The 70,336-nt window shown below is 46.5% G+C and overlaps 3 protein-coding genes across 4 annotated transcripts; all 3 read right to left on the reverse strand.

The window, feature by feature from the left end:
• Positions 1-9,639: 9,639 nt before the first annotated feature.
• Ccl21 (C-C motif chemokine ligand 21) lies at positions 9,640-10,760 on the reverse strand. Its single transcript, XM_021634486.2, has 4 exons — positions 10,606-10,760; positions 10,397-10,517; positions 10,130-10,312; positions 9,640-10,048 (listed from the first exon to the last, which is right to left on the reverse strand). The coding sequence occupies exons 1-4, from the start codon at positions 10,670-10,672 to the stop codon at positions 10,021-10,023; spliced, it is 399 nt and encodes a 132-aa protein (XP_021490161.1). The 5' UTR covers positions 10,673-10,760; the 3' UTR covers positions 9,640-10,020.
• Positions 10,761-26,184: 15,424 nt separating this feature from the next.
• Positions 26,185-32,155, reverse strand: Spata31f1 (SPATA31 subfamily F member 1). Its single transcript, XM_060387275.1, has 4 exons — positions 32,012-32,155; positions 31,446-31,491; positions 30,472-30,532; positions 26,185-29,806 (listed from the first exon to the last, which is right to left on the reverse strand). The coding sequence occupies exons 1-4, from the start codon at positions 32,153-32,155 to the stop codon at positions 26,185-26,187; spliced, it is 3,873 nt and encodes a 1,290-aa protein (XP_060243258.1).
• Positions 32,156-59,515: 27,360 nt separating this feature from the next.
• Positions 59,516-63,754, reverse strand: LOC110547117 (SPATA31 subfamily F member 1). 2 transcript variants are annotated; one of them, XR_009590106.1, is made up of 3 exons: positions 63,668-63,754; positions 63,422-63,549; positions 59,516-60,172 (listed from the first exon to the last, which is right to left on the reverse strand). XR_009590106.1 is itself a non-coding variant. In XM_060378327.1 (2 exons), exon 2 carries the CDS (start codon positions 63,526-63,528, stop codon positions 62,629-62,631), a length of 900 nt encoding a protein of 299 aa, XP_060234310.1. In that variant the 5' UTR covers positions 63,529-63,549; positions 63,668-63,754; the 3' UTR covers positions 59,516-62,628. The 2 variants fall into 2 exon arrangements, 1 of the variants encoding a protein (XP_060234310.1); XM_060378327.1 differs by having other exon boundaries at positions 59,516-63,549.
• Between the last annotated feature and the right edge of the window lie 6,582 nt (positions 63,755-70,336).

Raw genomic sequence — 70,336 nt, forward strand, 5'->3', positions numbered from 1 at the left:
AACGTCCTGCTATTTCGCCCCTTGGTCTCATACGCTTCTGCCTGTGAAGGAAGAATACAGCCCAAATGGGCTGGAGAGGTGGTTCCTGGGTTACGAGTGCATGCTGCTGCCACCGAGGGCCTGACATTTGTTCCCTGTACCCCATAGGGTGGCTCACAACCACCCATAATCTAAGTTCTGGGGGAGCTGATTCCCTGATGCCCTCTTCCAATGGCACCTGCACACACACACACACACACACACACACACACACACGCCCCCCCCCCATACACTTAACCCAAAACAAACCCAAACAAATCAAGTCAAGCCAAACAAAATGGTTCTTTGCCCCAGGGCCCTGGTATGAAACTCAGACTATAGTTCCCCAGTGACAGTGTAAGCTAAGGGCGTTGTCTATGCTACAGCACCACACACAGCTGGATGTGCACGAAGCATGCACATGTAAGAGAACAGACCTTAGATGTTTCAGAAGTCAAGGGGTGAGGCATAGGAAGGTGGCTAAGCATTTAGCTTGTTGGTTTTTGCTTCAAGTCTCTAGACTTGGAAAAAATGGAGAGAAGTGAATGGTCTGATGTTACAGCTAGGTCTCTAAGATGTGCTGGCACCAGAAGGGAGTTGCTGCGATGGCTCGAGGGGTGGCCTACAGGATGACAAAGAAGTTAAGTCCTTTCAATGGGCAAACTTTCAGGCAGTGCATTTACAGTCTGCTGTGTCTAGCAAGAAGGACCAGTGTTTGAAGCTCTGCTAGTTTATGTGCAGTGGCTGCCTGCCCTCACCTCTAAATGGTTCAGTCATGAATCCCTTCCTACTGAACCTCCTTGAGTATGCATTTGCTTTCAGTCACACAGTAGTATAGTGCAAAGCTGATGTGGAGTTTCAATTATTTCATTACCATCTCCCTTGAGTGCCTGTTGGGAATGATCCCAAAAATCAGCAGGAAAGAGTGCAATACCGAATAGCAGTCTACAGAGCATCTGTGCTACATTCACTCAGTGAGCATGTGTGGAGTGCTCCTCTATGCCAGGCTGTCCCCAGCACTGGAAAACAGCAGAAAGCAAAGCAGAAACATTCCTGTCATTAAGAATTTCTATTTCAGTGAAGGACATAGACAACATCTATAGTCAGATGGTAACAACTGCCAAGAAGCAGCTCAGAGAAGGCAAGAGTGCGTGGCCCAGCAGCGAAGAGCACTTGCTGCTCTTCCAGAGGTCAGGTCCCATCACCCCTATCAGGTGGCTTCCAACTGCACAGAACTCCAGATCCAGGGATCTGACACCCTCTTCTGGCTTCTGGAGGCAAGCTCACATGCGTGTGCACACCACATACGCATACATACAAATGAAGAGACCAGGTGTGGGGGCACATGCCTTTAACTCCAGCAACAGCCAGGGCTTTCTAGTTCCAGGGCATCCAGGGCTATATGGTGAGACTCTGTCAAAAAAAGGGGGATGGGGGCAAAGGTGGTAGGGAGTGCAGGGGTATGTGTTATTTTTAAATCAGGTGGTTAGAGAAAGTAGAGAGTTAACATAAAGAAAGAAAAGCCACACAGAAATCTGGGCAAAACATTTTTGATAGAGAAAACTACAGATTCAAAGGCTACAAAGCAAGAATATGAGGAGTAGCCTAGAGGCCAAAAGAGGATAGCAGTAAGAGATAGACAGTAAAGGTTGACAGTGCATGGCTGTCAGCTACTGTAGGTTTCTACTTTACTGAGTGACTCAAGGAGCCATTATCGGATGAGCAGGGCCCTGACATGATCTGACTTAATGTTTAAAGATTCTGTATAGCTGTTAAATGTTGGCTAGACCAAAGTGGTGTGAGAACAGAAGCAGGGAGTGGGGCTGAAGGCTATTGCAGTAATTCAGGGGACAGAAGGTGGTGCCTGGAGTTGGTGAGACATGCCCAGATTCCGGAGAGAATGTAGAACCTGTAGACTCAGCAGAGGACACAAGGGAAAGCAGGAATCCCAATGGCTGGAAGAAATCAGTGGGTGGAATAGTTATCAAGACGTGGATGGCAGCAGAGAAGAGGGTTTGTGGGGGACCAGGAGCTTGGTTCTGATTGGCTAGGTTGAAGCTGTACACTGGATACATAAACGGAAATGTTAAGTAGGTAGCTGGCACGTGTCTGGTGTTCTGAAGATACACGTTTGGAATCACTTGGGTGGTATTTAAGGCCTGAAGACAATAAGGTCACCAAGAGAGAGCGTGTAGGTAGAAGAGGTCCCATGTTCCAAGCCTTGAGACTTGCCAAGGTTAAAAACCCTGTGTGGGAGCTGGTTCAGATAGCAAAGTGCAAGCATGAAGGCAGCTGTCTGCATCCCAGCATCTGCATGGAAGCCAGCTACGGCACATCTGTAGATCCAGCATTAGGAAGGCAGAGGCAGGTGAATCCTCTGAGTTTGCCAGCCGGTCTGTCTAGCCCAGCTGATGAATTTCAGGGTTAGTGAGAGACCTTGTTTCAGGAAGTAAAGTAGACGGGCTGGAGAGGTGCCTTAGTGGTTATGAGCATTTGCTGCTATTGTAGAGACTGGAGCTTAGTTCCATGACTGAAGGAAGATAACCAATAATGGCCTCTGGCTTCACATACATGTACAAGCACACACATCCCCAAATGCACATGTGCAAATGCACACACGAAATTGGAGAGGTAATGAGGAATCGAGGTATGTGGGGGTGCTAGGAAAGTGCCCAGTACTATGGCAAGCACAGACATTGCGGTGGTTAATGCTGCCTGGATGTGGAACCAACTTTGAGACAAGCCTTGCGTAAACCTGCGAGGGATTTTCTTGGTTAGAGTAATTGCCGAGAAGATCCACTCTGAATGCTGGCAGGACAGCTTCTTCACTGGTGGGCTGGATTGGGAAAAGCTCTTCCCTGGGAAAAGCTCTTGTTGTTTGATGTGACTTGGTCTTGCTGCTGAGTTCATCTAGCTCATCAGGGCCCCTAGAGAATTCAGTTTCTTCATCCTTCCAGGATGGGTGAAGTCTAGCGGCTCTCTAGGACTCCCCAGCCCTTCCTGGCCAGACAGACTACAGAAGTGTCTGACCGGTCTACCCAGAAGCTCTCCAGTGTGAAGACAGCACTGTTGGGCTACTCAAGCCGGCCTAATAATCCCCTGCGGGATTGTATATGAGAGCGGCTTTCAGTCACCCACAGCCAGCCATTGATTCAGATTTCACTGTGTGGAGGGGATGGAGGCCTCCAGATCACGGAGGGAGGGAGGGCAGGAGGGAGGTTTGAAATGTTTCTGACTACGCACGGAACCTGAGGCTACCACCTCAGCCAAGTTGCCTTTGTGAGGGGTCTGGTTCAGTGACAGCCCTGAGTTAGGAGACCTCAGGTGTCTTAGCTCAGTTTGGCTTCATAGCCACCAAGGAACCTGCCTGCATCGTCTTCATGCACCCGGACCAAATCCTTGTACCAGAGCTGGGAGAATTGCATGAAGGGACCTTTGTCATTGGGACAAGAAGCTCTCTAGCTCCACCTGAGCCTGGGGAGTCACCAATCAGTGTGTTATTAGCATGTGCATGTGCTATGGTGCTGTGTTGGCTGATGTGTCCAGAGCGTCTCTACCCCCAGGCCTGAAGGGAGCGCCCTGAGCCTGGAAAGTATGGTTTCAGACTGGAGCAAGTCTCGGTCGAGGCACACTAGCTGTAAGGATGCGAAGGCGTTAGCATCCCGAATCGCCTAGTCGCTAATGTCTTCTGTCTCCTCCAGCTCCTCGCCAAGGGGACAGGGCAGGGGCAGGACCGGGGATGGGGCTCGCTTTCCAGCGTGGGCTCCGGTCCCGAAAGTCCTAGCGACAGACCCACGGCCAGGCCCCTGAGGGCCACGGGTGTTCAAGCCGGTGAGAGGGTAGCCGCGAACTCCAGACGCTTACCTTCTCCGTCCCCGCCCAAACACCCCGACGCACCCGAATCTGCGCCACCAAATGTTGAAGACACAAAATCACTAACGCTTGGCTTAAAGGCGGAAGGAAGCTTACACCTCCCCAGCACTCTCCTTCTCCTCTTAGGTTCTTGAGCAGCTTAGCAGCAGACCCCGCCCTACGCGAAGGTTTCTTTGCTCCCGGCGGAACCCCAGAGGCTAAATGCGGCTTCTGTGACGGATAAAAGGCTCAACGAGCGGAAACGAAATGCGCCCTGTTCTTAAATGGACACAGATAAATAACAAGTCTCTTCTCTAACTCGATATGCGTCAAATAATAAAAACAAATTTAAAAAATAGTTCCACAGGGATGAGCAAGCCAGGGCTGCGTCGTCTTTAGCAGACCTTAGGCTGCGGCGACGCTGCTGCCCCCTGGTGGCGGAGCCGGTGGCGTCCCTCCCTTCATCCTTGGCAGGGGCAGATGCTCACAAGAATTAAATTTTGTTACTACGTTATTATCACAATCAATGCATCTAAAGCAAAAATTAACAGTACCAACAGAGTGGTTCTGCCGTATTTCAGTCGGACACCAAGGGAGAAACAGTGATCGTGGAGAAATGACATTTTAGCTAACAATTTCTGTATCCTTGAGCAACAGCTTAGCAAGCAAGAGCTCTTGGTGCTCTAGCAGAAGACCTCAGCTGGGTTCCCAGCATCGCCGTGATGGTTCGTGAGATCCCGCTCCTTCTTCTGGGCTCTGAAGGCGTCTGCACACGCCATGTGTGTGTATATGTCATTTTAAAAGAAAGAAAAAAAAAAAAAACCATACAAAATTAGAAAAAAAAAAAAAAGGCTGGGCAATTTTGACATTCACTGATCAAGAGCTACATGCAGAGAAGAGAAACATAGATGATTTTTAACAAGTAGTATCATCTTGTCCCAAAATATAAGAAGAAAAAACACAGGTGAAGGAAAGAAAAAGAACTTCACAAAAGAAGCCGGATGCTTCTGGAGACACAGGCAAAGGATTAAAAGTAGGGGGAAAATGATTTTGCACTTCCATGATAACAAGTGACACACTCCACGTTTCTGACCTCTACTGGGTCACAGACAGAAACGGAAGATGCCGAGTGTTATGTGTGCTGTGCTAGCCCCAGAGTACCCATTTCAAACATATTATAACCAATAACGTGATTGGTGGCCACGGGGCTGGTGAGCCACGGATGAGGCAGACTGGGGGTCGGGGACTGCTAAGATAGCTGTCAGCAAGAGCACTTGCCACACAGCATGTGTGCCTGGGTTCAAATCTCGGCACCCACCTCAACACCTGAGTGTGGCCGTGTCTGGGCCTGTGACCCCGGCGCTAGGGCAGACAGGCACAGGGTGACAGCTGGGGCAGGGTACCTGACGCCCTCCTCTGGATTCGCTGTACACATGCACATGCCACACTCACAAAATACATTCATGCATACATACATGCATAAACACACAAATGGTACAAGTGTGAAGTGTGGCTAGCGCGGTATCATGGATGAGGTGTTGTTAAGATACCAGCCAGCTTGGAGAGACGGCTCAGAGGTTAAGAGCACTGGCTGCTCTTCCAGAGGTCCTGAGTTCAAGTCCCAGCAACCACATGGTGGCTCACAACCATAAGATCTGGTGTCTTCTTCTGGCGTGCAGGTGTACATGCAGACAGAACATTGTATACACAATAAATAAATAAAATATTTTTAAAAAAGGTACTGGCTTCTTTCCGTGGGATCTGCTTTCAGGTATTTGATAACATTGTGAAGGCCCCAGAGTTGGCTCTAAAGAGGTTAAGGGACTGACAAGGAAGGAGTGAACCAAAGGCTACAAGAAGCATAGGATTCTATAGCACTCTGACTGAGAGCTGGTGTGTGTGTGCGCACATGTGTGTATGTGTGTATGTGTGTGCACACACGTGTGTATGTGTGTGCATGTGTGTGGAGTGGAAGTTTTGCTTTCTTTAAAAACAGGTTTTTGTTTTAAATGTGGGATGTGGTGGTGTTTTTACTTTGTCCCCAGCTGATAATTGCCTTGTGCAACTCAAAGAGGGGCCTGGCCTTTGCCAGCTGGAGAGGGTGTAAACGCGAGCCGGGAGAGAAATGGATGTTTTGAGGAATGCTTCTCCGAGAAGGAAGAAGGCTGCTCTACTGTGCACGGCAACCCTAACTGCAGCTGAGTCTAAAGACACCCACATCCCCGGCTCCTTCCAGCCTTCTTTCTCTCCTGCTTACTGTTGGGCAGGTTGCTCAAGGAAGGGAGAGGTATAAGGAAACCCAGATAAAAAATAGTTTAAAACTATGAGGCTTAAACCCATGACCCTGAGATTAAGAGTCTCGTGTGTGTGTGTGTGTGTGTGTGTGTGTGATGGAATAATTTAAATATATGGCATTAGTAACTTCCTGAATGACCCTGACCATAACTTGTTAGAAGGTAGTGATAACGCAGTTAGGAAGGCAGTGCTTCGGCAGTTAAGAGTGCTTGCTGCTCAGTCTTGAGGACTGGAGTCCGGATTCCAGTCCCGCGTAACAAGTTGAGTATGCATGTCTGCAACCCCAGCCTTCAGGGAGAGGAGGCAGGAAATGCGGGGAACTGGCTTCCAGCCTGGCCAAGGAAACACCAGCCCCAAAATTCAGGGAGAAATGTTACCTCAAAGAAATAGGTGGAGATTGATTTTAAAAAAATGATACTTGATGTCCTGTTTTTCCTAAGTGTGTGCGTGTGCCGAGGCTCATGCACCTGCACATGCACACGCATGTTCACACACACAAATAAATAAATAATGGAAAAAGCATTAGATATTTTCTTAAGCTGAGCATGGTGTGGGGACTCATACCTAAAACCCTAACATACAGAAGACTAACAGTGGGCTCCAGCTTTGGCCTCATGGTGAGCTTAAGTCTGGGCTCCACAGAAAAACCCTGTCTGAAAATAACAGAACAAATGGTCCAGCAGAATCGATCATTAGGTAAAGCTTCTACTGTCAAGACTGATGACCTGGGGGCTTCCTTTGTAACCAGCAGGTAGCACTAACGTTAAAAGGGTTATTTTTCAATGTGTGCATCTCTGTGTGTGTCTGTGTGAGTCTGTGTGTGTGTGTGTGTGTGTGTGTCTGTGTGTGTGTCTGTGTGTCTGTGTGTGTGTGTCTATGTGTGTCTGTGTGAGACTGTGAGTCTGTGTGTGTGTGTGTCTGTGTGTGTGTCTATGTGTGTCTGTGTGAGACTGTGAGTCTGTGTGTGTGTGTGAGTCTGTGTCTGTGTGAGTCCATGTGTGTCTATGTGTGTCTGTGTGTATCTGTGTGTCTGTGTGTTTATATGTGTCTGTGTTTCTGTGTGTTTGTGTGTCTGTGTGAGTTATGCCCGCATTTTCAGGTGGCCCATGGAGTGCAGTGAGGGCTAGAACGAGCCTACAGCTGCCCGCAGCTTCAGCTCAGGAGAGCTAATGCTGTCTTTTGACTTCCTTGGGCACTATTCATATGTGCAAAAAAGCAGACACATACTTGAAAAGAAATTTAAATCTTAAATCAAAGAAAAATAGAAAGCTAGGACTAGGGAAACCAGATCATTGTAACACAGCACTTGCCTAACATGCATGAGGTCCTAAGTTCAATTCCCAATATAGGTTAAAAAGAAATAAAGAGGGAAAAGAGACAAAAAAAGCGCAAAGATTTCACAGTGCTCTAAATGACCCACCGTAGCTATGTGACAGGTGTTTTCCTCACACCCTGCTCTCAACATACATGCAACCTTGAACTTACAGGCAGGCTGTTGGTGTGTGACCCTCCTGCCTCAGCCTCCCAAGCAGCTGGGATTGCAGCCCTGTACCAACAGGCTTGGCTAGGTTTTGCTTCTACCTGATTTTCCTCTCACTTTACAGCTGGCATGAGTTTGGGCAGGGCTGACAACAGAGGTGTCTAGATATGAAAGGCCCTTCACCTTTTGTAAAAATCTGACTCTAAAGTAAGCCTGGGAAGGGGTTAAACTCTGGAGGGTCAAGAGAGGGTGGGGCTTCTCCAGCTGATGGGGGAGATTGTCCTGCAGGTCCAGCTGTGTACACTGGGCAGCTAGGGAAGTGACAGGCAGATGGATACAGGAGTGTTGGGAGGCTCTAGTGTCAGAATGCCCATGTCTCAAAAAAGAGGCATAATAACCACAGGGGTCAGAGTTTTACCTGGCCCCATCCAAAGGTGGCGTGGTTGTGGGAGTGGTGGGTGTGGGCAAGATACCTCACACGGGACTCTATGGATGCCGAGTGTTCTACGAACTCTACACAGCTTTTGACAGAGGGGATTCCCTATGAGCGAGCATCTGACGTCAAGTTTTTTGCTAGCCCTCAGGTATAGGGGCTTGAAGTAGAGATCACATTTAAACAGGCATTTTATATTGCAGTACGCTGCATACTCTGAGTTTGCAGGCTAAGATGACCCCTGATTGCACCAAGTCTGGTAGGCTCCCTTGTCTTCACCAACCCAGAAGGACTGAGAGGCAGATGCAGACACTTGGACAATTTTGTAAGTGGTAAATGTGTGGGGAGGGTGTGCTGCTGTCACTAACTCCGAGTCCCTGCCTTCCTTGCCCTTCCTCCAGGATCTGCTTCTTGCTTTCTCACATTATCATGGCTCATCACTGGGTTTTCCACCCCTGCCGGGGACAGGAGGGTCTCTGCTCTCAGAAGAGGTAGAGAGAAGCCTGGTTGGAGTATGTGAAGGGAAGATGGAGTTATGCTTGAATCCTGAGCTTCCAAAGACCTGTCCCAGGAGACTTGGTCCTTGGCTTCCAGAAGCTAAAGGAGGGGTTGAGGAGCGCTCAGTGGGGGCACTTGCTGGGGAACCGAAAGGATCTGCGTTTAGACCCCCAAGCACCCACACAGAAGCCAGGCATGGCTACATGTTCCCGTCACGCTGGGACTACGGGGTGGGACAGGGTGGTCCTGGAAGCTTGATGGCTACCCAGCCTAGCCAAGCATGAGCCCAGGTTCAAATGAGAGAACGTCTCAAAAAATAAGGCTGAGAGCTACAGAGGAAGACACCTGCTGTCCTCCTCTGGTCCCTTCATGTTCCCCCACAAATGTGAATACAACTCACAACACACACAAACACACACATACACACGTGCACATGTACAAATTAACAACAATAGAAGAAATTAAAGGAGCCTGAGGACCCTAGGTTCTAGCCACAGGAGAAGAGTGGAAAAGAGAGGGGAAAAAGGAGGAGGCTTTCCTAACTGGAGGCAAGCTAAGGGAGGCAAGGGGTCCAGACTGGGTTGGGAAGAAATCACTCTTTGAAACAAAAGAAGAGGGTGGGGCTGCAGTCAGAAGGGGCCCTCTGGGTTCTCAAGAGGGTCAGGCCACTTTTCACACCTGGAGTAATGGTCCAGGATTGGGGGAGGGAGGCCTCAGAGGCCTGAAGAGCCATGGAGTATGTGTATGTGTGCATGTGTGAGTGTGTGTGGCATGTTTATGTGATTGTGTGTGCATGTGTGAATAGGTGTGAGTGTATGTGTGTTCCCACTCATGCTCTGGTTCTATTATCTTTCTATTGACAGTTCCCTCAGAGACCTTGGCTCACAGTGGCCTTTAGCCTCCTTCTACCTGATCAAGGGCCTTGGTACCTTGGAGATAAAGTACTGGAGTGGGTAGGAATGTGGGGCTCACGGTTCTGAGCGTGGCCCCCAGAAAGCATGGCCTCACCGAAATAGCACCGACTCCCTGTGGACAGAAGCGCCCAGGAACAGAGGCATTCTGGTTGAGGCTGGAGCAGCTTTTTATTCAGATAAGTATAAATCATATCTTCAAGGAAAAGGGTAGGGTGCCGTGGACAGCAAGGGCAGGTCTTGGGACCTGAGTGACCTCTTAGGGAGTACAGTCCTGCTGCCCTCTTCCTCATTCCTGCGAGATTCTCTTTCTTTGCTCTCTGGGTCTGTCCCGGGAAAGGCAGCTCAACCACATAGGAAAGGGACGGCCATGCAGACGGATGGTTGAAGCAGGACAAGGGTGTGATAGGACCAGCGTGATGTGGGTGCTCTGGGGCCCCTGAGCATTTCTGATTTGTAACTCCCTCTTTGCCCGTGAGTTGGAGCGCGAAGCTGTGATGAAGTTCAAGGAGGATCTCCAGGCTGGTCACTGGCTATGGCCCTCTTGGAGTCTGCTCAGACCTGGGAGGGTAGAAGAGGGGTGTGAGAGGCAGGTCTTGGAAGCTCCTCTTTGCTTCCCGACAGCCCTTTTCGCATGCTCACCCCTTGCAGCCTTTGGAGCCCTTTCCCTTCTTTCCAGACTTGGAGGTCCCTCTGTTCTTCCTGCAGCCCGGGCTCTGCTTCCCCGGGGCTGGAGGCCGGTCCAGGCGTTTCATCAGCTTCTGCACCCAGTCTTCCGCAGGGTTTGCACACAGGTCAGCCTGAGAGTGCTTCCGGGGTGAGAACCTGCGGGTTGGAGGTTAGCAAGCCTTCTTCTTAGTCTGGCCCACTGTACCGCCCCGGCCCAACCACCAGTCTTCGGGCACTCACAGGATGGCCGGGATGGGGCAGCCTAAGCTGGGTTCTTGCTTCCTGTACCCTCGGACAATACTATAGGGAATCTTCCTCTGGCTGTACTTAAGGCAGCAGTCCTGGCCTCCTCCATCACTGCCTGAAAGGTAGGAGCACAGACCCTGAGGCGGCTTGCAAGGTGTCTCTTTGGCCCCTTTCCCCAGCTAAAGCCTCTCCCTCCTTGGTACCTTCGGTCCAGGGGACGCAGAGAGCCAGGAGCAGGCTGAGGAGGCTCAGAGCCAGTGTCTGAGCCATGGCTGTGGTTGGGTTGAGGATGAGACCAGCGCTGTAGGTGAAGCGGACAGCTGCGAGTTGGGGTCTGTGTGTGGGCTGCTGCTGGCTCGCTGCCTATTTATGTACTCGGAGACTTCCCTTGCCCCCCTCCTTTTCCTGCCAGCTGGATCAGATGGCGCTAGTGTGAGCTTCTCTAGCCCACAGTGAGCTCCCGCCTGTCTCCTCATCTCTTCTTGGTCCTTCCAGCCACTGTCCCCGGAGCATGATCGTCTCCTCACTGCCCTCCAGGCTGCACACATTTCCTCCCCTTCCAGTAACCGTCTGTCCAGTTAATAACTAAGAGTTCTTTACATATCTCTGCTAACAGCCTTCATTTAGATTCCTGATGTGCAAATGTTTCTTCTCATTCTGGGTCTCCTGTTGGTAGTGCACAAAATATGTTTTGTGAAGCACAGTTTCCCCCTCCTCCCTATCAGCTGTGATGTTATCACAATACCACATTTGAAAAATCATTACCAGATCCAGGACCATGAAAGTTTCCTCCGCTTTTGTTTTTTTTAATCACATATATTTATGTTTCTGTGAATTGAAGCGTGAGTGAGGAAGTGGGGAGCTCAGGTCCTCTGCAAGAACAGTACCTGTTCTCGAGTGCTGAGCCATCTTCTGCCCCCTCTTACATTTTGTTTTGTTGTTGCTTTTTTTTAAAAAAAACTTATTTTAATTTTTGAGATTATAATGTAATTACACAATTTCTCCCATTCCTCCCTAGGGATTCTGATAGAGACTGCACTGAATCTCTGGGCCGTTTAGGTTCATATTGTTATCTTAGGAATTTTCAATCAGCAAATAAGGGATTTTTAAATTTTATTTTAAAAAATAATTAAGTCAATTAATTAACAATATTTTGCATTTTCTGAAGTATAAGTCTTATACCTATTTAAGGTTATTTATAACTATTCTGTTTGCTGTTATAAATGTAATTGTCTTCCTGATTACCTTTTATGATTTTGTTGTAGTTGTTCTGAGACTCACTATGTAGACCAGGCTGACCTTCAGTTCGCAGAGATCCATCAACCTCTGCTGGGATTATTAATTGCTAATGGATAGATGTCCAACTGATATTTTTTGTGTTTTGGTTTGTATCTTCAAGCTTTGTTTAATATATTAAATGTGTGTGTGTGTGATTTCCTTAAGATTTTCTACATATAAAGTCATGTCATATATTAATAATGATAAGTTTTCTTCTTGTAATGATCTCTCTCTCTCACTGTAACTTACTCTGTTGGGTTGAAGTGAGCATGGCATTTTGTCTTGCTCCTGTTCTGAAGAGAGTTCACTCTTCCTCATTGAGGATGATGTTCACTGTGGGTTTTTTCTAGATCCTTTGTTACGTTGGGGAAGTTTCTTTCCATTTTCAGTTAAATGAGTGTTATTTTCTCATCATGAAAGGGTATTGGATTTACCTTTTTTTAAAAAGAAGAGTTTTTTAATAAACTAATTTATTTTTTATGTATATGAGTGCTCTATCTGCACACCAGAAGAGGGCATCAGATCCCAGTATAGATGGTTGTGAGCCACCGTGTGGTTGCTGCGAATTGAACTCAGGACCTCTCAAAAGATAATGTTCTTAACCATCTCTCCAGCCCAGATTTGTTTTTGTTTTTTTTTTATCATGTGGTAAGATCATATAGATTTCCCCTTCATGTTAATGTAATTTTTTTATTTTGAACCGTTGTTGAATCCTGAGAGCAAATTCTACTTGGTCACAGTATATGATACTTTCCTATGCTGCTGATTTTTTTTCATATTTTGTGGAGGACTTTGTGTGTTCACTTGTAAGGGATGTGAGTTAGTTTATAGTTTTCCAGTTGTGTCTTTGTTCGGCCTTAATGTCAGGTAATGCCAGCTTCGGAGAATGTGTTAGAGAGTGCCAGTTCTTCAGATTGGGAAAGCTTTGAAAATGATTGATGCTGAAACTGTTCTAAATGTTTGGTAGAATTCACATTTGAGCAATTGGACCTGATATTTTCTTAGTTTGGTATTTTGAAATTGTTATTCCTTATTCAATCTCCTTACTTGGTGTGGATCCATTTGTGTATTTCTTCTCTAGTTGGTTTTGGTAGTTTTTGTGAGTTTGGAATTTGTCCATTTTACTTAGGTTGTCTAATTTGTTGGAAAAGAGTTGAACATAGCACCATCTTTTTTGTTTTTGTTTGTTTATTTGTTTTTAAGTTGAGATAGGGTTCCCTGGAACTCACTCTGTAGACCAGCCTGGACTCAAACTCACAGAGATCAGCCTGCCTCTGCCTCCCAAGTGCTGGGATTAAAGGTGTGTGCCACCACTGCCCAGTTTATTGGACTCTCTCTTTTTTATTTATGTCTAATTGTAGTGATGTCCCCACTTTCATTTCTGACTTTAATGACTTGATCTTTTAAATTTTTAAAAATTACTTTATTTCATGTGCATGGGTGTTTTGCCTATATGAATCTGTGCATGTGGGTAGGCCGTGCTCTTGGCCAGAAGAGGATGTCAGATCCCCTGGAACTGGAGTGACAGATGGTTGTGAGCTCCATGTGGGTTTTGATAATTGAGCCCAGGTCCTCTGGAAGAACAGCCAGCGCTCAGAACCACTGAACTGTCTCTCCAGCCCTTGCACACAATTTTAAAATTATTTTTTGAGGGTTTTATCACATGATATAACCCTGGTTGTTCTGGCGCAAATATGTAGATTGGGCTGGCCTTGAATTCACAGAGATCCACCGACCTCTGCCTCCTGAGTGATAGTATTAAAGGCTAGTATTTAAATTTTTCTTTATCATCTTTCTAGTCTTTATTTAATTTATCTCTGCTTTAATCATATCACTTCCTTCTTTGTATAGATGTGGATTTGGTTTGTTCCTCTTCTGGACAGTCACTGGAAGGAGCTACCCACATCTATGGTGTGTCTACCCACCGCAGTTATACAGTCAGGAAACTGCTGGAGCCAGAGAAACCGCTTCATGAGTAAAAACATTTGTCTTGAAAGCCTGACGTCCTGAGTTCAATTCCAGAGCCTGTGAGAGGAGGGCATTTGCTGCTGTATGCATCTGTAGTAAGATGGGAGACAGAAACAGAAAACTTAGCCTCAACGAGGTGGAAGGCAAAAACTTTCACCCTGAAGTCGTCTGACCTTCACACTTGTGCTGTGGCACATGCAAGCTCACGTGTGTGTGCGCGCACACACACACACACACACACGCACGCACGCACGCACGCACGCACGCACGCACACACACACACGCACGCACGCACGCACGCACGCACACACACACGCACGCACGCACGCACGCACGCACGCACGCACGCACACACACACACACACACACACACACACACACACTAGTTAATTAAAAAGGAGAAAAAAAAACCCTTCATAGATATTCTCAGATGCTAACCCTAATCTAGAAATCCCCTCACAAGTGTGACTGGAGGCAGAGGCTTTGAGAGCGCAGCGTGGGTGTTTTTTGCTTTCCTAGAGTCCAGCTACAAGCAGGTCAGAGGGACAAAAACGTTTTACTTTTGGCCTGCTTACTTGAGTCTTGACAGTGAGTTCATATAGCCTGTTTGGGACTTCATCTTTTCTGTTGTGGCCACTGCATTTCTTTGCTGCAGTCAGAACTCAGATTCTTCTGGCTTCCAACCTGAAGGCCGGTGGCTCTCCTGGACAACTCTAGGCCATCAGTGCCAGCCTGGGATACTGAGATAAGCAGCCCTGTGAACAGCAGTTGCCAGGCTCTTGGCCTCTCTAGTGTGGAGACAGCCATTGCTGAGCATCCCAGATAGTACCCCATACGCCAGACTAATGAATATCCTTCTTTAATGTGCAGTCATCATATCTGTTTGGCCTCCCCAGAGAACCCTACTACAGTAACCTGTTGCAGAGTTTTCTAAATAGGAAGATGTATGCGCCTAGAGCAAGGTATGTGCACGACAACCATCTTGTCTTGACTCTTTTCCAAACTAGCTGCACTTCCGAATCACCTGGAGAGCTTGTTAGAAATAATCAGTTGTTATCCCAGGTCAGCTTGGACTCTCAGACAGAGCCAGATAGCCTGCATTCTTGCCAGGTCATCCAGGTAATTCCAAACATTTAATAGGTGAGGCTGAGAGAGCCTGGGCCAGTTCTCTTCCCATCCCACACTCCAGATGAGCAAAGAGCTTGTGGGAGGGAACAAAGGTGGTCTGAGAAAAGCCATGTCCTCTCCCCTCTCCTGAGAGAGGTTACTTTCCAACCTAGAACAGAAAAAAGGGGGGAGGGGAGATGAAGAGTAAAAAGGACACTGTGTGGCTTCCACTCCTAAACTCTCAGGTGCTTCTCTTGCCTAAGATCCTGTTGGCCCTTGTCTTTATTTACGCTCTTATTTGTGGCATATGGTTCTCCCACAGGTCCCATCATTGCCCAGGTTCCTAGAACCTGAAACTTCTTCCTAGCATAGACCAGGAACCTCTCCTGTCAAACTTGAGCCTGCAGAGGTAGAACAGCCTAAAAGAGATGCTCCATCCTTGACTTTCAGGGGTGTGTGTCTTCCTGCTTGTTCCTGGGCCTAGAGTCTAAATGAAGGGCCTTAGATGGGGTAGATGAAGATTTGATGGGGTCGAAAACTTTGCTGGGCCAAAGCCAGGGGAGGACACTTCTGCCTTGAAAACAAAGGGGCTGGCAAGTTCCTGCCCCTACCTGGTCTGTGACTGGACCTGGGGACTGAGAGGGGGACATTGTAGTGGCCCCAGGAAGGAATAAGGCCAGCAGAGAGGTTAGATGAAGAGGCTACCTTTCCCTAGGACTCCAGGAACCCATACCCAGTCAGTCTTCTACCCTTAGCTGCTGGCCTACCCTCATCCTTCCCCACAGCCCTCTTGAAGCCTAACAAGCCCAGAGATCTGGCGTTTACATCCTAGAAGCTCGTTGGGTCCTGGGGCCTTCTGCTTGTGAACAGCCAGTGGGGAAGGACATAAAGACCAACGGCTGTCAATCAACCTGAGATTCCAGTGTCCACTTATGTGTTCTAGTCCTGAATGTGAAGGTTCTGACTCCTCAGAAACCTGGTTACTGTTTGACAGCCCCACCGAGGCCAGGAACAGAGGATTCCTGCATTGTACGGGGTGTAAAGAGTAGGGCAGGTACTGGGGCTGATGGCTGCTCTAACAACTGGAGCAGAACTGACATCTCGTCACCAGACAGAGCCCCTGGGAAGTAGGAGAAGCTGTGTGTGCTGCTGCCTCCCTCAGCTTCAGTTTCAGCAGGTCTGGGACAGGTACCTGGGGCCATTCTGGGGTAGAATTCTTAGGTGTTGCAAGAGTCTGGAAATCCCCATATTGGACTAGCCACATTCTCCTCATCTCTGGGCCTGCCTGCTCCTGTCTGCTTGGGGGCTCCAGGCAGCAGCTGCTCCCCTTAAGCTTGGCAGACAAGAGCCAAGGGAAGGGCATGGCGGGAATTTCAGCTCAAGGGTTGGGCTAATCCTGGAAAAGGCTTTGGGGTGGGCCAGGACTCATGGGCCTGCATATTCAACCAGGGTCAAAGGCCTGGGCACTTTGGCACTCCTGGTTTCCCAGCAGAGCATTGAGCCATCCAGGAACAAGGTGCCATGTGGAAAAAAAAAAGAAAAGATGGTGGTTGTGTCAGCAGGAGCCGCTCAGTCCCTGAAGGTGTGAAAGTTGTGTGCCCAGCGGAGAGGGGCATGTTGCCCAGTGTGCAACTGTCAGGGGTGGGGTTACAATTAGGTGGACACTTAGAACAGCGTTGACATTGCGGGTACATATCAGAGTGAGGTAACAGTCAGCACGGGGAAGGATCCTGGTGATCTGAAAGTGGGGTTTGGAACTGGGTTGTGATTTTTGCTGATAGAGACTGGTTTACATTCGATTGGCCCTTTGAAGATGGAGTGGAGTAGGTCACTGAATTTAGGTTTGAGGTTAAGCTTGGCCAAGGAGTTACCTGTGTGATTGGTTGGTTCTTGACTTCCATGACGCTCTAGGGAGAGATGGGCAGCTCTGCTCTGCTTGTCGGCTGATCTCTGGGCTCTCTGTGTGTGAGTTTATATATCTATCTGGAGTCATCCAACTAGGGCAGGTGGCCATCCAGGTCCCAGGGATAAAGAACATTACAGCCTTCTATGTCAGGCTCGTTTGGCCATTCAAACATCTCGTCAACACTCACCGAACCACCTTTCCTTGGAACACTGGTCTCTTTCTGGGAATGAGGCTGGAGTTTGGTTTAGGGGTAGGGCCATAACGCTGGGATTATAGCTAACATTAAAGTTTGAAATAGAGATATAAAGGGATTATGTCTTGTGTCAGGAGCCCCTTCCTGGGCTCCTGGGACTTTGATGGTTCCCAAAGGGTAGCCTGGATTAGTCTGCCTGCTTTGTTCTTCCCTTGTCCTTGCCTAGTCAGAGTTTGGGGGTGAGTAGTCTGCAGGTACGGGGACCTGAGTAGACTGAGGCTTTTCCTGGTGAGAAGTATGTGAGTAGCTGGGCTTCTAGAGTAGATTGTGAACTCATGTCCTGACTTTGGCAAGTCTTTAAAGAGGATCTTCCCACGTGAACAGTCTCTAGCGTTCACCTATCTTTGTCATCATTCTTGATTTGCCATCCTCAAGAGTTGGAGACACTGGTGTTCTGACATTTTCCCATGTAGTACTCGAGATTGAGCTGAGGCCTTATATATGTAAGGCAAGTGCTCTGCCACTGGGCTAGACTCTCCTTTGGTGGTTCTTGGCCTAAGAGTCAAGTTGTTGAGGCCAGGCATACATGTGAATCTAAGACTCTCCCATTAAAGGACAGATAATAGGAAAGAAGTTACAAGCCAGGTTTAAAGGCAGGAGAAGAGCCAGTATGGTTCATGTCTTTAATTATAGCACTCTGGAGGCAGAGGCAGGTAGATCTCTGTGAGTTCAAGGCTGCTTGGTCTACAGAGTGAGTTCCAGGACATCCAGGGCTATGTAGTGAGACCTGGTCTCAGGAGAGAGGAAGGTGGAGTCAGAAGAGAGCGAGAGGCTTACTGGGGGAGAGGAGCTTAAAAGCTGGATTTGGACAGCATTTGTGTCTGTGGATCTGTGTAACCGGCTAGCTTGTTGTAAGCCCGCCTTCGTCTCTGCATGACTGTCTTGCCTGTGCCCGCTCCAGCATGTCTGACTTGGGGTGTTTATGAGTAGGTAAATTTTCTAGACAAGCTTTTTCACAGTCTGATTCAGTTTTTGAGTTGAGTGGTTGACTTTGTCAGTGAACCTGTGTGACTGGGTCTCTGTTTTCATGTGAGCTGGCTTCAGCTCCTCCTTTAGCCCTCCCCCTTCCCCTGACACACCGCAGCTGCCAGTACTATTTACCGCAAGTAATGGCTTCCCTTCCCACTGTCTGGATTCCCATGGGTCAGGCTGCCTGCCCAGGTCCCTGGCCCTGTGACCTCTGAAGCAGGCCTGACCTTGAGAGTGCTACACTCTGGAAATCCCCAAAGCTTCTTGCCTGGGTAGGGGCTGGGAGAAGATATGTGGAGAGGGAAAAGGCAAGAAGGGCAGGACCCACCCTCCTGGAAACAAGATCTTTTCCTGATTCTTTCCCAGGCTTCTCCTCCTTGCTCTTCTCCCAGGCATGTGTTGAGGGTCCCGAGCCTGGTCTCTGGGGTGAGAAGAGACACTCCTCCCAAGCCCATCCTGTTCGGTGTAGCTCTGTTCCGTGTCCACACCAAACTCAAAATTGTCTTCCCTTCTTTCCTGTCTTCGCAGTGGACAAAGGAGCGGTTTTTGTTCTCTGGCTGGCAGGCCTGGCTCCAGGGTCCGAGTGGACATTAGGCCCTGGTGGGTCGGCCTAGTAACAGGATCCTGACCGCAGCACCCCCTGTGTAGACACGGTGCAGGAGCACCACGTTATCCCCACTTCACCTCTGCTTTTTGTCACTCCTGTGTAGGCTGCAGTGAAGAGGCACAGGAGTGAAGCAGACAGACAGACAGACAGACACACACACCATATGACACAAATAGTCACACAGACAACACATACACACACATACTCACACACAGGCATAGACACACACACATGCACACACACACACATACTCACACATAGGCATAGACACACACTACAGTCACACAACAAACACACTCACACATGCACAAACATGCACGCACAAACACATACTTACACATGTGCACAAATACTCCCCCACCCCACACTGAGCCACACACACTGGGACCCACTGCTAAACAGAAGTGAATCTTGCAGAAAGAATATTCTCTTATGTCTTATTTTCAGTTGCCCAATTTTTTCCCCAGGGAATTCTACTTTATTTTTATTTTTTGTTCAAAACCATATTGAAAATTGAAGCCAGGGCCGACCATGCTAGAGAAGCTCTTTATTGTTAAGAGATGTTCTCTCTTCCAATAAGATAGAGCTCTCCCAAGAGATACTTTTTATCTACTTTTGCTAAGTCTAGTAAGACATGACCTTCCCCCAGCACCCAGGAGATGCAAACAGTTCTCTGTGGATTCATGGCCAGCTTGGTCTGCAGAGTGAGTTCCAGGACAGCCAGGAGTGCGCCGTGAGACCTGAGGTCGTGGTGAGGGTCGCTATTGTTATTAAACACTAGAGACAGGCCACAGAGGAAAGTGTTTATTCAGTTCAACCACATCACAGTCCATCACTGAGGAAGTCAGGACAGGAACTCAAACAGAGCTGGGACCTGGAGGCTGCAGTGGCTGCAGAGGCCAAGGAGTGCTGCTTCCTGGCCGCCTCACCATGGCCTGCTCGGCTGCTTTGGTATAGGACAAAGGGCCACCAGCCCAGGGGAGGCCCCACCCACAATAGTCTGAGCCCTTCCTGTCAATCACTACTTAGGAGAATACCCTTCAGGCTTGCCTACAGCCGGATCCTATGGAAACATTTTCTTAGTGGAGGTTCCCTCCTCTCAGATGACTTCAGTTTGTATCAAGTTAACATAAAACTAGCCATCACACCTTGTATTAATTTTTGTTTTGGCCAAGTGGTGATGGTGGTGGTGGCGGCAGTGGCAGCCGCATTTAATCCCAGCACTCCGGAAGCAGAGACAGCAAATCTCTGAGTTTGAGGCCAGGTCTACAGAGTGAGTTCCAGGACAGCCAGTATACACAGAGAAATCTGTCTCAAAAAAACAACAAAAAAATTTTTTGAGAGTCTCGTGCATACTGTGTATTTTGATTGTAATCACCCCTTGATGTTCTCCCTAACTCCTCCAGCGCCCACCCAAGATCTCTACCCATCCCCACCCCCTCCCAACTTCGTGTCCTTTCTTAAATTTATATTTTATAGCCTACTGAGTTCAAATATGTGCATTCCACAAGCGAGGGCTCATGGAGCCATCCACTGGACTTCAGTTGACTTACCAAGGGCCATACCCTCAACTAGAACGGACTCTCCCTTCCCAGAAGCCAACAACTTCCAATAACTCTTGTGCTTGGAGCAAGGCTTCATGTCTTCCAGGCTATTTTGAAATGTTCTTCTTGAGAGCCAAAAGGCAATGCTTTAGAAGGTCAGTGCCGCTTATCATGACAGGAAGTGCTAGGGTGACCTTTACATTTCTAATCAAGCACAGATATATTCCTAACATCTGAATCAAAGACTGTAAATTCTTAAATTTGTGCCTTCATGAGGCTTCAGATTTTCCTCCTCCTAAGTCTAAGGAAAGGTGGTGGGTAGGACTTTGCTGGGATTGTGGGAAGGCCTCACCCACCATCAGCATCATGCTGAGTCTCTGCCTGGAACTCAGGATCCCTCAAGTCTCTGTTGAGCCATCCCTCCAGCCCTTTGCTGTGGGAAGTTGGTCAGCAGCATGAGCCCAGGGTGGGTTATGACAGGCAGGAGCCTGTGGGCTGCCATCAGGAGGACCTGCTCCACCCTCAACCAGGATGTGTGCACAGTAACCTGCCTTCCTACCTCAGGCCACCACGACCCTTCCAGTCAGTTCCCTTCATCCAGGCCTCTTCTGGTCATAAAGCGCTGTGGCTCTTTGCCCAGCTCTCAGCAGCCAGAGAGGATGCACCAGTCACAAGACCTCCTTTTCATCTTTGGGGTGCTCCAGGAAAACACCTGGGGGGATGCTGGCTCAGCGGGCCTGGTCTTCTGTCTCTCTGCCCTCTGGACCAGCCAGGATCTGGGCTTCCTTCCTTTCTTTGTAGGAGCACCATCATCTGAGGTTGAAACAAGTCCATGTTTTTGCCATCTGGACTTTATGCTGTGGACACATTATACCAAACAACCATGTTCTCCTGGATTAAGCAAGCCTTGCCTATCCAGTTGGTTACTGGTGTTAGGTTCTCTTAAGACCAAGGGCATCCTGTCACCCCTAATACGATGTCATAAGTAAGCCCAGGGCTTCCTCCATTATAGTTCTTGGCCTCTCTGTGCTGTGTTGGAAGGCTTTTGGTGGCCAGTAAGCATTAATGAGAATACTTTGTGGACCCTAAGACAGAAAGTCTCTGTGTTGGTGACCTTGAGGAGCGAATGAGAATCTAGGCAAGGACTCAGGGCAGCCTCATTTCCCCTGAGAGCACTCCTCCCTCCTCCTCTGCTGAGCGTCTGGTACTTTCCTTGGAGTCTCCTGCAGCTTCTGTGCTCCACTAGCACCTGCTTCAGATGCATGAGCAGCTTCAACTACCTTTGTGTGTATATCTGGGCTCTTATACTACCTCCAAATTTTTGTGCAATAGACACTTTCATGGTAACTTAAAGAACCCCTTTCCACCTTCATTGTTTTCTTGGCTTGGCTCTCCTGTGAAGCCATGGTCCCTTCCTAGATTCCCCTTCACCCTCACACTCATTGTCCACACACTGATTAATTGATGGAGAAACTTTCTTCTTTTGATTCACAGAGGACACCTATTAATTCTCTGTTCTATTTGTGGGGAAAGTCTGTTTTCTCTCTCTTCCCTTAACAGGCATAAATCTCCATCGCTGACTTCCATCAGGTCTGTGTGTTCACCCACCCAGAACTGCCTTTCTCAAGGTTGTAAACAATCTTTTAGTAGCTAAACTGAATATCTGCATCTTAGGTTGTAGTACATTTAAAAAAAGCATTGGGCTATATAATGTTTATTATTATTTGCTCTATGATCATCATGGCAGTATTATCTAACCTGCTATCATAAATAACAAGTATTATCATAAATAACAAGACACAGACACCTGTTAGATTTTATAGTTGCCTTATTTACCTTGGGCCAGGCAGATATTCCTACCTGTGCTGTATGAATCACCTCACCATCCACCTCCCAGCCCCCATCCAATGCCATCCTCCTTAATCCTCCTCATTAACCATCCTATCTTCCATCCATAATCTTATAAATACTTGTTTTTATTCTTCACCTGGGCCCTTTTATGTCATTATTGAAGTCCTTCCTCCCATCCCCACGTAGTTTGTTCTCTAGGCTAACCCATCATGGTGTCCTCCTTGTTCCTCTCTTCCTGTCCATCTGTGTCCTGTGATTCTCTCTTGAACCTGAAAGCCAAGGAACCTTAGCCACACCTACCCCATTCTGCCCTGCCCAGGTATAGGCTGTTTAATCAGCCAAACAGGTATGCCTTAGGCAGGTTTACAAAACAAGGATGGGTGTAAGCAGATCTTGAGGGCCAGACCAATCTCCAACAGTCTTACATGGCAGATCTGCACTTCCCATGCAATTCAGCATTTTGTTCTTGAAGATCTGGTCTTTTCACTTCCAGGGTGACACAGTCTTCTGTTGGTTCTGCTACCCCAGGGACCACTATGTTCCAACTTCTGCCTCTTAGTTTCTCTTCTGTTTTCAGATTTATACCTCCACCTCACTTCTAGGGACCACACACAAGGCCCCCAGTGCTTAGGCAAGCACTACGGGCCACACTGCACCCCAATCCTCCAGTTTCTTAAAGCAAAAGCCCCCTAAGGCCCAGCCCTTACCTGTCTCCATTTTCACCCACTCCCTGGAAGGCCTCACCTGATTTTCTTACTGAGACTACAACACGCTGCTAGGCGACCCAGCTGCGGTTCTGCCTGCCTTACCCAGTCTTGTCTTTGAGGAACAAGGTGGGGTGGGACTGCAGCCCCCATTGGAGGGTAGCTTCTTGTGAATATAAAGCTCCCAGCCAGTGGAAGAACGTCAAAGAGGATGTGGCTTTTGTTGTTTCTGGTACTCACTGTAAGGCGGGAATGCTCTTCTGAAAAATGCTGACTGCTGGGACTGCCAGCAGTGGGAGGCCGAGACACCTCGGGGTGTTGGGGGGGTGGTTCCAGGCACTGCAGGAGACCTAGGATGCAAACCCAGGGCTTCGGGTAGGGAACTGGGGACCCTCTTGGACCTTTCTGGCATCAGATGAGGACTTTCCTAATTTTTTTTTTTTTTTGGCATCAGAATCAGGATTTGGTGGCCTGTACATTCAGTTACCGTGTTTGTCTACACAGCTTGTCTTAACCTTCATGCTTTCTTTAATCTTAGTGTTTTCTTTCCTGTTCTTCCTCTCTTGCACTGTAGATGACCAGTTCTTGGGCTCTAGGGCTCATCAATCCCACTCTGAAATAAGGGATGGAAGAGTGTTGGTTAGTGGGCCTCTGTGAGGTACAAGCCATGGCTTATACTTGGGCTGGAGAGATTCTTTTTGGAGGAAGTCTCTGATTTGCTCTCATTCTGTAGGATTTCCCCTCTGATACTATAGGTAGGAAAACTGCAGCACGTGGAGGGAGGAGCTTGTGGGTAGGTGGGAGTATGCTCATTGTCTCCTCCGTGAAGGGCTGGATCTGATTAGAAAATGAGTCACAATAAACATTTACATCAACCTAGTCAGGTCTCTAAAGGCCTATCTAGCCTTTTAGTTAGTTAGCCACCTAAAAACTCATAGCAGCGGGGCTGGAGAGATGGCTCAGTGGTTAAGCACTGGCTGCCCTTCCAGAGGACCTGGGTTTAATTCCCAGCACACCCATGGCAGCTCACAACTCACTGTGACTCTTGTTCCAAGGGATCTGATGCCATCTGTGAGAACCAGACACTCATTTGGTACATACACATTTATATAGGAAAACACACATACACATGAACATTTTTTTAAGTTAAAAAATCAGTCCTGAATGATATTTGGTTCACATGATTATGGCAAATCTTTGACACTATGTTAATTTAAATTTATTGGTAAGACAAAAAAATAAAGATGTCTTTAAAATTAATGTCTCCACCTTCGTTGGTAGGCCAATAAAGATGATACTTGTTTTATTTACTAAGTCTGAAAAGAGTATTTTAAATGATCACTCTCTAGCTCTGCTTAGATAAATTTGGGTTATATAATAACCCATTAATTTGGGTTATTATACTGTATTTGATATTCTTATCTAGTATCTAGATATGTCCATATATCTGCAGGCTTTGCATACTATTTATGTATCTGAGATTCATCCAAATGTTCTATAAAAGTCTGAATAGCTTAGACTGTGCAAGGAAATCAGGAAGTGCTGTACTTTGTGGACCATGCTTAGACACAAAATCATCAATAAAAATCTTTGCATTTCTGCTAATTGTTTGGCACCATTTAGAAAAAAGATATTTAAAAGATCCTGCTTTATCTGGTTAAAACTTGCTTTTTTCTTTTTAAAGGATTAGAAGAGATTAAAAATTTTTCTAAGAGTTATTATTTTATACATGTGCATGTTTTGTCTGCATGTGTGGCTGTCCACCATGTGCATGCCTGGTGCTCTGGAGGCCAGAAAAGGGCATTAGATGCCCTGGAACTAGAGTTACAGAGAGCTGGGAGCTACCACATGGGTGCTGAGAATTGAACCCAGGTCCTCTGGAAGAGCAGCCAGTGCTTTTACCAACTGAGCCATCTCTCCAGCCCTGAAAGCTGGCCTTTATCTGCTTGCTTTAACCATTTATTGCCACAGTGTGGATAAGATGATGCTGTGAGTCAAGTAAGTCTTCTATGCTCACTACTGCTCTTTCCCAAACTTAACAGATGTTTAATGGTGATCTACGTAGGCCCATCAGACAAAATCTCCCAGTTAAAGGTTCTGCCGCGCCAGGGATTCTAAATTCTACACTCAAGGTAAAAACTAAGGTTATATAAGACCTATGGATCTGTAATACTTCTGCTTACCAGATTCTTTTTAGAAAGAGTGTATTTATGGCCCCATCCTCCTAAAATGTTGTTTAGGGAAATACTGAACTGATGGCCTCCAAACTAAAGTTGCATTAGCAGGTTTTCGGGTGGATGCTTGTGTGCTCCCAGGTTGTATCACCACCTCTGTGTGCTCTACTATGGCGGATGACAGCAGCAGAGGGCATGGCGGTAGCCGGAGTCTGCGTGCATTTTTGATGGTAGAGATAATTGAATGTGGACTCTTAGATGAAAAAAGGATGGTTTTTGAGCCAAGAATATGGCTCATAATTAACACACTTGGACAAGGTCTTTCTCAGAGTCACACTTCTGTGAACCTCTTCACCCTGAGTGCTTCCTCCTGTGTCAGAACATCAGTGACCCTCATGTGACACTGTTGAGACTATGCCTGTGTCAGAACGTCAGTGACCCTCATGTGACACTGTGTTGAGACTATGGCTACAGCTATCATCAACGTGTCATCACACAGTAGTCACTGTCCTCCTGAACCAGAAACGAAGGAATCTCTGAAAGAAAAAGATTCACGGAACCATTAAATTCTAGCCAGAAGACAAGTTTTCATAGCCTTCAACAGCAGCTGGGGTAGGTGACAGTTGGGAAACAGGCATTGGCAGAGCTAAGTACATTTTTATAAACCTTGAGGCAAGAATCGTGCCACGCGATAGCTATAGATGAGAGGGGCAGCCGCACCACGGGCAAAGGTGATGTTTGTGGAGAGGAGGATGATGTTCTGAGCTTCTTGTACTTTGAGACAGGGTCTCACGTGTGGCCTGACTGGCCTTGGACTCACTGAGATCAGCCTGTGTCTGCCTCCCAAGAGCTGGGCACCTCGTCTCTTCTGGATTGGAACAAACCATTTGCAATGTCCGTGCATAAATAGGGCTCAGTAAAAGTTAAAAAACAAGAATATTTTTCTCTGCACTTGCTGATTAATTTCCCTTGTTTGTTTTAGCCTTTGGCTTTTGTAATTAAGTTGGGAGCATAGGATTTCCCCTCCCTTACCTTTCTCTTTGGCCCCGAGATATGAGACAGGCAAAGAGTTTAGTGAAGGAACTCAAGCCCAATTTTATCTTTAATTACACAAGAGATTTCCTTTCTGGTCAAGTCTTTTAATTCACATTCTAGGTTGTCTGAAGCATGAGTTTAAATCTCCTTCCTGAGATGAGGACAGACATGTTTCTTTCATACCTCAATAATGCACAGAGAAACAAAGAAGACAAACACCTCATTTCGAGATATGGAATACATTTTGGGTCTTCGCTCCTCACCTGTTCATTAAAATGACAACAATGGTGCTCTTACAGGAATACAGAAGTTGGGGGCCTAGAGGCTGCCATCACATTGGGTGTTCTCCATTAGCAGAAGAACATTTCTGAGGTGAACCCTGGGACCTAGGGTGGGTTTCTGTGTTGAGTGGCATAAGCCAGTTTAGGGCAGTGTCGGGGACAGTGGTGGGGCTGGCCAAGCCGTCGGGAGTGTGGCCAGAGCTTACTGTCTAGAATATGGGGAGCGGTTAAGAAGGACGCGATCACTGACTTCTCCGAGGACCCAGATTGGCCCTTGGGCCCTCTGGAGTCCTCTGTCTTAGTTTTCTTGCTGGGGCTTTTGGCTTGAGGCAGAGCCTTTTCAACATTTTCTTTGGTTTTGGCCACTTTTCCAGGCCTAGAGACCATGGATGGCTCTGTGTGAGTTTTGCCTCTTATCTTGGGGCTAATAGATTGAAGAAAGGATTTCATCTTATTTTTCAAGCTAGCCTCTGGAAGAAGGCTGGGACCAACGTAAGCAGATGCTGGCATCATCCGCCCTGGCGAACCGTGACCTTGCCAGGTTTGGCCCTGAAAACGCTTTCCCTGGATTAGTGGGCGGTGGAAAGGCCTGTCCTGGAAGGCCTGGGAGAACACAGGCTGGGGGTGCCCAGCCATCCTTGCAGGTTCCGGGATGGCACTTGCCTCCATTTGACTGCCTTGCATGTTGTGCTCAGATTCTGCCTCCATAAGGACTTCTGGAGGTGGATCTGGGAACTCCAGCTCAGGGGGCTGCTGGGGGCTGGACAGATGGATGTCCTCCAGACGCAAGCTCTGACCCTGTTGCGAGCAGCCTTGGGCTGTCCTGTGCTGCAACTCTGGCTCCGCATGTCCATCCTGCTGTGCTTTCTCACTGGCTGGGGAAAGCCCGAGACCTGTGTCCCCTTTTCCAAGGTCCCCCACTGCCTTGGGTTTCCCTGGTTCTTCCCTCTTCTCTGTCACTGTGGGGGCATGGGATGAGTACTTGCTCTTGACAGGCCTTTGGGGCTCAGGGCTAAAGGGTTCTTCTGGGCTGGTCTCTTCCCCAGAGGTCCCCATCTGAACTTGGGCCTTGATCATATTCCTGCAGACCTGTGAGGCCGTGGATCCCTCAGCAGCAGAACCATGGGGCACTGCTTTGGAACTAGGCTGCCTTTGCTCCTGGCATGCAGCAGCTGGCTGTTTTTTAAGGTGGGCCCTGTTTACATCTGGGGCTGGAGGAGAGTCACATGAGGTGGGCTGTTCCTGTAGCACTGTGCTTTCTGGGATGCTTAGACTCCCAAGAAATTCCTGCATGTATCCACTCTTCAGGCCTGTTACAGCCAGCTCTTTGTACTCCTCCTTTTCAGAAATTCCAAATTGCATTCCTAGGATCTTTTTTTTGAGGTGGAAATTCAATCTCTCCAAGATCTCTGTGTTTAAGGAGCAGGGGCTCTCCAGGGCAGGCTGGCTCTCCAGAGGTATCTTCTCTGTCCTTCCTTCCACCTGTACTTCAGGCTGCAACTCTTCTGCAGTGTTGGCAGAGGCCTCACTGTCCTGAGTGCAGGGCTCAAGTGAACCTTCAAGGGAGGTAGTTTGGGTCTGAGCTTTTGGTGGGCTTTTGACAGGCCTGGACATCATCTTTGTGCCTCTAGGTTGGATAGTGACTGCTGGGGATGTGGGCCTAGAGAGAGCCATGCAGTAGACGGTAGGAAGGCCTGACAGGAAGGCCAGATACTTATGCTGTAAAGTTGTCTCCAGTTTCTTAATGGTTTCCTGGGGCAGAGCTTGGGGCCGCTTACAGTGTTCAATGAGGGCACCCGACAAGGCCTGCCTCTCCTGGTTGTTGGACTTTGCTTTCCAGGGAACAACTTTCTGATGCAGGTCAGGGATGTTTTCTGCCTGTAACTTTGGGCATTGGCCTTGTGAAATCCAAGAGAAGGGAGCCATTGCTGCCAAGGTTCCGGGGATGTCGCCTTCCCGAGAGCTCCAGGCTCGGCCCGGGACCTTGCCCTCATGGATCTGCCCGCACTTGGCATCCACATGGCTCTTCAACATGGCCTTTGCCTGGACAAACAAGTGCGGCATGTGGATTGACCCTTTGCCCATCCTGGGTGACAACCTGTCACCAGAGCCATCAGCCTTTGGGTCCCCTGGGATGCTTCTGCAGGACAGCTGGTCTGTGGAGGAGAGGAGCAGGTGAATGGATCGCTGGATTCTCTGGGGCAGTCCCCAGCGCAGGTAAATCAGCTGCTTCTGGAGGTGGAATTCCAGCAGCCTGCGCGCATGCTCTGGGAGGAAGAATTCCCTGGTTGGGTGTGAGGAGGACTTCCCTGGCCAGGAAGTTTTTACGGTCCTAGCTTTACCATGCAGTTCACACTGCACATGGCTCTGGGTGTACCAGCTTTTTAGGAAGACAGCTGGCGGGCCCCACTGGAGCCTGACCTGCCTGTCTAGGAGGTGGCATTCCAATGCTTCACACTCTTCCAGAGTCAGAAATGGGACAGTGATCTGTGGCAGTCCTTCGTGCTCACAGGGAGTCTTGCCCTCTGGAGAAGTTGGGGAAGAGGGCAGGGCTGACTTATGTGGTACTTTGGGCAGGAAGGGGAGTGAGAGCTCCCTTGAGGGTCGAGGATCTGTGGGGGACTTGGGTGTGCTCTCGTTCTTGGAGACACCTTGAGAGCTTAAGGAAGTGACATCCAGGGACTCACTGTGAAGGGATGGAAGGCCACAGAATAACTGGCTGTAATATTTACTCTGAAGATTGCTCCTTGAGTCGTTAGCTTGTGCCTTGGGGAGTGGAGAGCAGTCATTTAGGCATTCAAGTTCATGAGAGGGCAAGTAGGTATGGATTTGGTGCCACCAGTGATTTCTTTGTTTCCAATTGATAACAGACCATTCAGAAACCCAGCAGGTCTGGATGGGCAGGCCTGCCAAATAAAAGCTATTGATCTGGTGGGAAATGGTCCCAATTTTGTCCAAAGTGACCTTAGAACTACTGTTCAGAATGGAGGAAAGTGGATTTTTTCTGGATTGACAAAATAATGTCGGGTCTGGCAGAAGCTGCCTCATGGACTCCTCCACACGTCTGGGAAGGCCCCATTTCTGGAAATGTATCCATTTTTTTACATGTAGTTCAAGAAGCCTGCGGACTTTAGGACTAAATAATGGCAGGTGGGAAGACAGTGCTGAGCCCATATGCAAGGACATAGCGTGTGTCAAGTTAGTGATCTTTGGGTTCAGGGACAGTAAAGACACAGCGGACCTCAAGTGGTGGTGGTCTTGACCTTCCTGGTCAGGCTTTGTCTTGCTTTGCATTATTTTTTCCTCAATCACTAAAACCACAGGCCCCTTGAGCCTTGAGGAAGCCACAGACTCTGAGACCATGGGCATGTCTGCCAGATGAAATTCCTGTCCTAGCTGGTGGTGATCAGCCCAGCATTGCTGGCCTCCACCTGCGTTAGTTAAGTGCTCTGTTAGTTGTGTTACTGGTTCAGTTCCAGATGCCAGTGGAAGCTGTCTGGAGTGCCCAGAGTAAAGCTTCATGTTCTGTTCAAAAGACACACTGGATATGGGCAACATCTCCAGACAGGAAGACCTCCGTGGCAGTCCCAGTAAAGCAGGGGACAGCTGGCTTTTCTCACTCTCCAGCAACTGCTGAATCTCTAGAGTTGCAGCATCACAGATTTGGCAGCAGGGATCTACACACAGGAACTGCTGCACATTTTCCTCACCAGGGAGCCAGCTTTGGCTAGGGAGAGAAAAATGGCAACCGTTAGTTAATGATGGTGTGGTATCTGCCTCCACGGGAGAGTGTGTCTGGGGATTGCTGTGTCTTTCCTCCAGTCCCACAAGTTCAGAGCCTACACTGTGGGAAACGAGGTCCTCATGGGAACCATTCAAAGTATGGGGTGTCCCCGCTGCTGTACCCAGAAACTCTTGGGAATCATTCATGCTCTCTAGAAACTAAGTAGAGATAAGATGGTGGGGTGACAGTATCCCAGCCACTCTCCCCCACCCCGAGGACAGACAGGAGGCAATAATAGCAGCAGGGTCCAACCAGACCCAGGGCTCTGCCCTTGAGAGGGAACAGCTGGACACAGTGTGCCACGGTGACTTCTTTGTGCGAAATCCACTCCCTTGACAACTAGTGTCTGGGTGCAGCTCCAGCGATGTCTGCCTTCAGGAAGTTTGCGTTAGCCTGGCCTGGAATGCAGAGCTGCTGAGACCCTCACATACAGACTGGGAGTGGGATGGCTCTTCCCTGCTGAGGCCTGACCCTCTGTGCCCTGGCGCCCCTCAGCTGGAGAAGCTGTTCCACGGTGCTCCTCCTTCCACCAGCTAGCCCTGCCCTCACCCTGCCCAGACCAGGCCAAGAAATCACCACAGTTCACACCACCCAGGTCAAGAGGTCACCTTTTCATGATAGAGAGCAGCTCCCATGGCTTCTCAGCTTCTTCCTTGGAAAGTCTCCTGGCTGAGGAGAAATCAGGACACAGTGTTATCTGTCCTATAGGAATCTGAACAGTAAATCCTTAGCTCAGCAGGAGGGAGCTTAGCACTTAGACTCGGTGCTCTGGGACATGTCCTTGCATACAGCATCACCGGTTAAAGTGTGCTGTCCTCGCCTGATTCCTTTTGGTCTTCACAGTGATGTGAAGATCATCAGCCTATTTTGTAGACGACTGAATAAGTTATATTTTATAGAGCTATAAAATTAGTTCTTAATCAGATTTTCTCTTTCCTATGACAAAATACCTAACACAAATAACTTAAGAGAGAAGAGTTTGCACACAGTTCCATCCATCTTGGTGTGAAAGGCATGGTGACGAGAGTGCCTGCGTGTGTGATTGTGGAAGCGAAGCCCATGTTACAGTGGTGGCCCTAGCACGGTAGAGACGCCAGGTAGGACAGGCTGGACAAGGGACATGCTCTCAGTACTAAATGCAGCTAGTCTGGAGAACGCCTACATATGTTGCAAGTGACAGGAACATAGGCATGGGACCTATGATACAGCCCAGCTTCCATCTGCCTGAACTCTGCTTCCAGATGTGGCCTGATGTGAGCCAGCCCCGCTGCAAGCCCTTGCTGATGTGAGACCAGCCCCTCAGCCACCTGGCCTTCACTGCTGTGATGGAGGATAAATGGAAGCTGTGAGCCCCAGAGCCCACGTTCCTTAGTTCTGCGGGCTTTGCAGTCACGGTGATGCAGTAATCGCCATCAGTCCACCCACAGTGTACTTCCGTATAAATCACAAGTTGTAGAACTAGGAGCTTCGGTAGTTAGAACAATGGGCTCTTGGCATCGGGGTTCAGACAGAGAGAACAGTGAGAGCTCTTCGGGGTGGGAGCTCTCCCAGGGGTTGCAGGAAGGGAATTTTGGGTCTTTACCTCTTGACGCTGCATCTCTAGCCCTTTGCCTGACTTTTCGATGGTGCTTAAAGACAAAAAATATTACAATGTAAAGCTAGGACTCCATTTTCTTCAAGTTCAGAATGAGAGAACATTTACTTCCCTGTACATGCTCTCTTACAGCTCCTTGCCTAGACTCTGCCTTTCTTTCCACCTGAGCGTTTGTCTCCTCTGCTTATTTCTGATTCACTTAGGGCTTTCCATCCTCATTTCTCTACTCTCATAAGAACTTCTGTGGAGAGGACAACACAGGGAGAAAAGCTGAACAGACTCAAAGATATTTCTGACAGCTTGAGGACCTCTGTTCATTGAGTCCTCCAAGTAGATTCCCCCCCCCCCAAGATGGGCTGTTCTGAGCTGGCTTTTCTGTTGTAGTGCATTGCAGGGAGGGCCTGGTAAGGAATTATTTATAGGGCCTTTGTAACTACTTCCTTTCTTTTCTAAGTCCATGGCACAAAATGGGAGCAATCTGGGAGAAGCACTTAGGATGTAAAAGTTACTTATCTAGGCTTAAAGTAGTTTAATAATAGTCAGTGTTTTCCTACCTGGCAGCAGTTCTTTTTAGGTTCCAACCTCAATCCCTGGTAACTCTGTCTTATTTGCCAGGCAATTAGGAAAATGATGAAGATGGAACTATAGGTACATAAAGGATAACAGATGTCCCACAGAAAACACACAGAGCTCAGCATGGCCCAGACCTCATTAGCATGAGGAGACCAGTCGTCTATCAGTCATTCAGGGCCTAAGAGCCTAATGGCTCACAGCACTGGGCACTACCATGGCTGCCTCACAGAGGATGGAATTAGGGCACCAGAACGCATCACAAAGCCCTCTGTTCCACAGGGCTGTTCCAGTGGCACTTCATTCTGTGGACCTGTGTGGCCTCCTGTGAAGGTTGCAGAGCCTAAGGCTGTAGGTGCCATGCTCACTATCTTCCTGTCATCTCGCTCCCTCCCACCTTCACTTCCTTTGTCTTCCAACCTCCGTTCAGTTTCCTCTTCCTTAACTGTATGGCCACTTATCTTCAGAATCTTGGGTCTTTGACACATGGCACTTTGTGAGAAACAGTGCCTGAAAGAGAGCCACCTCCACTAACTCCATACCCGACCTGGAGACACACAGGCGCTTAGAGGGGGTACGGCATGGTTATATGGAGAGCTTTGATGTTTCAAACAAAGGGTTACCGGTGATCAAACCTACAAGAAGGAATGGTTCTGGTTGGCATGATAAAGCCATGCACCCAAGCATAAGCCATAAGGCATTGATGGCTGTAGACAGAAATGGCCACTCAGTCCTCTCTTGTTAGCTTTCGTCGCCCTGAGCATGCAGGAGGTGTTCACATGGGTGCAAACTCATGTCTTGACTAGCGCTCCTCGAGTGTGCTACGTCAGTGTGTTAACACGGGCTGGAGAGGTGGCACAATGGTTAAGAACACTGGCTGTTCTTCCAAAGGACCTCGGTTCAATTCCCAGCACCCACATGGCAGCTCACGACTCCAGTTCCCAGGGATCTGACATCTTCATAGAAACACATGTACAGGTAAAACATCAATGCACATAAAATAAAAAAAAATAAGGTATGCTAACAGGTTGCTTTTGTCAGATTTATCAGTAGTCTTGACACTAGAGAAAAAAAAATCAGTAGCGTGAAGGTAATTCAAAAGATATTATCCAGGGTGAAATACAAATGAAAAACAAAACAAAAACAAAGCCAGCATCCAAGAATTGTGGCATATATGCGACAGACATCCTAGAAACAGTCAGACAGACAGACACACACACACACACAAGAACAAAAGAAGTATTAGAAGAAATAATCATTAATTTTTCAAAACTAATGAGAAATCAATTAAAAATCAAGAAGCCCCACAATTTTTGTGATACTACTAAATAACATTATTTAATAATGCAAACGCTTTACTGTTGGGAGCCACTGGTCTGCAGTGCTTTGGTACTTGGATCTCAGCGGAAAGACTGCTTTCACCCTGGAAGTTTCCGCGTCTGTCTCCTTTTGTCTGAGACAGCAGGTGGATGTCTTATCAAAGTCACACCTTTTGCTTGACTTCCTTGTGAATTTACTCATTGTGCTGAGGTGTTTTTGCTCGGGCTTAAAAGGAGTCTGGAATAAAGCAAGGCATCTAGCTTCCACTAGAGTCTCCCGGAAAGATCCCATGTGTTCTGTGTTGATTTACTAATTTCAGTCCTCACTCCTGACTCAAGAACCGTTCGACTCTGCCGGCAGGCTCCGGCACTTTACATGAGGAAGATGAAGGTGATCTAAGTTTATAGTGGGATATGCCAGCTTGGCAAACCTGGTTGCCAGGACCCATGTGGTAGAAGGATAGAGGGTCTCTCTCTCTCTCTCTCTCTCTCTCTCTCTCTCTCTCTCTCACACACACACACACACACAATGCAATAAGGGGGGGGGGGGAAGGACAGATCTTGCCAAGATTAGGTCATCTTTGGCCTCGGGACACTGCCAGCAGCTGGAGGCAGGATAGCTGTTATGACTTTGGAAGGTTTGTTTTTATCCATATCTATGACAAACTCATTAATCACTTGCTCCACCAGCCAGACTTGTGTTCAACAGGAATCTAGAGGTTAGTTACAACTTGACAGGAATAGCACCAGAGAGAAGAGATAAGAGTCACCTCCTGCTCATCAGCCTTGGGCAGAAGCTGTCATTAGTGCTGACTCGGATGCTAACAGAATACCAGGGTGTATGGAACACAGAGAAGTGGAGGAGGGAACTGAGCAAAGAGTAGCTAGCTGGTACAACATCTCCATGACCCAGCAGAGGTCAGGTATGGACTGAGTATCAGGTTCTTGAACTGGGGAGTCGCTGATTCTGGTCATGCATCCCCTTTCTGCTCCTCATACCTGGCTTCTTGCATGTAAATCTTCCTTTGCCAAGATTGGTAGCCACACTAAGAGCAGCAGAGGACGGCGCTGTCTTACTCTCATCTGTCACCTTCACCGCATAGGTAACTAGTTTACTGGCGTGAACAGAGGAACTGCAGCTCTCATAGAAGAAAAACAATCACAGCTTTTTAAAGAAATGATATTTATGTTAAGATGTGGCTAAGTGTCCTGGCTAGTTTATTGTCAACTTAACATGACGAGAGTCGCCTGGGAAGAACTCTCAGTTGGGAAAGTGCCTCCCTATGGTTTGCGTGTCTGAGGTGCATATTGTGAAACAGTGATTGATGCCGGGGAGCCCAGTCCATTATGGGGGTGACAACCCTGAGCACCACCACAGTGGTGGTCCCAGCGTGGGTAAGAAAGCAAGCTGAGCAGCCAGGATCAAGCCAGCACTCCTCCACGGCCTCTGTGTCAGCTCCTGCCTCCAGGTTCCTTGAGTTTTTGCCCAACTTCCTTGGATGTTGGACTACAAGTTACAAGATGAACTGTACCCTTTCTTTCTCAAGTTTCTCTTTATCATGGTGTTCCACCATAGCAACAGAGACCCTAAGACAGTAGGTGGAAATGCTAATAGAATAAGGTTATGGGGGGAGGGCGACATGTGAAGTTAAGCACCGCAAGCCTAATTATGTAAAAATGTGACCTTGGGGGAAAAAAAGAGCAGAAAGAAATACCCAACACTCAACCCGGGTTGGTTGTGTGCATCTTGACTTATTTTGGGTGGAGCTCTCCTGCAGTTTAAGTGAGTCCATCAAAATGCATGTTGAGATAGTTTCTAGATGGATCCTGTTAAGAGATGGGACCACAGAATAAAGAGGGAAAAGGAGGAAGAGGAGGAAAGGGAAGGGCTTTGAAGTGGACAACAATTTGGGGTTTACTCCCCTGGGGAGGACCACCTTCCCCAGCTCTCCTCAGTTGCCTGTACTTTCTTTGTATGGAGTTGAGCTTTTGTGGACTTTTCCTATCCACTTTGGCATATTCACTGGTGAGCAGATTATATTTAAGACTATATGTGTGTATACATGTCTATGCTTGCAATAACAATCAAAATAAGAGGCCATGAATTTGAAGAAGAACAAGGTAGGTAGGAGGATTTGGAGGGAGGGAAGGGAGAAATGGTATGATTATATTATAGTCTCAAAATAAAAAAAAAAAGGTGATTGAGTTACAAGTGCTCTGTCCTAGTGAATTTATTAATCCACTTGTGAACTAATCAGTGAGTTAAGTTGTGGCTTGAGTGTTTTGTTGCAAAGCCAAGCTTAGCCTGCCCTGTGCCACCATCTCCACAGATGCCAGGCAGACGCTGTTGCCATGCTCCACAGCTTTGAGGAAACAGATGTTTTCTTTATAAGTTTTTTAAAAATAAATTATGCCAATTGTGGCATTCTGCTATAGCAACAGAAAATGGACTACCCTATAATTTTAGGAAGGTCACAGCATACCTTAAAACTTCTAGAATATAGCATAGAATGTCTTCATTAGGATTAAGAAAAAATAATGCTGCAGGTCTAACCTAGGGATTGAGCGTGCCAAGCAAGCATTCTTCCACTGTTTGCATCTTCAACACCTTCACTAGGAAAATTTTGATGGTAGACAAAATTCCTTAAGAATTATAAAAAAAGCACCAATCATAAAGGAAGACAGATACGTCAGACTACACTTTAGACATCAATAGTTTTTTAAAGAGTGTTGTGGTGGTTTGAAAAAGAATGATGCCCACAGGCTCATACTTTTGATTTCTTAGTCACCAGGGAGTGGCTCTACATGAGAATGATGAGGAGGTGTGTCACTTGGGGTGGTTTGAGGTTTCAAAAGCTGGAGCTTTGAGGTTTCAAAAGCTGGAGCCAGATCCAGTCTCTCTGCTGCTTGTGGTCCAGATGTGGGGATCTCAGCTGCTTCTCCAGCACCATGTCCACCTGCATGCCATGTTCCCACCATGAGAGCAGACTAAACCTGAAGACTGCCCCAGCTAAACATTTTCTTTTATGAGCGTTGCTGTCATCATGGTGTCTTTTCAATAGGATACTGGCTGAGACACGTGAGTGAAAGACTAATTACAGTGCAGAAGGAAAATGATTAGAATGCAGTGACATTCATAGAGAAAGAAAGCATGGGGATTTTACATGGGCCTCCCATCGTCATGTACGCAGGCACACGAGGAGTGGGCATCTTCCTGCACACGCGCCGGTAAGGCGCATTCCTGAGTAGTCACAGCCTAAGGTCATTGTCTTTGTTCGGGCTTCTACTGCTGTGATAAAGACCCCACCAAAGTGTTGTGGGGAGAAAAGGCTTCTATTGTCTCATACTTTCAGGTAACAGTCCATCACTGAGGGAAGTCAGGGCAAGAGATGTAACCAGACAGTGACCTGGAGGCAGAAACTGAAACAGAGGCAGTGGACCAGAACTGTTTACTGGCTTGATCTCCATGGCTCGCTCAGCTTACTTTCTCATATCATCCAGGGCCCACTGCCAGGAGCGGCACCCCCTACAGTGGGCTGGGCCCTCTCACACCAATAACTAACTAAGAAAATGCCCCTCAGGGTTGCTATAGGCCAGTCTATGGAGGCATTTTCTCAGTTGTGGTTCTGTCTGCTCAGATGACTTTAGCTTGTGCCAAGTTGATAAAAACAAACCAAACCAAAACCTAATAAGGACAGTTCAAGAAAAAAGAGTGGTTGCCACATTTTGGCCATGCTCAGCTCAGGGTTCTGGAGCGCAAGTTTAAGAGGCTAAACCCGTAGACATGAACGCTTTGGGGACATGCGCCATTGGCATCCTAGGGATGGCTGACAGGGCTGCCTTTAGGCAGGTGCCTTAGTTAGGGTTTCCATTGCTATGAAGAGACACCGTGCCCACAGCACTTCCTATAAAAGAAGATGTTTAATTGGAGCTGGCTTACAGTTCAGAGGTTTAGTCCACTGTCATCATGGTAGCATGCAGGCAGACATGCAGAGGTGACAGCTCTGTATCTTGATCTACAGGCAGCAGGAAGAGAACTGGCTTGAGCTTCTGAGACATCAGAGCCAACTCCCTACTCATTCTCATGCCTCCTCCAACAAGGCCACACCTCCTAATAATGCCATCCCCTATGGGCCTATGGGGGCCATTTTTATTCAAACTATCACAGTTGCTTAAGTTTTCTCCAACAGGTTTACTTGATTTTTTTTTCACTTCCGCACCCTATCTCTCTGGTGTGATGAATCCAGGAAATCACATTTTAATATACATCATAGGATGGAAATGTTAATAATCTCTCAAACTTTAAATCTCTGGAAGAGATCTCTTTCAGTCTTTCAGGACCTCTCTGAAGTGTGTGTGTGTGTGTGGTACACATGGGTGTATAGGTGTGCATAGGAGGCCAGAGGACAACTTTGACTAATTCTAAAGGTGCTGTTCACCTTGTTTTTTGAGACAAGGTCTATCTTTGGTCTTGAGCTCACCACTAGGCAAGGCTGCCTGAGTAGTGAACTCAAATGTCTGCATATCTTTGCCTCTCTAGTGCTGAGATGACAAGAATTTGCCATCATGTCCTGCTTTTTATAATGTGGGTTCTGGGGCTCAAACTCAGACTTTATGAGGCAAGGCAATTACTTTATGGAATGAAATATCATCTCAACTCCTTGACAAGGCTTCCTTTCAAGACAGGAACTCTTTTTGATCTCTTGTACCTCAGGAATTAGCTGGGACAGAGGTTATTTTCAATTTCTTCATGCAACTCAGGCCTTCTGCTAACCCCTGTGTGCTTTCTAATCTATCAAGTTCTTATTCACTTTGTTCTCAAGACTCTCATGGCCAACTCAGGGTTCAATCCCAACCATTGATTTTTGTGAAAAAAAGATCTGGAGTAGCTTCCAAGTTCAGCCAAAAACACATTAGCAGTGTAGGATTAGTGAAATGGTTTTGTGCAGGGGTCAAGCCTGGAAGACTGCCTATCCTATTGATGCTCTCATGTCGAGTTGACATAAGACTGTACGGTTGCAAAACAGACAAGTGGACAATGGACCCCAACATGTGATTCTTGGAAAAAGGCCTCTGTCCTGGCTAGATTTATGTCAACTTGACACAAGCTAGAGTCATCAGAGAGGAGGGAACCTCATTTGAAAAAATACCTCCATAAAATCAGGCTGTAGGCAAGCGAGGTGAACACTTTCTTAATTGGTGATTGATGGGGTGACCCCAGCCCATTGTGGATGGGGTCACCCTGGGATGGTCCTCCTCACCTCTTTAAGGAAGCAGGCAGAGCCAGCCAGTAAGCAGGCCTCTGCATCAGCTCCTGCTCCAGATTCCTGTCCCGCTTGAGTTCCTGTCCTGACTCCCTTCAGTGACGGACGGTGCTGTAGAAGTGTAAGCCAAAGAAACCTCTTCCTTCCTAGTTTGCTTTTGAATATGGCATTTCATCACAGCAATAGTAACTCTAACTGGGACAGCATCTAGCTCAATTAAAAGGCTCTCAGCCTCATAAACGATCACAGACACAGAAAGCTGCAGCCGCAGTGAGTAACGACACAGGCCTCCAGAACAGACGAAGACTGCCAGTGAGATAGATGTCAGCAGCTTCCCAGGTGCTGCTCCTCTGTCTCGGGGCCGAGGAGGAGACGGAACCACGCGCGAGGGCAAATGCGTCTTTGCAGAGTTCCCTGTAGCACAGGTTTATTTGCTGAGTTGGTACTTGTCGGCAGGAGGTGCCTGTGGAGAGCGCAGTGGGGTCAGAGTTCCTGAGCAGAGGTACCGTTCGGAGCAGTGGACGCGGCTAGGCCAGTTTGAGTCCTGTGAGTGAGGGTCATCACTGTCTTCAGCCTCTTGTCCAAACAGGAAGCAGGGGAGATGAAGCCCCTGGCATGCCTCTGTGAGTTCTGGCGAGGGGTGGGCACAGCAGAGTGAGGGCCCCTTACTCATTTGTTTCTGGGAACCGCGCTTAAGGCAGACCCCGCTTCCATTGTCCTGCTGCAGTGCCACAATTACCATCATCAGGTTTCTCCAGGAAGCTGTTCACGCCTGTCAGTTCATAGGTGCTGGGGGATACACGGCCCTGGAAGGAAGACCAGGCAGAAGTGGCCTGACAGCTCCTAGCAAAAGCATTACAGCTTTCCCGTGTCTTCTGCTCATAAAATACTAATAAACACCTAGGATGCACCGAGGTTCTGAGAACAGAGGTTTTTAAATACATGATCATCTTTGTTACTGCACAAAGACATCAGTCTGACAGGAAACCTCACTGTAATTCAGACTGCGAGACTCCTAAAGTCCTGGCTGATCAGAAGCTCTAGAGGGCGCCACCCGCACACGCTACGCTCCCAGCCGGCCCAAGCACTGCGTTGGCTGGAATCTGAGGTCATTAGAACCACCAAGAGCTTGTTAAAAACAAGGCTGCTTGTATTATTTGCAGGGCTCAGGGGAAAATGAAAATGTCACGCCCTATGCTGGCTCATTTTGTGTAAACTTGACACAGGCTAGAGTCATTTGAGATATGGGAACCTCAGTTGAGAAAGTGTCCTGATAAGATTTGCAGGGAAGCCTGTAGGGCGTTTTCCTACACAGTGGTTGGTGGGGGAGGGCCAGCCCTGAACTGGTGGTCCTGGTTCTCTAAGAAGGCAGGCTAAGCAGGCCATGGAGCAAGCCAGTAAGCAGCACCCCGCCACGGCCTGGCATCAGCTCTTACCCTGTTTGAGTTTCTGCCCTGACTTCCTCTGATGATGATTACAATGTCGAAGTGTCAGCCAAATAAACCCTTGCTTTTGGTCATGGTGTTTCATTATAGCAATAGTAACCCTAACTAAGGCAGGTTCCTTGTTGAAAAAGTAGGGACTATTGAAGGTAATAATTAGAAAACTTTCCTCCTTCCTTCCTACCCTGCATCCTCATGTTTTAAATCTCAAGGTTAAACAACTCACATGGATTTTAAGTACTCGTGTTTACCCCGTGTGCAGTTAGTTTTAGGCACGAATCTCAGGGAGTTTCAGCTTGATGTACCCACTGACACTCCGTACTTCCTATTTTGCAGTTCACAATGCAGACAGACACCTTCATTCTTACCAGAACCAGAAACACATCATCATTTTATTCTGCACTGGCCTCTCCCACAGGCTTCTCTTACACTCACTTCATACCACACATGGGATCACCAGGATTTTGTATTTGAGGGCATTGCAGTGCTACATATGACAGCTATGCTGCTTGAGTCCCCGTGCCAGGAGAACCCTCAGTTACGCCAATGGAAAATCCTAATGGATGACAAGTCAAGGTCAAAGCACGCTCCATACACGAAAGCTTGTAGCATTTCAAGTGGGCAACTGGAGAGCGGCTCCGGGGCCTCGAGGGAGCCCTTACCGAGCCTTGTTTAGTAGCTTAAGTCTGAGTCCTGCTGAAAGTGTGGACTATAGTTCAGGGATGGTGGGGCGTTTCTCAGGCAGAATGCCTGCTTACCATGCACAGGCCTTGGGTTTGATTCCAAGGAAGGGGATGAGAAGAGGAGGAGAAGCAGGGGAGAGGAGAGAGGGAGAAGGCAGAAGAAGGGGAAAGATTCATATTCTGAGGAGCCATCACAAAGGGGAAAGAAATACACATATACAGGAGTAAGTTTTCTATATGTTACCAAAATTAACTTAGAATAGCTCTGATGGTGATTTTGATAAGATTTATATTAGTGGCAACCACTAAGAAAATAACTGTAAATAACAAAAAACCATGAAAAAAATTAAAATTATGCTAGGATTATTCACTAAATACAAAGCAAGGAAGAGAAACGGCAAGAAAAAGCAAACTGTGAGACTGAAATTTAATCATAGAAACAGCATTGGGAGAATATGGCTTAAACAATCCAGCTGCAGGGCGGATCATTTCATCAGATGGAAAATGAGGCCTGGGGCTGGAGAGCCAGCTCAGCAGGTGTACTGCTCCCACAGAGAACCCAGTTCAGCCCCCAGCACCACAGCTCACAGTGCTGTGTAATTGCAGTTTCAGCGGGCTCAGTGCCCGCTCTGGCCTTCACGGGCACCAGGCCTGCATGTGGGGTGTATACATACATGCAGGCAAATCCCCGTACACAAAATGAGGGCTGGGAGGTAACACTGGGGAATGCACTGACTCTGAAGCTGAGGACCTGGATTTGGATTCCGAGCGCACACATAAACAAACAACCTCCTCCAAAAAAGGCAGTTTTTATGCCATGTGTGCCTTAAGCCCAATGCTTTGCCCGTGTGCTGGTCTTTGGCAACTTGACATAAAACTAGAGTCACTAGAGAAAAGGGAACTTTAACTGAGGGATTGCCTTCATCAGATTGGCCTACGGTCGTGTCTGGGGGCATTTTCTTGATTAGCAATTGCTGTGGGCGCCCCTCCCCGCCCAGGGAGCAGTGCTGCTCTGTGGTGGCTGCTTCAGTCCCTGCCTCCAGCTCCCCGCCTTGAACCCTGCCCTGCTTACCTGGCTGAGCTGGACGTTAACTGGACGTTCAGGAGGAGCCCTCCTCTCCAGGTTGGATTTTATAAATGTTTTATTACAACAACACAAAACAAATTAGTGCTGGATCTCAAGTCAGGGTCGTCTCTATCTGAAGATTTCTATTTCAATCTTACAAACTGTGTGTGTGTGTGTGTGTGTGTGTGTGTGTGTGCGCGCACGCGAGCGCACGCGCGCACATGTGTGTCTGTCTGGGCCAGAGTTTCACGTCAGGTATCTTCCTCAGTTGCTCTGTTTTTCAAGCCAGGGTCTTTCAGTGAAGTTGAGCTCACCAGTTCTGCTAGGCTGGCTGGCTGGAGGGCTGCAGGAAGCCCTGTGTCTCTGCTGCACTTCTCGAGGCTGGGAGTACAGATGAGGGCCTCTGTGGGTGCTGATGACACAGTCAGGTCCACATGCACGGATGGCAAAGATTTATCAACCAAGCCATTTCTCCAGTCCTTCCCATTTCTGTGGCTAATGGAAAGTCCTTCCCGGGTGGAGAGCATTTTCCTTTTATTATCTGTTGCTTTCACTAGTCATCTTTCCCCTTCCCTGGGACTATAGTGGAGGAATGGCTGGAGGGGCACAGCTTGATATGGGAAATCAAGGAAGGGGTACCAAGGAAAAAAGTAACTTAATTCACTATCAAAATATTAAAATTACAGTGGGAAGCAGTGACACACACCTTCAACCCCAGCACTCAGGAGGCAGAGGCAGGAGGCTCTCTAAGTTTGAGGCCAGCCTGGTCTACAGAGTAAGCTCCAGGACAGCCAGGGATACAACAGCCAGGGATACACAGAGAAAACCTGTCATGAAAAATCACACACACACACACACACACACACACACACACGTACACACTATTAACTTAATTTCTGTCTGTACTATAAGACATGGGCTCTAAGAATGCTGAAGTCTCTTGGTGTGCTACTGTTTTATCACCAACATCTACTGCAGGGCCTCTTATCCAACCAATAATTGCACCAATGAAGTAAAGAGATGAGAAATGCAATGTGTCCTAAGCAGTTTGTTCTCCTGGCATTGGGATCCTTTTGCGGAGAACTGAGTGATCAGGAGGTTATCAAGTGTTTGCAAGCTGTCACAGCCACCAGAAGTAGCATTTTGTATTACCCCAAGTGGCAACAGTTAAGTGTCAAGTTATATGTACAGGGAGAAGTTAATCCTGTAAATATTAGAATCTGTGGGATCTCCTGAGAGGAGTTGAGAAAGATTTATGAGGTGCAAATTGCCCTGGGCCTCCTGGAATTATCCCCTTCTTACCACTTTCCTCCTTAACATTGGGCTTTTTAGTCAGCTGAACTAGCTAGTTAGGGGCCTGTCACAGTTTGTGCTGAGATTTGGGTACCCAGCCTGTTTTACTGCGATATTTGCATCTCATACTAAATATGTCTATAACATTATAAATCTCACACTTCTACATTTCTGTTATAACATCATAATCATAAAAATGACATTTTTGTCTTCTCTTTTGCAAGTGAAATGAGCATTTCCATATATAAATAGAGAAGAGAGATTGCTGGCCATCTCCCTAAGTGGTTTGAGGGCAACAAGGCTGAGGCTGAAGGACTCAGTGTCTGGAAGGAGGCATGTCCTGTGTGGGTCCTCAGCTGTCCTCATGACTTCTGTGCTCTCCTGGTTGATTTTTCTTTGGCTAAAACTGAAGGAACCTGAGGTGAGATACAGTTTCAGAGCTGTATGGGGAGAGAAGAGGGAGATGGGGAGAGGAGCAGAGATGGGGAGAGAGGAGGGAGATGGGGAGAGAGGAAAGGAGGGCTTTGTAGCTAGTGTTCCCCTCAGAGCAGAAAGGTGTGCAGAAAGGGCCATCAGAAAGCAATACAGCCCAACATGCATTTCTCTAAAGACCAGGGTGATTTCCTGACCTCATGTGTGAAGATTTCTAGCAACCACATGCTTGTTATATGAACTCCTACCACCAGGAAGCCAAATATGTAAGCAAGACAAAGAGACTACTGAGCACATTCCAGACAGGGTCGAGGACAGGGTTAGCCAAAGTGAAGCTATTAATGTTTTTCTTAATTTTATAATCCCGATGTTAGCCTTTAAAAAAGATTCATAAGCTTGTATCAGTGTCTGAAAGGTGAGAGTGAAACTGGGAAGCATTCCAATTGGAGATGTATCTAGGAAAAACCCAGCCAGTGACATTGTCAGTGGCTGGAGAAGAAGCCACATTGTCTGCCTGACAGTTCAAGTTAGTGCGTTTCAAGGTTGTATTGAAGGGGTTTTGCTTTCCACACATAGGCTAAATCCTAAATGACAGGATAATGTAGGTGTTTGTGTCATCGCTGTAACAATGGGTATTTTAAATTCTTAATTGTTTTGTTTCAGTCCTGGTTTCATTCAGTTCTAACGGCTCTGTCTTCCCCAGCACCTGTTTCTTGCAGTCTCTCTCCTACCTTCATCTCACGGTTTCCCTACTTTACTCTTCTCTTTCCTTCTTTTTCTTCTTTTTTTTTCTTCTTCTTCTTCTTCTTTACTGTTTTTTTTTTTTTTCTTTTGAGACAGCATCTTACTGTGTATACCTGCTTATCATGATACTGGCTAAGTTGTCCTTGAACTCACAAAGATCCACCTGCCGCTTGTCTCCTGAGTGTTGACATTAAAGGCAATGAACCAATGTATCTGCTCTTTTTACTTCTCAGTTACAGCTTTCTGTAGCTCTAATAGTCTTCAAACTCCATGTACCCTAACAGTATTTGTGAGGCCCAAATTTCAAAGCCAGGAAAGGAGGATGGTCAGGAGGTTGAAGATGTTAGAGAGGTGCGACATTCTTTATGTACTCAGGTGACGGCTGTCGCGTGCTGGTACACATGGGCCACACACAGGAAGGCAGAGACACCTACCTGTAGGCCAGAAACAAAGTGCATGGAGGTAGGTACATAAGCCTACAGGGGGACACACAGGTTTACAGGTGATCACACAGACAGGCTGGTGAAGGCCCAGCCAAACACCCTTGATCACAACTGCCATATTCTTATAACACCCTCACAGAAGTGGCATTCTGCCAAAAGGAGTTTCATGACAAATTATAGCATTGTTTACTTTGGGGTTCTTGTATCATCTAGTGTCCTTCGTTTGTGCTGACTCGGGCCCTGGGCTACCCATTGTCAGTTGTCTTGGGCCAAGCCAGATACCCGTATCAGTGCTATGTTGCTTAAATATGAAGTGGCCTACATGTGCCTCTGTTCTGAACAGTCCTGGAATTCCTTTGTTTTCTAACTTTACTGAGGATGTAAACGAAGTACCCGTGTGTTTTACCGCATTTCGAACCAAGTTTGTCATCAAATCATTGTTTCTGTTATTGCCGTCTGCTTTTCTTCCATGCGCCTTTCAGCTTGCGGTGTTCCCACCCTCATCTATCTGTTAGTTCATTTTATGTGGGTCTTCCACATAAATCCCCGCTCATACTCCATCCTCTTGTCTAAAAATCATCTAATAGAGTAAGTTTAAAAAATTAACTAAAAATCTCGATGTGTGCTCCTTCACCCCTCTGCTATCCTTATGCATTTACATATATGTGCCTATATGTTGTCTCTCATACACACACACACACACACACACACACACACACACACACACACACACAGTAAGGCAGGGAAGCATAGGAAACAGCTTAGTAAGCTGAGACTTCAGTTGGCTTGGGTGATACACACACCTATCTTCTAATAACATGCTCTGCCTGCAGGAGCCACTCCTGCATGTGAGCAAAACATTAGCAACCAGCTCCCCACCTGCATCAAGCTGCATGCACAAACTTCTCTTCTCCCATTAACAGCCACCAAACAGATAATTTCTAGTCAAATGTACTCCAGTTATACCTGTGTTCAAGGGCAGGAGGACCACTGCAGCTTGAACTAGTTTTAGGTGCCTGTGCAATCAGGCAAGTTGTGTCCTCTGAGTGACTAGGGGGAATCTCTGATTTACCATCTTATGCCTATGCATGTTTGGGTGTGCATATGATTTTAAAAATCAGATACACTGTGAGAAGAGACATGTGCAATAGAAGAAAAGTTTATATAATTCAAATCTGTCGATTGTGCCTTGCAGTAAACAGTTCCTTTGCTCCTGAGACCCGCAGAAGATGCCTCAGGTGCGAACTTTGGGCTCAAGTGCTCTCTCACTCATACAGCCTGCTGTCACTCTTACCAGCAGAGTTCTTTCTGTCATCTTGATTTTGGATAATTTCCTGGCTACTTTGCAGTCGGTGAGTGCTTATTTTACTTCCTAGGATAGGACGCCAAGAATCCAGAAACACCTGGCTGAGACCCAGATCACTGACATGTGAGAACATGCTAATGTGCTGGGTCTGGAGAGATGGCTTAGCAGCAAGACATACTTGCTGTTCTTCCAGAGGGTCCAGGCTCAGTTCAGAACCCATCACTGCTGTCTATAAATCCAGTTCTAGGGGCTCTGACAGCCTTTCTGGCCTCCACAAGCCCCAGGCACACATGTGGCCAGCACACAGACATATGTGCAGACAAAACCCTCCAACTCATATAAGAGTAAACAAGTTTAATAAAAGAGCAAACATCTAAACCCTGCAGAAGTCTCCACCGTCTGAAGCTCCCACCTGTGAGCTTTCTCTGTTCTGCTGCTAGGAAAGTTCCTATTGTTGGGTATGTCGGCATATGCCCCTAATCCCAACATTTTGGAGGTGGGGGCAGGTGGAGCTCTGTGAGTTCAAGGCTAACCCAGTCTTCGTAGCAATTTCCCGATGAGTTAGGGTTTCACAGTGAGATCTGGTCCCCCAAATAAAAGACTTTGTATAACTTCTTCCATGGTGGAACATTCCATTCAGTGTTCTCATCTGTGTTCTCAGGCCGAGGCCACTCATATTTTGTTGATAATCAGATGTTTTATTGAAGTGGAAGTTTCTAGTTTCTTTGAAGACTTAGTTTTGTCATGTGACACTTTGCTGCAAGCCGGGCATATGATGTTTTGCCTCGGTTGGCTTGTGAGAGGGCATGTGATGTTTGCTGTTTTTGATCTCTCATGTGAGGGGCAGGACTTTGGCCAGCTGAGAATATCTATTGTTGGACTTTGAGGAGAGAAGATACATAGAGGCCTGTACACAGTGAGGCATGGCTTTTTGGATCGACATCGCTGTGCTGATCTTCGTGCTTTGATACTTGACTTTGTAGAGAGAAGTGTTCCAGAGAATGTCTCAGGGCAATTCAACTGAGTCTTGTGACCTCCTCTGACTTGTGGTGTTGATTCATGTTGCTGCTCCATGTTGGCCTTTGGACTGGACTGCTGGTATCCTGAGTTTGGTAATCCCCTAAGATCCATAGACCCTAATCAGCAGGAAGCAGATAAAAGAGGTCTACAGCCCGTTTTCCTTCTAATCTACCTAAGGCCAGAGGGTTGGAAGGGAGGCAACGGTGTTTGAGAGCCCTAAATAAAGCAGGTTTGTTGAAAAATAATAAAAGCCTGCATTTTATTATTTTATTAAACTTGTTTATGGTGGCTATGCATATATATATATATACATATATATATATATACACACACATATATATACACACACACACACACACATATATATATGTATGTTTTGTTTTGTTGTTTTTGAGAATGAAGTGTCTATATAAAGCCCTGGCTGTCCTGGAACTTGTGAAGACCAGATTGACCTCAGATTCACAGCGGTCTTCCTGCCTCTGCATGCAGAGCACTGAAATTAAAGGTGTATGCCGCTGTGCTCAGTGACAACATTCGCAATAATAGGACAAAAGAGGTCTTCAGGAGCCTTGACCTCGCAAATGCAACCTACAGACAGAAACTGAACACAGGACCTAGAAAGGTGCACACATGTTTTAGAACAGAGCCCTGCCTCCCCACAGAGGAAGGGCTCTTCCTTTGTCACCTCTGGGAAGCTCAGTAACTGTGGTAAAACAGTTAATGAGTCATGAGGGAAAACTTGTGCAATGCCCTAATTTGATTGTAAAGGAAAGCAGGAAGGAAGGGGTACTCTACTGGCACAAGGTGATTTTACAGTCTTAAATGTATGTTAAAATCCAGGCTCAAATACTATCACTAACTCTTAGGTATCACATCTTGCTTGTGGTCCAACCAAGCCAGAGCCAACCATTCAGTCCTCCTGGGCACTATCCTCCTGTCCCAACTGTTTCCCCATCACATGTAGTCTTGCTCCTCTCTCAGGTAGCTTTCACAGGTTCAGTGTGTACACCTTCTTTTGTTAAGGTGTTACATGCTTAGGAAGAGCTGGACTGATTCACACATGATGAGGGTGACGGATATTTTCAGCCATTGTTGAAGGTGCATTGCTATTGGCCAGGGATGGGATCTCATCAAGAAATATTACCTGTGTGATATGTCTAGGACACTTAACACAGAAACTGTACAGACTTGAGAAGATATCTGGGCTTACTTCATGTAATTACTTGTTATATTAGTTACCTTTATGTTTCTGAGATAAAATATCCTGACAGAAAGGAAGTTGGAGAGCCAGGTGGTGGTGGTGGTGGTGATGCACGCCTTTAATCCCAGCACTCAGCAGGCAGAGGCAGGTGGATCTCAGAGCTCAAGGCCAGCCTGGTCTACAGAGAGAGTCCAGGACAGCAAGGGCTACACAGAGAAACCCTGACTCAAAGCAAAACAAAACAGGAACTTGGGGAAGAGAGTTTTCAGCCTATGGTTCCCGAAGGATAGAATCCATTACAGTGGGAAAGGCAGAGCAACAGGGAAGCATGGCGCCAGAACAGGAAACTGGCCGATCCCATATTCATTCACACGCAGAAGGAAGGGAGGAGAGAGAGAAAGAGAGACAGAACAGCCAGGAACCTTGGACATGCTCCATATCTTCCCCAAACAGTACCACCATCTTGGGATCAAATGTTCAAATATGGGAGCCTTAGGGGAAGACTTTCGTTCAAATCCGCACGGCTGTGTTCGGGGGGGTGGAAGCCAACAGAATGCCAAGACAATCACAAGGGAGCCGAGTGCCGGAGAGCCCTGAGCAATCTTAAAGACAACCTCGTTATTTTTTAAAATGTTTTATTTCACTTTATGTGTATGTGTGTTTTGCCTTGATGCACATATATGTAACCATATGCATGCCTGGTGCCCGTGGAAGTCAGAAGAAGACATCGGGTTCCCCGGAACTAGAGGTAGTAAGTTAGCTGCCATGAGGGTGCCAGGAACTGAACCTGGGCCCTCCACAAGAACAGGCAGGGCTCTTAACTGCAGCACTGTCTCTCCAGCCCCCTCATTTGTTGTTTACTGACATCTCATCTAGGTAGTCTAATGTCTTGATTGTACAAGGGAGAGCCTAAGGAGAGTTGGCAGTCAACATGACAACCACAATGATAAAGAGCAGTAGTTCCACATGACAGAAACTGTGGTCAGATAAGGCAAATAGTTGCATAAAAATAGTAACTAGACACAAATTCCAGGCAACCTTTGCTTCTCCTTCTTATGTTTTCTTTCCTCCCTTTACTTCTTTTTCTTTTTCATTTTTTTGTGTTTTCATTTTTTGAGACAGGGTCTCTCTGTATAGCCCTGGCTATCGTGCATATCCCAGGCTTCCTTCAAATTCACAGAGATGCTCCACCTGCCTCTGGCATCTGAGTTCTGGGTTTAAAAGCGTGTTAAAAGTTCTGGGTTTAGAGCCACTACATGTGGCTCTAGTGGTTATTAGAGTTTGCATTTTACTTAAGAAGAGAACAACTTTCTTGTACAAACATATCCTTTGTTGTAATTTTTTTTATACATTTATTTTATGTATATGAACACTGTTTTGGTGCACAGCAGAAGAGGGAATCAGATTCCATTACAGATGGTTGTGAGCCACCACGTGGTTGCTGGGAATTGAACTCAGGTCCTCTGGAAGAGCAGACAATGCTCTTAACTGCTGAGCCATCTCTCCAGCCCTGTTGTAATTCTAAGACCATAAAATCTACAGCTCTAAAATCATTAAATCTCTTACTACAGGTGTATGAAGATCATATGTGCACTAACACAATGTCTCTCTCTTGCAAAACAAAACTCAAAAATGTCGAGAAAACTAAAAAATGTCTGCAGAGGAAGGGAAGCTTTCCCACTGGGTCCTCCTAGCTTTTGAGACTCCCTTACATCAAGCACGGACTCTAGGATCCACTTCAACAGACCCGGAGACTATTTGTGCCTTTGCAGCACAGAGACAGGATTATCAAGAGGGGTCTCAGTTCAGAGTGAACTACATTAAGCACATCCCAGCCAAACTCCTCCATTCCCTGGAGCTGGAAACTGGTGGGAATACACAGAACACTGAAAAAAAAAAAAAAATAGCAGCTGGATTAGAGGAAAAGGCCAGAACTCAAAGTATTGTAACACCAGGGTTAGTTTTATGATTTTTTTTTTCTCTGACTTAAATTTAACTCAGTCAGAAACCTCAACCGAGACACCAGCATTGGCAGAGAATTCAGAAGAAGCCCTGTAACAATTCTGGTTTAAAAACCTTTCATCACTTGGGCAGTGGCACTTACAAAGAATTTTCTCTTTAGAGGAGCCGAGGTCCTAAGATGATGGGTGAGCTTCTATGGTGTCCTCCTGCTGTTTGGTCCTAATACATCCGTGGGAAATGGTACAGTGAGATATCAAAACCCTGGCTTACTGGAGGAGAAGATTAAGTGTCACCAAAGAGAAAGATGGGGATGATCACAGCCAGTGTAGACACTCCTGAATGTTGCTTGTGTAGCAGCTCCAGAGTGCTGGGCTCTGTGCGTGGCTCCACCTCAACAGCATGCAGTCCCCGAGAGCTTTTCTGTGGAGACAGTTCCGTTCAGATCCCACACTGGACACTAAACACAGCTCCCAGAAGCCAACTGGATCTACTGTCTGCTAAAGCTAAAACAAACAAACAAACCAACGTTATCATCAGGATTTAAGTAAGACTTGAGATGTCTGGGATCAAGGTAGTTATTCAGCATATGAAAAAACAGAAAGATCTCTGGTAGAAAAATATAAGTGACAACAATACCAAGATTAGCCAAGTATCTAATAAAGACATGAAAAGATTTACTCTAGTTCAATGGCTGTCTCACTGGTGTGCTTGTCTTTTACTACTTTACTTTCTTTTTATTAGAAGTATCTAATAAAAAGTTAAAGTAAATGAAACAAAGAAATAAAAGGAAAATGCCTGTAAAGAAATAGGTTTAGCTGTGTGTGACACACGCCTTTGGTCCTAGCGCCGCGGAAGCAAAGGCAGGGGCATCTCTGCGTTTGAGGCCAGCCTCATCTACTTAGTGAGTTTTGGGATAGACAGGGCTACATAATGAGACCTTGTTTCTTTCTTTTTTTTTTTTTTCTGAAAACTTCCCAATTTGAGAGAAATACAAATATGCCAATTTAAGAAGCCTAAAATACCTGGAACAGAAATAAATGCAAAGGGCTTTGTGCACAGACACAAAAAATCCCCGTGAGGGAAAGCAGAGACACAGGAGAAGCTCTGAAAGTACTCAGAACAAAAAGCACCATATTTATGAAGCAGGATAAAAGTTCAGTGATCATAGATTCTCATGGGAAACCACGACCACCAGAAGAAAACGAAACCATGCTTTTCAGATGCTGAAAGAAAACAGACAAGATTCTATAATTCCTAAGATATTCGTCAGAATGAAGGTAAAAGGAAAACATCTGAGAAAAACGAAGGGAAATGAATCTGTTACTGGGAGACCTTGTCTGTGATTCCTGCTTAAGAGAGAAACAGTAACAGACAGACTTAGAACACTGGGAGTGAAGGAGCAGAAGCACGGTTTCTGTGTCCGCATCCCAGTTACCGTCTTCCACAGTGAGACGCCGGCCACTGAGCGGGCTGTTATTCCATTGTAATCGTCACTTTCCTCTTTGCTGTGATCAAATACCCAACAGAAGCAATGCAAGGAAGGTGGAGTCCACAATGGCAAGAAGGGGACAGTGGCAGGAACATGGCAGTGTCTGGTCAGGCAGGGCGGATGCTGGTGCCCTGTCCCCCTTGTTTAGCCTGGCAACGGTGCTGGCCATACTCAGGATGTATTTTGCCCTCTTTGTTCGAATGTTTCCAGCAGATGCCCTGTAGACACACACAGGTGTACTCCTAGGGTGGCTCTAAGCTCAATCAGCTTGATGGAGATCACTTAGCTCAATTGCCTAATATTTTGTTTCCCAGCGCTGGGGGGCTGAACCGCGTGCGTCACACAGGCCAGAACAGTGTTCTCCACCAGACTCCATCCCCAGTCCATGATGAAGTTTCCAGTGTCTATGAGTCATACATCAGACAGCAACAGAAAAGGTGGCTACACCAGATCATACAATAGGAAGGTAATTTTCCTAATAGAAAAAACAACTTTGAAGAAGAAGAATGATGTTGGTGGGTCATACCCCCCATTGTAAGACTTCCTGTGTAATACAGCAATCTACCTAATGTAGTAAAAGACAAGCACACCAGTGAGACAGCCATTGAACTAGAGTAAATATTTTCATGTCTTTAACTTGCATCTTGCTCTTTAATCAAGTACCGTCTTGGTCTGGCAATTTTTGCAGACAGAGCACTCATACACATAAAATTTAAACTATCTGACTGCTTTTAATTGGATTGTTTATTTTCTCTCTGTTGGATTTTAATGTAAAAAATGAATTCTACGCTATTGTGTTATAATAGCAAGGGAATGAAATCACCCTAGATGTCCATCAGCAGATAAACAGATAAGAAAAGTTCTAGAGCGCACAGTGGCAAATGTTTGAATTTGTATATAACAGAGCTTTGACAAAGATCTTTTTTTATCAAGTGGTGTTGATTGTGACATCATCATACAAGTCAACCACATTCTAACCCTCACACCTCATATAAAGATTCATTTACAGTGCCCTCGGTGGCATAGTGCTTGTCTGACATGCTGGAGGCCTTGGGTTAGGCTCCTCACAGCAAAACAAAACCAAACTCCTAAACCACAAAGCTTTTAGAAGAAAATCCTGTGACTGTGAGTTAGGATAGAATTCTTAAATATGATACCGAAAGAATAAATGGCCCATAAAAATCTGTTAAGACACCATTTTAAGGAAAGAAATGGTGCAGCAGTTAGGAGCTCCTGCTGCTCTTCCAGAAGACCTGAGTTTGATGTCTAGATCCCATGTTAGGTGGCTCACAACTATCTGTAACCCCGGCTGCACATAAGCACATATCCACAGGCAACACATACACCTACACAGAATCAAAAATGAGAAACTAGAAGTCAGTCAAAGGAAAGCTACAGTTGGTAGGAAATAACTGCAAATCAAATTATTTATTTCCAGAATATATTTTATTTATTGAAAATTTAAATTTAGCATGCAAAGTATTAGACACCAAAGTGCGTTATAGTAGGCTTTCCATCCACCCCTTCCTCTCCTCTGTCCCCATGTCCCTTTAACCTCTCCCCGCTCTCTCTCTCTCTCTCTCTCTCTCTCTGATTTTTTGAGACAGGGTTTCTCTGTGTAGCCCTGGCTGTCCTGGAACTCACTGTGTAGATCAGACTGGATTTAAACTCACAGATCCACCTGCCTCTGTGTCCAAAACGCTGGGATTAAAGGCATGCGCCACCACCATCCAGATTTTTTGCCTTTTTCATGCCATCCTTCCTCAGAACTCAATTTTTCTTTCTTGGTCTTCTTCCTAGTTTATCTTAGGTTTGACCCACATTTATGCCCTTCACACAAAAATGCACACACATGTTACAGGTAGGATCCACATATAAGAAAGGCCATGTGGGCTTTGTCTTCCTGAGTTTAGATCACCACAGTTTCCAGATCATCCATTTACTTTTCTTTACAGCTGGTTAAAGTTTCATTGTGTCTGTACTACACTTTTCTTATCTGTTTATCTGCTGATAGACATCTAGGGTGATTTCATTCCCTTGCTATTATAACACAATAGCGTAGAATTCATTTTTTAAGTTAAAATTCAAGAGAGAAAACAAACAATCCAATTAAAAGCAGTCAGATAGTCTAAGTTTTATGTGTATGAGTGCTCTGTCTGCAAAAATTGCCAGACCAAGATGGTACTTGATTAAAGAGCAAGATGGATGCAAGTTAAAGACATGAAAAGATTTACTGCCTCTATTAGGAAGGATCAAATCAGAAAGACTAAGTGTTCCGAGTACTCGTTGCAAGTGCTGTCTAGTTTTTCTGTGTCCTCTAACCTGAAGAGCAAAGTATTTTTTTGTCCCTGAAAGCCTTCTATCAAATGAAACAAATTCTGGATTAAAAGTGTCTGACGTGGGACTGGAGAGATGGCTTGGAGTTTAAGAGCACTTACCACTCTTGGAGAGGGTCCAAGTTCAGTTCCCAGCACCCACATGGCAGCTCACAATCTTCTGTAACTCCAGTTCCAGGAGACCCAAGGCAATGCCCTCTTCTGGCCCCGGTGGGCACCTGTGTGTACATGGGGCACAGACATACAAGCAAGCAAGCACTCACACCCATGCGCACACACACGTTTTTTAAAAGTCTGACTTAATTGCAGGCTACACAATTAAGTAAATCTGGTTTAAAATCTGTGAAAACTTCTCATGGAGTTAAGACTCCCTGTAATGAGCAAGGCTTCCCATCATCCATTGCACATCTTCAATGTCCAAAAGGATGCCCTTTGAAAGCATGGGCCTGGAGATGGGTGGGTTCTGCTGGCTCCTCACTGACTCAGACCGGAAATCCCTGATCACAAACAGCCTGGCTACAAACCTCCTCTGATTAGAACTGTCATAGGCTTTGGTTCAGCAAGGAACAGCACCCCCTTTTCCAACAACCCCCACTCTCAACCCCTTCACACACACATATACTAGCCAGTCTCATCTCAGTAAGATCTCCTCAAACCACATCTCAGGGAATATGGGTGCTTCATGCTTTAGCACTGAGACGTCTAAAAATATCTTTTATTTTTGACTATACATCATAGAAGGCACAGATGAATTTCCAGGCTACAAAAGAGGCCCCTGGGCAATTTTGGTGCAAGTTCAGCTTGTCAGTCAAGAACTCTATTCCAGGTGGTGACAAGTTCTAGCACCATTCAGGTTGATGCCATTTAAAGACACCTTGCCTTGGGGACTCTGAGAGCAGCCTTTGAGATATTCAGAGCACTTCAGATGAGTACCTTTTTTAGTAGAAGTCTCTAAACTAATTCTTCAGTGGGAAGTCATTCGTTTCTGAATTCTTTTAAGAAGATCAACATAAAAGGCAGCGGCTCACTGGCATCCTTGACTCCGTGTGTTTTGATTCATTTAAAGGGTGAGGAAGGCTGAGGCAGGGGATGCTTGAGTCTGAGGATTCAAGGGCAGCCTGAGCAATATAGTGAGATCTTGTCTCAAAAAGCAAACAAGACGGACATCTTTGTTAATCTTTGCTGGTAACTTGATGGGATCTAGAATCAAGACACACGCCTCTGAGTTCCCTCAGTGTTGGAATTTCCGGTAATACTGGCCACGCAGGATGCGCAGACCCTTTCAGGGCGGTCCGGGTACAGAGAGCCGGCAGAGGAGCGGCGCCCTGCGCCCGCCCGCCTCGGTTCCTCGCTGGTGAGCAGAACCCCTGGCTGCTGTGGCTTCCCTCTGCTGGTGTGGAAACCTAGTCCCTTCAGCTCTCCAGCGTGGAAGAAATTACCCGCAGTTCCCCAGGAGCCACCCAGACCTTCTTCACTGCCAGATTGGGACCCCTGAGGCGTTCAGCCCTGTGGAGCCTCGGTTCTCAGCCTTTCCAACATGGGGGCAGCCAGGGGTTGACTACCAGCTGGTACTGTGTAAACCAATATGACAGATCCTCTTTGTAATATATATTCATTCTTTCGGTTCTGTTCCTCAAAAGAATTCTAACAAACCAAACCCTCCAAACCAAACAAAAAGGTCAGAGAAAAGCAAAGGGCTGAAACCTAGGATGTAAAAGCCTGGTGGAAGAAGGAGCCAGGACTAATTTTCTTTGAAATTTGGCAGTGTGTGTCCTGAAGCAGGAATGGCTTGCTGTTCTCCTAGGTGCATGGAACAAAGCTAATAATGTCCTCAAATGGCCCAGCACTGTGTCTTCCTCGAAAGGCTTCAGGATGGGAGATGACCAGAATGCCCTCTCCAACTGTGTCACTCACATTCTTGGCTCAGGAAGAACTAGTTTTGCGTAGTAGACCCTATTAAGTCCTAAGGGAGGATATAGACTTCAGAGCTGACGAGATTATCATAGAATAGTCTACAGCAATGATATCCATGTTATTATGGGTGTTGTCATGTGATGCCCAGGGTGATGTGAACAGTATCCGTTCACTCCGGGGACTGCACTGAGAACAGCCTGGAGAAACAGTGCCACCTAAGTCTGTCTTGGTGAAGCTGCAGGTTAATTGGGGTTACTTACAGGAGCATGGGCAGCTACACCAAGAAAGAAGAGTCTCCTCCAGCAACTATGCATGCTTATGTGTGTGTCTGTGCATGTGTGCAGGCTTGTGTGTCTGTGAGTGTGTACATGTGTCTGTGCATGTATACATGTGAGTATGTGTGTGTGTTTAGGAACACACACATGTGTTACAGCCCCCAAGTGAAAGTCACAGGACAGCTTGTAGGAGTTGGTGTTCTTTCTCCATCAGCATGGAACTCAGGCTGTCAGGCTTGGTGGCAAGCACCTTTAAGCTGAGCCATCGTGTCAATAAACCTTTAAACTTAAAGACACGGATTCTAAGACAGAGAATGCTGCACAAACTCAAGACCTCCAAAAGCCTCAGCACTGATTTTGAAAGCTTGGAGGACTCAACAGGGGTCCGGACATCTATGACTCACACAAACCTCAGCCTGGAGAGAAGCAGCAGCAGTATTATGTACTCAAAGCAAAGAGGGCCAGGGTGCAGTGCTGAAGACTTCAAGGATTAACAGCCAGTGGATTCTCTTCACGTGGATCTCAGACCTGTCTTTTGGTCACCATCTTTAGAGGAGGGAGAAGGCCAGCAGCCTTCATCCCACATCAGCCCTTCCTCTCAGATCTGCAGAACACCTGTAAGGCCAGGTTTACTGTGACCTCCTCAGTCACGCTGAAAAAGCTTCCCACAGAGAGAAGGAGAGGGAGGGGTGGAGGAAGGGAGCAGAGAAGGGGAGAAGGGAGTGAGGAAGAGAGAAATAGAGAATCACTTTTTCCTGGGCTGATAAATTGATGACAGAATCTTGAGGTTATCTCAAGTCATACTCTTACTCTCCTAGCCCGGCAAAAGCCCAGGCTCCAGTAGGAGAGGCCCGAGTGTAAAGAGTTTGTCAGGGTGGGCCTGCTTCTGGGAGCCCAGCTTGTTGGGCTCACTTTAAAACTCTATCTTATTTAGGGTATTGACGTCTCTGCCTCTCTTTCACCACCCTTTTGCCCTAGGTGAGAGAGAGAAGGTTAATGGGGAGAGGGGGCACACACTCCTTTACTTCTCCCGGCTGTTTAGGGTGGATGGGTTCTTTTGGGGCTATACCAACCTCTGTCAACAGCAAATGCAGCCAGCAGCCTCCTCTAAGCTGCTGCACTGAAACATTTCTGACTCCTCCAAGCTGCCACCGTCCTCACAGGCGTAGACCACACCCCTCTCTGTGCTGCACGAGGCAATTACCCAACTAAAATCCCACACTTGAGATTAAATGAAAACATATTTACATAACGTAACTGAGTTTTTAAAGAAACCAAAACTTCCATTATACAATATCTATCATGTGAGCCAATGAATTCTTCTTATCACTTCAGATTTGTTTGAGTAGAATTTCTGCTACTTTCAAGTGAAAAAGAACTCCGAAAGCGGAATAGAGAATTGATGAGTAAATCTGAGGTGATAGTTTAAAAAAAAAAAAAAGGGTCAATGCCAGAAAAAGAAAGTCCATATTTCTAAGCCAACCAATTCAATGTCTAAACTTAAAAAAACATTTTATTAATATGTGTGCGTGTGCTTCCAACCATTGTCAGTGGGCAAACCAGCAGAAGATTGAAATAACACCTGTCAGCTTTAAATTCTACAGCCATCGAGTTGTGATGAATCATTTCTCATGGAGTTATCTGCAGTGTTTAGTTATAGTGACAGACAGCTGACTAACACAGGCTCTTTACATACAGATGCTTGCTTTTTATTTTAAATATCTATTTACCAAGTTAGGCGTGATGGCAGCCTGCCTATGGGAGGCTGAATCAGGAGGATCATGAGATAAAGACCAGCCTGGGCTATATAGTGAGTCTCTATTGTAAAATTTTTTAAAAGTGAGATATATTTACAAACTTTAATATATATTAAACTTATCAGTTTATTCAATTCGATGGTAAACTATCCAATGGTTTTAGTATACTCAGAGATAACAAAAAAAATCACTACAATTTTACATTTTCATCATCACAAACGAGAACTCCATATTGTTTAGCTGTAATCATCTTTGTGTTTCTTTTGTGATATAATAAAATAGACTGAGAGTAATTTATGCAGAATAGAAATGAATTTGGTTCATGAGAGACTGGGAAACCCCAAGCCTCTTCTTTCCTTCTGATGATGGGCTTATTGCTACATTATGACATCATACATGGCTGGAAAGAACAAGCATGTTCATTTGGGTATCTCTCTTTTTCTTCCTCCTCCTCCTCCCTTCTTTTTAATTAAGACACACATATATCATGTGAGTCCTTACCTACATGAAATCATCTAATCCTAATTATCTTCTAGAGATATCACTTCAAAATACTATTAATATATCTGGAGTTTTGTTTCTAACACATAACTTTTTGGAGAACACATTAGAATCAATATACCCTTGTCATCATCTCCCACCCAGACCCTGTCCTTAGGCAACCATTAATCTATATTCTGTCTCTATTGAGCTTGTTTTTGTCAACTAGCTGGACTACCTGCCTTCCTCCTCCCCCTCTGTCTTCCTGTCCCGCCTACGTTTTTGTTGTTCTTGTGTCTTGAGATAGGATCTTGCTTTGTAGTCTAAACTGGCCCTGAATTCACTGTGTAGCACAAGTGGCCCTTGACCTAGAAATCCTCCTGCCTCTGCCTTCCGAGTTCCAGGACTAAGGGCATGTACCACCATGCCCAGCTTGGAGTTTTGTATGTTAAATAACACAATAAATCATCTATTGTGATTATTTTTATTTAGCATTATATTTTCAAGGCTCATTGCAGCATGTATTAATATATTATTTTTGTGGCTGACTAAAATATTCCATTCCATTAATAATTAATAATGGAATAATAAATAATAGTCCATTATGTGAACATACCATATGTTGCTTACCCATTAGTTTGTTGATGGACATTTGGGTTGTTTTTCCCTGTGGTAGCTACAAACAATGCTACTATAAACAATCATGTACCCTAAGATTCTGTGAGGATGTACGTTTTCATTTCTCTTGGGAATCTACCTAAAGGTAGAATTGCTGGCCATATGGCCATATGCTGGTAATATGGCCATATGGCCATATTTAGCTTTTTGAAGAACTTGCAGTTGATTTCCAAAGCAGCTGCATCCTTTTACATCCTCATCAGAAATGGGGGGGGGGGGCTCTGTTTATTCAGATCCTTGCCACTCTTGATACCCGACCTTTTGATTTTAGTTGTGCTGTGTTGCGGCTTTCATTTGCAGCTCTTTGATTGTAAGACCCGGAGTCTCACTGCTCAGGATCGCGCCCTTCCCAGGAACTCTCACAGACCACAGCTGGATGCAAAAGCAAGAGGTTTTATTGCTATCACGATAGGGTTGCCCCTCCAAAAGCGGGAGATGACCCCGAACATGCAAAGCACAGGGTTTTTATACCTGAAAATCAGGTCACTTTGCTCTATAGTTTACAGCTGGTTGTAGACAGTTTACAGCTGGCTGTTTCTCAGAACAGTTCACCCCGCCCTTCAAGAGCTCTCTGCACCTGGCTTCAGTTCAAAGCATCACAGTTGTTCTCATTCCCCACTTTTCCTTTTGCCTCAGTTTTAACCCTAAAATTGTGGATCAACCTCAGGGAGAGGTTGATACTGTCTCTGGAGCATCAGGACCTAAACTGCATTTACACATTCCCTAACGAAGGCGAATACTGGTCGGAGAGTTCATTGTCCCTGATGAGTTTCAGTTTTAGCAGGTTGCTGGAGGCTTGGACTTTCCAGGTGTCTGCAGGTTGGTGAAGAGCTGGCTTGACGTGTGACCCATGGATCCAAGTGCGATGCCCTCGACTTTGATGGCAGTTGGTACAGTGGTGAGCAGGACATAATAAGGACCCTTCCACCGAGGCTCCAGATTCTGGCCTGGAACTGATGGGGCACCTCCAAGGACCCGGGCGCATATGCACTGCCAACCTTGCTCCAGATTTCTTTCTGAATAAGCTGCAGTCCTTTCAGCCTGGACAACAAGTCAGAGTTACCACTCGTTAAGTCAACGGGGTCCCCAAGAAGAGTCAGGGAGCAGGAACCCCATAGAGTAGTTCGAAGGGGGTCAGGCCCAGTAAGGAGGGAGTATTTCTGACTCTAAAAAGGGCCAAGGGAAGGAGCACCACCCAGTCACCGCCAGTCTCCATGGTCAATTTGGTGAGAGTCTCTTTTAGAGTTCTATTCATTCTTTCTACCTGTCCTGAACTTTGGGGTCTATAAGCACAGTGTAATTTCCAATCGAGCCCCAGAAATCTGGCCACTTCCTGACTTACCTGCAATGAGTTAGGGTTACCAAAAAGAGTAAGGGTAAGGGTTAGGATAAAAGGGTAAAAGGTTAAAAAAAGGGTAAAAGGGTAAGGGTAAAGGTAAAAGGGTAATAAGGTAAAAGAGTAAGGGTAAGGGTAAGGGTGAGGTTAAAAGTAAGGATAAAGGAAAAAGGGTAAGGATAAGGGTAATGGTAAAAGGGTAAGGGTAAAAGGGTAAGGAAAAAGGATAAGAGTAAAAGGGTAAGGGTAAGGGTAAGGGTAAAAGGATAAAGGGTAAAAGAGTAAGGGTTGTTAGGATTAGGGTTAAGGTAAGGGTAAGGGTTGTTAGGGTTAGGGTAGGGGTAAGGGTTGTTAGGGTTAGGCTTAGGGTGGTTAGGGTTAGAGTTAGGGTTAGGGTGGTTAGCCTTAGGGTTAGATTTAGGGGGGTTAGGGTTAGGGGGTTGGGGTTAGGGGATGAAGGGCATTAGTGTTAGGGGAGTTTTCGGGGTTAGGGTTAGGGTTCTTAAGCTTAGGGATAGGGTTAGGGTTAGGGTGGTTAGGGTTGGGATTAAGGATAAGGGTTGTTAGGGTTAGGGTTAGGGTTGTTAGGGTTGGGATTAGGGATAAGGGTCGTTAGGGTTAGGGTTAGGGTATGGGTAAGGGTTAGGGTTAGGGTTAGGCCAGCAATGAAGGGTTAGGGTTAGGGTTAGAGTTTGGGTTAGGCCAGTAAGAAGGGTTAGGATTAGGGTATGGTTAGGGTTAGGGTTAGTGTTAGGATGAGGTTGAGGGTGAGGGTGAGGGTGAGGTTTAGGGTTCGGGTTAGAGTTAGGGTTAGGGTTAGGCCAGCAATGAAGGGTTAATGGTAGGGTAAGTGTTAGGGTGAAGGTGAGGGTCAAGGTTAGGGTTGGGGTTAGGGTTAGTGTTAGTGTTAGTGTATGGGTGGGTGTTAGGGTTAGCGTTAGGGTTAGACAAGCAATGAAGTGTTAGGTTTAGGGTTAGGGTTAGGGTTTGGGTTAAAGATAGGTATAGGGTTAGGGTTAGGTTGAGGGTTAGGGTTAGGGTTTGGGTTAAAGATAGGTATAGGGTTAGGGTTAGGTTGAGGGTTAGGGTTAGGATTAGGGTTAGGGTTAGGGTTAGGGTTAGGGTTAGGGTTAGGGTTAGCTTTATGGTTAGGGTTAGGGTACGGGTTAGGTTTAGGGTTGGGATTAGGATTAGGGTTAAGGTTAAGGTTAGGATGAGGGTTAGGGTTTGGGGTAGGGTTAGGGTTAGCATTAGGGTTAGGGTTAGGGTTCAGATAAGGGTTAGGGTTAGCGATAGGGTTAGGGTTAGGGTTAAGGTTAGGGTTAGGGTTAAGGTTAGGGTTGGGGTTACAAATAGGTATAGGGTTAGGGTTAGGATTAAGTTTAGGGTTAAGGTTAGGATGAGGGTTAGGGTTAGGTTTAGGGTTAGAGTTAGGGTTAGGGTTAGGGTTAGGGTTAGGGTTAGGGTTAGAGTTAGGGTTAGAGTTAGGGTTATGGTTAGGGTTAGGCCAGGGTTAGGGGTAGGGTTAGGTTTAGGGGTAGCTTTAGGGTTAGGTTTAGGCCAGCAATGAAGGGTTAGGGTTAGGGTTTGGTTTATGGTGGTTAGGGTTAGGGTGTTTAGAGTGGTTGTGGTTAGGGTTAGGGTTTGGGTGGTTAGTGTGGTTGTGGTTAGGGTTAGAGTTAGGGTGGTTAGGTGGTTAGGTTTAGGGTTATGGTGGTTAGGTTTAGGGTTAGGGTGGTTAGGGTTAGAGTTAGGGTTAGTGTGTTTAGGGTGGTTAGGGTTAGGGTGGTTAGGGTTAGGGTGGTTAGGGTGGGTTAGGGTTAGGGTGGTTAGGGTGGTTAGGGTTAGGGTTAGGTTGGTTAGTGTTAGGGTTAGTGTGGTTAAGGTAGTTAGGGTTAGCGTGTGTGGTTATGGTGTTTAGGGTTAGGTGTTGTGTGGTTAGGGTTAGTGTGTTTAGGGTGGTTAGGGTTAGGGTGGTTTGGGTGGTTAGGGTTAGGGTTAGTGTGGTTAGGGTGGTTAGGGTTAGTGTTAGGGTGGCTAGGATGTTTAGGGTTAGGGTCAGGGTGGTTAGGGTGGTTGTGGTTAGAGTTAGGGTCATGGTTTGGGTGATTAGTGTGGTTGTGGTTAGGGTTAGGATTAGCATGGTTAGGGTGGTTAGGGTTTAGGGGTTAGGGTTAGGGGTATGGTTAGGTTTATGGTTAGGGTTAGGGTTGTTAGGGTTAGGATTAGGGTTGTTAGGGTTAGGATTAGGGTTGTTAGGGTTAGGATTAGGGTTGTTAGGGTTAGGATTAGGGTTGTTAGGGTTAGTGTTAGCATTAGGATTAGGTTTTTTAGGGTGGTTAGGGTTAGCGTTAGCATTTGGGTTAGGATTAGGTTTGTTAGGGTTAGTGTTAGGTTTGTTAGGGTGGTTAGAGTTCGGGTTAGGGTGGTTAGGGTGGTTGTGGTTAGGGTCATGGTGATTAGTGTGGTTAGGGTTAGGGTGGTTAGGGTTAGGGTTAGGGTTCGGTGCTGGGTTGGGGTTGGGTTCGGTGCTGGGTTGGCCGGCAACGTCAGTGAGTCCGCCTTTGCATCTAGTTACTAATCCTCGGCGTCTTCCTGTGGCAGAAGGATCTGACCTTTGGCGTCGATCCCGCCCCGCCGGCGTCAAATAGCCCGCGCTGGCTGCGTCGCCGGAAGCCACTTTCTGGGCACCTTCGCCCCTCCTCTCGGGCGGCTCCACCCCTCCTCTCGGGCGGCCCTGGGACGGGGCTCCCTGCGGCTCCCTGCGGCTGCGGCTGCAGCCCCTGATCGGCCCCTTTGCTGCCCTGTTCCTCCCCTCTGAGGCCCCGGGCCGTGGCAGACGCTGGCCTTGGCGGGCAGCAGCGGGCCCGAGTGGAGCCAGGGTCTCAGGGCCTCTCGCCGTCCCCAGGAGCTGGGCCTCCCGCCATCCCTGTCCCACTGCACCCCGTCCTGACCGACACTCTGTGGTGGGGCTCACGCAGCTCTTGCAACAGCCGGTCGGTGGCTTCATCAGATGTGGTCCACGGAAGCTGGTGGGAGACCCGAGTCCGGGTCTTTCCATTCGAAAGCGAAAATGTCTTGGCTGGTAGGGTTGAAGACAAAAGAATCCTTACGGTCCAGAACCGTATACCAAACCCTGTCAGGGGAAGGGAACTCAACAGGTTATATGGGTTGGGCACGGTAGGATGTAAGTCTGTGACCTGTTTGTTAACTTCTCTCAAGTCCTTACAGATCCGTAATCGTTGCTCCCAGGCTTCCGAACTGGCAGCAATGGACTATTCCAGGCGGATTGGCACCTTCTGAGCACCCCTAGGTCAAGGAGCCGCTGTATGTGAGGGCGGATCCCGTCACGGGTTTCCTTAGACATTGGATATTGTTGCACCGCAATCGGGGTAGCCTGCGGCTTCACTCTATCTGAACTGGGGGCTGTCTCTCTGCTTTTCCTGGGCCAGCTGTTTCAGCCCGTGCCCTGGGATGTCTCTCTAGCCACCAGTCAATGTCTTTTTCTGGACTTACCACCTTTTCAAACAGGCGGTGCTCATCTTCCAGTTCAATCGTCAGCACATGAATGGGATTTCCTTTATTGTCTGTGGGCCATCTGGTCTAAAATGATATGGGCCCCTGTCTTAGTTAGGATATCTCGCCCTAACAGCGGGTACGGCATGTGGGGACAACTAAGAATGAGTGGGATACCTGGCCCACTCCAAGGTCCCCCGTTCTTCAAGTAATCCATGAGTATTGTTTACATCCAGTGGCTCCTTGGACCCACGATTTTTCTCTTTTTTAGCTCCTAAGTCTTGTAACAACAGAATGCTGGGCGCCAGTGTCCACCAAGAAGTGAACCGGCTTTTTCTTCCTTTTGGACAATCCTTGATGCAGTGTCCTTTCTCCTTGCAATATGCACACTGATCCTTAGACAGAGGGCCTCCCCGATTGCCAGGAACTCTCTCCCTGTCATTACAACTCTCCTGCACTACGGTGGCCAGGATCCTAATTAACTTTCTGTCTTGTCTCTTAACCCTTTCTCTTTCTCTCTCTTCCTGCTCTTTCTGCTTCCTTTCCTTCTTTTCTTCTTCCGTCTCTCGGCTATAGAAAACCTTCTCTGCTACCTGCACTAAATCCTTCAGCAACTTGTCCTGAAATCTGAAATCCTTCTATTTTCTGGAGCTTTTTACGAATATCTCTGGCTGACTGGTCTATAAAAGTTATAGTCACCATTGCCCTATGCTCATCTGAGGTAGGGTCATAGGGCATAAACCGGTGATATGCCTCCATCAGCCATTCAAGAAAGGCTGCCGGAGATTCATCCGGCCTCTGAACTGTCTCTCTTACCTTCGTCAAATTGGTGGGCTTTCGAGCGGCCCCACGGAGACCCACCATTAGAGTCTGGCGGTAGACCTTCCGGTGTGGTGTTCCCTACCTCCAGGTGTGTTGTAATCCCAGTTGGGATGGGTGAGGGGAAAGCCATCATCAATCTCATTAGGGGGGACGGAGGCCTCCCAGCCGTTCCCGGCACATTCTTTCTTGCCTCAAGGAGGACCCATCTCCATTCCTCGTTAGTCAGGAGGGCCTGCAAGAGTTGCTGGCAATCATCCCAAGTGGGCTGGTGTGAGAATAGGACAGATTCAAACAAATCAGCAAGAGCTTGAGGATTTTCTGAAAAGGGGGTTATGGGCTTTCCAGTTATTGATTTCCACCGTCATCTGGCGGCACCCTGCTGCAGGGATTAGTGGGGGAAGGTCAAAAAGAAGTCACAGTCTGTCCCATAATAAAGTCAAAGAAACAACAACGATAGAGACAAAAAAACACGACAGGCAATTCAGATAAGGATGCCCTTAAGGGTGGTACCACGGAACTCTGATTGAGAGGCTGCCTCACGGAGGCCATCTCCGATGAGAAACAGATGGGAGGAGGACCATCACGGACCTAGTCTCCCCAGATGGAGAGGCTGCCTCCCGGCAGCTGACTCCTACAGATGGAATCTGGAGAGTCCTCCAGTTCCCAGATACAGAGTGGTATACCTGGAGCTTGACCTCCGAGCCTACTCTGATGAGGGTTGGGAAGGGGCATGCTGTCTCCCGGCCAAAGCACCAAAAATGTAAGACCTGGAGTCTCACTGCTCAGGATCGCGCCCTTCCCAGGAACTCTCACAGACCACAGGTTGATGCAAAAGCAAGAGGTTTTATTGCTATCGCGATAGGGTCGCCCCTCCAAAAGCAGGAGATGACCCCGAACATGCAAGCACAGGGTTTTTATACCTGAAAATCAGGTCACTTTGCTCTATAGTTTACAGCTGGTTGTAGATAGTTTACAGCTGGCTGTTTCTCAGAACAGTTCACCCCGCCCTTCAAGAGCTCTCTGCACCTGGCTTCAATTCAAAGAATCACAGTTGGTTTTTTTCTCTTTCCCAGGTGGTCCCTCAGATGACTAATCATGTTAAGAACGTTTCTGTGTACAAAGTGGCTATTTTATTTATTTATTTTTCCTTTTTGAAATTCTTTTTTCATACATAATACATCCAACCACAGTCTCCCTCCCTCCACTACTCCCACTCCCCCTAGCCTCCGCTCTTCACAGACCTGCTCTTCCATTTCCCTTCAGAAAAGAGCAGGCCTCTTCTTTGGAGGAATGTCTGTGTGGATCCTCTGCCCATTTAAAAATTTGTCTTTTATTGTTATTGTAATTCTTCATATATAAATGCATATATATTTTTCTAACGTCCTTGTCAGATATGTGACTGGCAACTATTTCATCCATTTTCTGGTCTGACTTTTCATGACCTCAGTAGAGACCTTGACTTTTAAAATGATATTTATCTATATTTAGTATGCAACTGTGTGTGTGTAAAAAGGTCTCAAGGCAACCGACTGGATTGCTTTCTCCTTCTACTATGTGGGTCATAACTCAGGTCACCAGGTTTGACATCCTTTCCTACTGAGCCATGTCGCTAGTCAATGCTGACCCTGATGCTCAGAAGCTTTTGATGGCACAGGTTGTCAATTTTTTCTTCTGTCTGTGCTTTGATGTCATGCCATGTTACGTCCAAGAAATTGTTGTCAACTGCAAGATCACAAGTTTCCCCATATGTTTTCTTTCATGTAAGAATTTTTGGAGTTTGAATTCTTTCTAAAAAGCCCCTAATCCTAAAAAAAAAAAAAAAAAAAAAAAAAAAGCCCCTAATCCAATTTTGATATGACATAGGGATTCAACAGTACTTTTGAAATGTGTATGGATTAGTTCAGCACCATTTCTCAGAGACTGTTCTTTTTAACATGTTGAGGCTACCATACATGTGTACGGTGTATTATGATCATATTTACCTCTACTTCCCCCTTCTAACTCCTCCTGGGTCCCCCAACATGTCCCCCTTCTAACTTCATCTTCTCTGTTTAAAATTATTTATAATCCATTGCATGCAATTTGTGCCTGTATGTGTGTGGGGTATCAACTTGAGTATGAACACCCTACTATAAAAGGAACTTTTATTCTCCTGTTTCAATTGTTGTCTCAGAGGATTACTGCCTCTGACTGCTAACCTAGGCCTCGTCCTGAAAGCTATTGGCCTCCATACAATCTAACCTAGAATGTTTTCAGCCTCTGAAACTTACTGCTGAATAAGCTCACCCTTTCTTGTTCTTACTGAGTTCTGACTGGCTGGTTCAGCTCAGTTCTTCTGGCTCAATCTCCTCTTCCAGATGACTTATTCAATCTGGCTTCTCTCTTGGCCCCTGGATTGTTCTGCTTGGCTTCAAACTAACTCTAGCAATCTGCTCTAATCTCCTGGCTTCTTCTCATTCACTGGCTCATTCAGTCTTCACCTGAGTTCTCTCTCTGCAACTTGTTTCTCTCTATATTGTCTCAGTAAAACTGCTTCTTTTCTCCTTCTCATCATTGCCCCTTAAGTAGCTTCCTATTCCTCTCTGTTCTCCTGAGACTTGGATGTATACTATTTTGTCAGATCTTTCTCTGATTCATCACTGTTTCTGCCACTCAATTAGACATCACTTTCAAACATGAGTGCTTCCTTCTACAAACTAACTTTACCTTGTTTGGGATTAAAGGCATGTACCACCACACTTGGACCTAAGCTTTTCTTACCTGAAACTTGCTCTATACCAGGCTGGCCTTGAACTCATATCTGCTTCCCTCTGTCTCCAGGATTAAAGGTGTGTTTGTATTCCAGCCAGATCATACAGACCTAGGTCTTTCGACGTGATCTCTTGCCAGAGCAGCCATGTTCTGAGTTAAAATTCCTCTACACACCTTCAAGTAGAATGACTGGGCTCTGTCAGCCTGAGCACATCAACTGCCAATGGCAGAGCCTTGTAAGCTCCTTCCAACCTTGCTGGAATTTTGATTGGCTAGATCTTTTTTGTTTTGTTTTGTTTTGTTTTGTTTTGTTTTGTTTTGTTTTTGAGATAGGGTTTCTCTATGTTGCCTTGGCTGCCCTGGACTCACTTTGTAGATCAGGCTGGCCATGAACTCACAGAGATCCGCCTACCTCCGCCTCCCAGCGTGATGGGATTACAGGCGTGTGTCACCACGACTGGCTAGATCTTGTACAGGTTCAGGAGCATTCTTTCCCCATTAGTTGTTTTTTACATTTTTATTGAAAATAAACTGACAACCAATATGAGTTTATTTTTCCCCAAGTACATGTTTTTCTGGACTCTGTTTTGTGTCATACATACATATGGTGTGTGTGTGTGTGTGTGTGTGTGTATGTATGTGTCTACCCTCTTACCAACATTGCACTGCTTTCTTTGTCTTTTTGCTCTCACCCTCTATAGCAGTCCCACCCCTTCCCTGACAGTGCCTACTTCTTTGGAACTCTGAGATATCTAGCCTATCTCTCTGCCTGCCTGTGGATCTAGATGTAGCTGTCGGCTACTTTCCCAGTGCCTGTCTGCATGCCACCATGCTCCCTCCAGGATGAGAATCATAAACAAACTGCCAATTAAATGTTTTCTTTTAAGAGTTGCCTTGGTCATGGTGTCTCTTCACAGCAATAGAACAGTTACTAAGACAGCTCCCATAGTCTCTCATGTTTGACTGTTTGGTCCCCAGTTAATGAAACTATTTGGGAAGGATTAGGAGGTGTGACCTTGTTGGAGGAAGCACGTCTTTAGATGTGACTTTGAGATTTAAAAAGCCCAAGACAGGCTCAAGCTCTCTCTCTCTCTCTCTCTCTCTCTCTCTCTCTCTCTCTCTCTCTGCCTGCTGCTGTGGATCAGGATGCAGAAACTCTCAGCTACTCTCCAGAGCCATGTCTATCTACTTCTCACCATGATGACCGTGTACTAATCCTGTAAAACTGTAGGCTAGCCTCCAGGTAAATGCTGTCTTTTATAAGAACTGTCTTGGTCCAGTTGTCTCTTCACAGCAATAGGACAGTGACTAATATGTGTGGGGGTCTACTGAGTGATGGATGTTCGTAACTGGGTCACCACATGATCCTCCTCCCTGAGGTTTTTCCAAACCACAAATTCCTCAACATTTACGATTTTTTCTATCCCCTCCTCCCAGGATGGCTTGGACCTTACTAAGTATTTCAATTGTCCTCATACTTGTGGCAGCCTCCCAACTGCTGGGATTACAGGCATGAGCCACCACACTTGACTTTGATAGCATCTTCCCTAGTGACACAGGAAAGCCCAGTTCTACCTACCAACTAAAGAAAGTAATTGTTAATCAAGAACAGAGTTTCAGCTAATTGATTTTATTTTTAAACCAAATGACTCTTCTAGGAATTCTCCAGCTCCAGGAAATTAGGCTAGTCTTTCCCCTACTCCCATCTGAAGAACCATTTGTTTTTGTCCATCAGGTATCTATATTGGGACAGGCACCTTGCCTTGGGCTCTTAGAATGCCTGAATGTTCTTACTGGATGTGCCAAAAAGAAAAAAAAAAAATAGTTTCTTCTGTCCTTTCTTTCTTAGTTACCTTCTTATTTCTGTGATAAAATACCAATACTAAAAGTTGAAATAAACCCTTCCTTCCCAAGTTTACTTTTGTATACACCGCAGAACTACCTGCAAAGGGGTGGTACTACCCACAGTGGGCTTGCCCTTCGTTATCAATCATCAGTCAAGAAAATTCCCACAGGCTTGCCTACAGGCCGTCCTGATGGGGGCAACTTCTTTATTTTAAAGAGAGTGTGTGTGTGTCTGTGTGTCTGTGTGTCTGTCTGTGTCTGTGTCTGTGTCTGTGTCTGTGTCTGTCTCTGTGTGTGTAGGTACTCCCACAACTGTCAGAAGACTCTGGAGCTAGAGAGGACTCTGTCAGTGCTGGAACTCAAACTTTTTTTTTTCCTTTTGTGCTTCCTCCTTTCCCTGGAACTCAAACTTAATTTGTGTATACTCTTAACTGCTGAGCCATCTGTCCATCCCTGGGATCTTTCTCAATGTTGTTTCAACAAGCAGCCTTGGGGTTAAGGTAATGCCTCCTTTTAGAGGAAACTCAGGCTTGCTTTGCCTTACTGTAAAAGCAGCGGATTGTTGCTGCTGTGTTCTTCTTCACTATAGCTCACCCCATGAGCAGGTATCTCCTAGGCCATCACCACTCCTGTGGAACTTAGTGAAACTGGAACAAAAACCGTGCTTTTACCATGGCTGTGCTGTGAGTGATCAAGTCCTTTACCTCTGTCTCTGTCTTGATTTTTCAGCCAGCACTCACAAAGCAAGAAAATGGCTTGTTAACTTAGAAATAAAAACCCTAGACTCTGAATAGTCTTGACAATTACTGCTGTCTTTTTCTAGATGTTAAAGCTGATTTTGTTCATTTTTCAAGTATTCCAGGAGCACACCTTGGGTAATTAAACTTCTTTAATCAGAATGTTATTTTGTGAATAAGATTAATGTGTACCTCAAT

This window comes from Meriones unguiculatus, chromosome 1 (assembly GCF_030254825.1).
Source record: "Meriones unguiculatus strain TT.TT164.6M chromosome 1, Bangor_MerUng_6.1, whole genome shotgun sequence".
Taxonomy (NCBI): Eukaryota; Metazoa; Chordata; class Mammalia; order Rodentia; family Muridae; genus Meriones; species Meriones unguiculatus.

Excerpts from the sequence above, each read along its gene's own strand:
- Ccl21 (XM_021634486.2), bottom strand. The coding sequence starts at position 10,672 with ATGGCTCAGACACTGGCTCTGAGCCTCCTCAGCCTGCTCCTGGCTCTC. Across the intron at positions 10,518-10,605 it reads CTGCGTCCCCTGGACCGAAG|GCAGTGATGGAGGAGGCCAG; the intron begins GTACCAAGGAGG and ends CCTACCTTTCAG. Across the intron at positions 10,049-10,129 it reads GGCTCCAAAGGCTGCAAGGG|GTCTGAGCAGACTCCAAGAG; the intron begins GTGAGCATGCGA and ends CTACCCTCCCAG.
- Spata31f1 (XM_060387275.1), bottom strand. The coding sequence starts at position 32,155 with ATGCTGAGCTCTGTGTGTTTTCTGTGGGACATCTGTTATCCTTTATGT. Across the intron at positions 31,492-32,011 it reads CTAAAAAGAACTGCTGCCAG|CACCATCGAAAAGTCAGGCA; the intron begins GTAGGAAAACAC and ends TTTGTCTTTAAG. Across the intron at positions 30,533-31,445 it reads TAGAGATGCAGCGTCAAGAG|CCAGGAGACTTTCCAAGGAA; the intron begins GTAAAGACCCAA and ends ATTTCTCCTCAG.
- LOC110547117 (XM_060378327.1), bottom strand. The coding sequence starts at position 63,528 with ATGGAAAGACCCGGACTCGGGTCTCCCACCAGCTTCCGTGGACCACAT.